Genomic DNA, 69,962 nt, shown 5'->3' with positions numbered 1-69,962 from the left:
TTCGAGTGACCTTGTGCTTGGCAACACCAGATCCACTGAACTCCAGGTCTCCCAACCCACCCTTCAGGGCTCTTTCCACCTGGGAGAGGATGGGTGGGTGCAGAGGCAATGCCTCTTCAGGGCTGCGGCCCAGACACCAAAGCTCTTCCCCCAGGCACTGAACCTCTTGCGCAGTCCCACATCTTTAAAATGGATGCCAAGGTCCCAGTGCAGTAGCCTAATGGCTAAAGTCCTTGCCTTGCATGCGCCGGGATCCTATATGGGCGCCGGTTCTAATTCTGGCGGCCCTGCTTGTGGCCTGGGAAAGCAGTCGAGGACATCCCAAAGCCTTGGGCCCCTACACCCGTGTGGGAGACCCAGAAGAGAATCTGGGCTCCTGGCTTTGGATTGGTGCAGCTCCGGCCACTGAGGCCTCTTGGGGAGTGAATCATCGGACAGAAGATCTTCCTCTCTGTTTCTCCTCCTATCTGTATATTTGCCTTTCCAATAAAAAAAAAAAATCTAAAAAAAAAAAAAAAAAAAGGATGCCGAGTGGGAGCTTGAGTCAAGAAAGTCAAGGGTGAGACCTCAAGAGGCTGATTCCTCACAGCTGAAGACCTTATCCCCTCCTGCCCTGCTTTCCAGCCCACAGAGCGTAACCTCTAGCCCTCCTGGGAAAGGTAGGACGGGCGGGAGGGTCCAAGAAGAGCAATGTGGCGCCGAACTATGGAAATGCCTCCAGGCCAGATCTTGGAGTCCAAGATGTGTCTCTTTGGGCAAGTGGCTTCATCTCCAAGGCTCCGTTTCCACATGAATAAAATGCTAATATTTAGTAGCAGCCCCAGAGGCTGTGGTGAAGGGGACCAGAGAAGTTCCCAGCTGGCCAACAGTAAGCATTCAGCATCCCATACTCCCTTCCCAGCAGCCTAGTGCACACAGCTTAACACACTCCTGTCCTCCAGATTTGGCACCTCCCCTACTCACTTGTTGATGTCTGGCGGCTGAGCACCGGAAGTTCACGCTCTTCCTGCTCAGAAAAGGTCAGCGCCATCTTGTCAGGGCCGGGACTGTCCAGGCTGCAGTCTGGAGATGTCGGGGAGGCTGAGCCTTCCTCCAAAGTGTCTGCCTGCACAGACAGGTGAGGCCGGAAGTCCTTAGCAGCCTTGTTGGGTGTGCCTGAGACAGACCCTAGTACAGAGGACCTGGGATTGGCCTTGCCCAAGAGCTGGTCCCTGCCAACTACAGTGTCTAGTACTCTCAGAGGCCTCGATCCCTCAGTAGCAATTGGGGCTTGAGCTGGAGCCAAGAGAATGTGCCTCGCCAACTTCCAGCGCCGACAGCCAGCAAAGGCCATGTTGGCACAGCTTGGACTAAGGTCATCGCTAGGGCATAGCCAAGCCAACAATGGCCTCCTCTGGGGGGTGGGGGTGTGAGGACACTGCTTTTGCTTAGGTTCTTTTGTGTAGGGCCCGCCTGCCTCTTCATCAGATCCTCACGGTGACACTTGAAGATAAGCACAGAATCCAGCACCAAGTTGGCCTGTGTTCTGCTGTGCTAACTGTTCCACAGCTGACTCTTGGAGGCTAAGAGCTTTGATGCTTTGCTCATGCCCGTTTTCCAGGTGCTCCCTACCTTGGCTGATGCCAAGCCACCCACGTGGTGTTCCTGGGAGGGATAGCCAAGCTCCTTTTCACCACACAGATACAATAGATATATATAACCTCCACTGCATGGATAAAGGGTAAAGGGGGCATGCAAGAGTTGGGAAGTAATATCTTTTGAGGACTTAGTTTTAGTAGAATTTATTGAAATGTATATAATCTGATTTATAATATTGGTTCTGTATAACAGCTGGCTCACAAAGCTCAGGACAGTTAGATCCACTCCTGTCACGCCACTGTCTCGGTGTCTCTTGCTAAGAGATGCAGGTGTACCAGCCCCACAGTGCGCTGTAACTCACCTGGATGTGTCTCCCCACAGCTGTCTGTGTGTTACCTGCCTCTGTGAGCTAAAGCCAGCCTTCTTCGTTCCCCCTGCAGATGGTCCCCAGCTTACTACGGTTCAAATAACGATTTTTTTTCCCAACTTGATGATGCTGCCAAAGCCATATGCACTTAGTAGAAACTGTATTTGGAATTTTACATCTGGCTCTTTTCCCATGCTAGTGCTCTGTATAATAAGCCTCTCCTGTGATGCTCGGCAGTGGTGGGTGAACACAGCTCCCTGTCGACCCTGAGACAGACCATGACCACGATCATGACCAGCAACTGCAGTGATTCTGTGGGGCTTTGTGCTGCTCAGCTAGATTGTTCCCTAGAATAAGCACCTTTAGTGAATTTTCACTTGTGATGGATGATGGGTTTATGTGGTGGTGGGAGGGGGAGGGCAGGGGTGAGGAGCACCTGTATTTTTCTCCACATTCTCTTTGAATTCGGCTCACCTCCCTTGCAGAGCCCCTCCCTTCAGGTACCTCTGCAAAAATTGCTTCTGTTGCCTAGATGGCATCCCTTAAGCCCAAGGCCCCTTCCCATTGGGTTCTCTGTCCCCTCCCCCCGCCCCCGGCTGTGGCTGCTTGTGCTACCCATGGCTGAGAGGGTGCTCCTCTCACAGATAACACTCCCTGTGTGTCAAAGGAGGCTCTTGGGCCCTGTCTGAGCCACAGCCCTGGCCCCTGTCCCAGCCCCCAGGCCCACCCCCTTCTGCTAAGCTTTACCATTTCCTCCGACAGGGCCTTTACCATCATCTTGCCCATCTTTCTATTCATGGTGCGGGAAATCACTGCCCTCCACTTCTTCCCCAGTTTTTTGCCACTCTTCCCGGCATCCTCTGCAGTGGGAACAGCTGAGTCATCTTCTGGGATCTGTGACAACAAAAGAGGAGGTTCAGGGACCCTGGTGACCCCACCTGGGTCCAGAACTTGAAGCACAGAAGGCCTTGGGTCACAGCAGAGGTTGGAAGTAGTGGGATTGAGAAGCCCCAATCCTCCCCTTCTTGTCTCAATCCTGTCTGCATTTGGGATGAATTTTCTTTTTAACTTGTCATTGGAAAGAATGCAGGGAAGTGTTTGGTGCTGAAAACTTGGGTGGGTGAGAGACACGGGTCTTCTGTGTTTCAGGGGACTTTGCCTCAATCATGCTTAGATGTCCTCTTCTCTCCATGTCCCACCTCCCCTTCACAACCCCCTCTCGCTCTGGGCCTGCCTCCAGATCAGACCTCCCCACCCCCCAGGAGACAATGAAACTCACATTATCATCCAGATTAAATTCCTTCTCGCTCACCACAGGGGAGCTAGGTTTGGATTTGGCAAAATCTTTGAAGCTGCTGGAGCGCTGAAGGGAGAGCTGGAAGAAGCAGAGGTATTACAATCAGTGGTGCTAAAAATGTCTGCCTGAGACTGACCCCCACATACCCCCATCCCTGTGCATGGGGAGGGGAGCATGTGCGCGTGCTCGCACACAGACACACACATACGCCACACCACACACGTGTGCAACAGGGATGAACAGATCTGTATGTGCCCTGAGGACCCAGGGCAATTGAAGCCAACTGTCAATATGTCCTTGAAGCTATCTGGCTTCAATCTGTGCTTCATCCTGACCTTGGACACAGACCAAGCTCCTCTCCTCAGGGGCATCAGGCCGGGGCAGTCCTTACACTAAGCCCAAATTTCCACCAGTTCCTGAAGTTTGCTTGCCAGAATCCTAGACGGAAAGACCAAGTGAACAAGAGGAAACACGAATCTACCACTAGAGACATCCCTCCACACATGTGAAAGCAAATCTACAGTCTTGCGAACAGTAATTACTCCCCGCACCCAGTGGCCCCAACCTCCATGCCCTGGTTCTACTCTGCACGTGCTGTCTGATAGCAGTGCTAGTGGCAGACACATTGGAACCTTCAGTTTGAAGAACTGTGTCCCAGCAAGAATGAGACATTCTGCTAGAAGCTAGCAAGTCCTGGCAGTACACTTTCCTTAATACCACCACAGAGGGTCATTCACAGACGGCACCCACAGACTTGGGACACAAACCATTAGGCCTAATTTGGTTAAAGAAAGATTCCATTTTCTCATTTTTATCTCAGCTTTTCACTATAGCCATTAACGTAACCTTAGCCACCCGTGTGTTTGAACTTCTAGGCATTACCTGTTTTTTTTTTTTTTTTAAATAAGGAATAAAGATTATGTATCTTCCTAGATTTACCTTATTTTACTTGAAAGGTAGAGTTGAGTTAGAGAAAGAAAGAGAGACAGAGAAAGATCCTCCATCCACTGGTTTACTCGAGGAAACGCCACAACATCTGCAGCTGAACTGATCCAAAGCCAGGAGCCAGGAACTTCTTCTGGGTCTCCCATGTGAATGCAGGGTCCCAAGGACTTGAGCCCTCCTCTGCTGTTTTCCCAGGTCATAAGCAGGGAGCTGGATGGGAAGTGGAGCAACCAGGACACAAACTGGTGCCCATATGGGATGCCAGCTCCATGACCTACCACACCACAGCATCAGCCACTAAATACTATATTCTTAGCTAAGATAAATAACTGGCTTTAGAAACATAATAAACTATGATGAAAAGATATAAAATATACTGCAAAATTTTCTCAATGTTTTGTGCATTGCATATTGGTGATGGTAAGGTGTTCAAAATTATGTGATGTGATTGTATTCTTTTACGCCTTACGATACAATCATTTTTTCCCATGACAATACAATGAATCAGTAGTTTATTATTTGTGATGATGAGACTATTTTCAGGAACTAGGCTTTTGTAACGGTACATGCATTCATAACGGAGCAAAGCAGGTAAGAGAGGCAGAGCCCCACAGACTGTATCAAACTGAACAGTCAAGACCAGAAGATATACACAGGAACCAAGGTTCACAGATGGCCAGACAGATAGAGGGGGATAGACTGCAGACACCCGAGATAAAGGCTTCAGGAACCCGAGCCCCAAGCCCACACAAAGCTAAAGGTTTCACATCCTCTTTCCTACTAAAAGGGGTGTGTGTATGTGCGTCCAGAGACAACCCCCGCAACACCTTCCCCTCCACACATTCACAGCTGGCTTCTGATCTCCAGGTCAGTGGTCACACACAGCTAGAGGTCCACCAGAAACCAACCAGGCCACCAGCGGTTTGGTTAAGAAAGATGCTATCATCAGGGCCCCTTGAGTGGAGCTGCCTACAGCCTGCAGCCTGCAGCCTGCAGCCTGCATCCAGCAGCCTCTTCCGTGCCACATTGGGGGATTGGGAAAGGGGAACATGGGTGACTGTGTGACCCTGGGGTGGCCACTGTGGTTCCCATGAGTCTGATTCTTCCATCCTCCCCTCTTGCTGTTCCTCCCTTCTCCCTTTCTTTCTTCTCTCCTCTACCTTGCATTTATTTCCTCCTCTTGTATAGTAGGATGCAGCTGCTTGGATACTTCCTCCTCTTATTGCAATGGAAAAGAGGGAACAGAGAGAGAGAGGGTGGGCACCAGACTGGCCTGAGCCCAAGGAGGGCAGGCCGAGCTGCTATTTATAGCCCCACAGAGTCTATTGTGATCTTCCCTTGGCCAACCCTCAGCCTGACCCATGGACTAGGAGGCTGAGAGCTGCGCCTGAAGCCCCAGGGACTGGGGGGGCTGGAAAATGAGCAAGAGAGCTGGCATGGGGCCGAAAGTGGGCTTTGTTGGGGAAGAGTCTAAGCTGACCACCCGACAGGCCGGTAATTGCACCTCTTTCCTAAGGCCCCTTCCTGTCATTAATCAGCAGTCTAGGGGCTGGGAAGAGAGGCCTTAGGCTTCCAGGCTCTCTCTCTTAAAGATTTATTTATTTTTATTGGAGAGGAGGGAGATTTACAGAGAGAAAGAGAGACAAAGATCTTCCATCTGCTGATTCACTCCCAAGAGGCCACAACGGCTGGAGCTGAGCTGGTCTGAAGCCAGGAGCTTCTTCCGGGTCTTCCATGTGGGTGCAAGGTCCCAAGACTTTGGGCTATCCTCTACTGCTTTCCCAGGTCGCAAGGAGACAGAAGGATGGGAAATGGAGCCTCTGAGACACGAACTGGTGTCAATTATAGCATGCCTGTGCTTGCAAGGTGAGGATTTTCCAGTAGAACCATCATGCTGGCCTTGGTTTCCAGGCTCTTGTGTGAGGGTTTCTGTGTCCCAGCTTTAACCCAAAGCAGGAGGAAACAATTGAATAGGGGTATGGAGGTGATGTTGGAACTTGGGCTCAGCCAGCTGACTCTGGGTCCAGGGAGATGGAAAGGACTAGCTGACCAAGTTCTTTGCCTCGGCCAACCTCATGAGCAGCCCCAGATCTCTTGGCTGTTTTTTGGTGACTTTGGAGTTACCTCTATCCAGAGAGGAAGCCCATGTAGGTTTCCTGCCTGGCTTCTCTTCGGGGCAGGGATTGCTGGGAGTCATGTGTCCAGTGAAGTCGTACCATACACAACTGACCCTCCTTTCACGTCTAAGGGCAGGACATGGACCTCAGGGAAAGAACTAATTTCTGGCATCAGACATTGCCAGGTTCAACTCTGGGATGTGCGACCATTAAGTTAAGTAAGTTAAGGTGACTTAATCTCTCCGAACCTCAGCTTGATGTCACATGGCATGTTTTCATAGTTCTCTTCTGCCACTGACTGCCATGTTAGGCTGGAGAAGTTCCTGAACTTCTCTAGGGCTTCTGCCTGTTCCCTAGGGAAATGAAGACACTAACTCCTGCTTCACTGGATTGTTGTGAGGATGAAATGAGTAAACACATGTTCAGTTCATATATATGAACTTCATGCAATAATCCCACACTGAATGCCACTTTACATGGAACTTCGCCTATGACCCATTTCCAGACCCCTCCCCAGGGCACTTCCCCACCAGGGAGGAGACCACTCTTTTCTCTGTTAACAGTGGTTCCTCCCATCCCTCAAATTCCAATTTGAGTGGAAATAACCCAAATGCCCATCAATTGTGGAATGGCTAAGTGAATTACTGTAGTCATACAAGAGAACAGTACCACTCTCCTCAACGCCATGAAAATCAGTGTCATATCCACACTGTAACAAAATGGGCCAGCACCAAACAGCATCTACAGCATGGTTCCACTTATATCAAGTTTAAATACCAACAAAACTTAGCTAAGGTACTAGAATCTAGATGGTAGGACCCCTTGAGGAAAGGAATGTGTCGTGTAGTGATTGACAGAACCATGATGGAAGCTTCTAGATGTGCTGTGCTTCTTGATGTGGGTACTGCCTCTGTGGAAATGCTCATTGCATGAACACCCTTTGAGTGGTGCACTTAGAATCCATGTGTTTTTCTGTATGGATGTTACACTTCGATATGCAGGTTTTCTGACTCCAGTTTTAAGAGGCTGCGTACCAGCGGACATCTTCCCATTTGCTCTCCAGTGCCCTAGGCAGCATCCTTCCTCCTCCCTGCTTCCTAGGAAACCTTGACCTTCCTCACGTGTCCCTCAAATGCCCTGTAGGTTCCTTCAATGTACCTGTCACACACAGAGCACCCTCTGAGCTCCAGACCCCAGCCTCCACATGCCTATGTGTGTGTGAGTCCAGCAAAAGGGGCTTAAACACTTCTCCCTGGGCTGACACTGTGCCCAGCCCTCTGAGTGCCCCAGCTTACTCAGCCTCAGCAGAGCCCCTGTGTCATATCTGTGACTATAGAAGCCATGCATGTTGCTGAGCTCGTGCCACACAGACAGAGCTCACATAGCTGAAGATCGAAGTGTGATAGACTGCTGGTGCAGTGTGAACAGAGCTACCAGGGGAGTAGGTGGCAACAGGGAGAAGGAAGAGCTCAGCAGGGCTTCCTGGAGGAGGCACATTTAAGCTGGGCCAAGTGAAGAAGCCGGACTGTCCAGATGGAGCTGGAAATAAGTGAGTAAGGTGATGGCATGGTGGGTGTGCCAGTGGCTATGATGGAAGGTGGAGCAGGAAGGTGTGTGGAAGCCCTTGCCGGCCAGACCCAGGGAGTTACCTGTTATCTTGTGTGCTATGAACACCTGTGGGTTGAGTATCTTTTATCTGAAATGCTTGGCACCAGAAGTGCTTCAGATTTTGGATTTTTGAAATTTTGGAATACCTACATATACATAGTGAGGTAGCTTGTGGCTGGGACTCTAAACACTCACTTGCATTTCATACACATCTTGTTCACATGGCTGGAAGGTAATGTTACTCAGTATTTGTGCACCTGTGTTTTCGCTGCAACCCATCATAAGGGGTCAGGTGTAAAATTTTCCTTTGCAGCATCATGTCAGCACTCAGAAAGTCTTGTATTTGGGAGTGTTTCCAATCTTGGGCTGTGAGATTAGGGGTGCTGTACCTGAGAACACAAAGTGCATGCTGGAGCTAGGAGTGTACTGTGGAAAGAGAGCCACATGGGGCGTAGTGTTCCGGCATCCCAGGATACAGGGGAAGGAAGAAGCAAGAAGGAGGGAACAATTGAGACCACTCAGAAAGGGAAAGGGAGGGGGGATGGAGGCAGAAAGAGAACCACTTGCTGGTTCATTTTCCAAATACCCACAACAAAATTCCATTCCCTCTAAAGGTAGTTCTAGGGAGGGTAGAAGGGGAGGAAGCGGAGGGGTGGGACCATCTTTAGAGGAGACAAGTGCAGGACAAGCCTGTGTTCCACTTCCTGTCCCCAGCATTGGCCTCTGAGTGCCATCAGGTTAAAGGAACGAGAACTTGAAAGAGGCGAAGGTCCCCAAAGGGAGGCTAAGGGCTATGCCTCTAAGACCTCCCCAGTGCTGCATGCTGCACACCCTGTTCCTGCCGTCCTGCTCCCTCCTGGCTCTGACAGTTGGAAGGCTGCACATGTCTGGGTCTGCCCCACGGAGCTCTCCTGCTGATGTGTTGACTCTCTCATGCCTGTGGACTTTTCTAACTCTGTTGAGATTCAGTAGTGGCTGAGAGCGTGGAGTCTTGAGACAGATCATTTTGGCTGCGATCACCCCCCCTCCCCCCGCTCTACAGCTCACTAGCTGTGTGGCCTTTGGCAAGTCATCTTACCTCTCTGAGTGTCCCATGTAAAAGAGCAATCACGTCAGTATCTGCTCTTCCCTTCTAAGGTTGCAGGGAGGACTCAAGTGGTGTGAGAGATTGAGAGATAGGCAGTGGCTGTCGGTGCTAGTGAGTCTCTGCTCCAGGGCTGGGACCATGGCCCGTCTTTCCCACTGTGTTCCTCAACCCGGGTCACACCTTACAGCACTCCCACCCTCGTGGGCACATGCTGTCCCACCTTCTTAGCCTTGTTTTCAGACACAAGGACACTGAGGCCCAAAGAAAGTCAAGAAGCTCTTCAAGGTCCTGCCCCTAGAACAAACTAGCATTGCAAACATGCTTTCTGGGCCCCCGTCTGGCATACTCTCTAGGCGGCAAGCCTGGGAGGCAAGATAACAGGGCTCTCCCCAGACTTTGTGCCCTCCCCTCCTCTAAAGGATGTGAGCCTCGGCGGACCACTCAGGGCCTAGTTTCTTCCAGGAGACAGCCAGGACAAGTCCCAGAGGTCTGGATAAATGAGGCTTGAAAAATAGCGAGAGCTGTGACTTCTCCATGCTGCTGGCCCCTCTGCCTAAGGTGGCCCAGGGACCCCGGGGTGACATGTTGGCTCTTTCTCAGACTGTCTTGTAGCTCAACTCCCCTGTGGTTTGGGGCCTAGCACTGTCAACGACATAGCAGCCTCTGCTTTCCACCCCAAAGCAGCCCGAGAACAAGGGGGAAGTGGCTTTGGGGAGCAGCAGCCAATGGCAGGCTTTTGAGATGAGCTCCCCTGTGTTAGGCGGGGGAAGGGGATGGGGGGAGTGACAGAGCCCCACGGGAAGATTCATGAATCCCCCATCTTCCCCTGCCCATCACGACTGCAACCTCAGAAAAGTGGCTGGGGGTGGGGAGTACAGAGAATACAGCCGGAAGTGGCAGCCACCCCAGGACCTGAGAGATGGGGCAGGATGCACACCCCAGTGCCCTGAGGCTGTTTCTCAGCTGTCTCAGCCTCTGCCTGGCAACTGCTCCCCTGAAAAGGGGGCTGCCCTGCAGGGTACCTATGGGAAAGCTGGCAGGGTACTTCGGGCAGCTTGCAGGCCCCGGAAGTTGGAAACTTGACCCAGGAATCTAGGATGGCCTTAGGATCTTGTGCATGTGCAGGATGTATTTGCCATACCACTTAGGAGAACCCTACAATCAAATCAGCCTGCCCTTTGGCCTGGAAACTACCAACCCAGCCAGAGAAATCCTGACTTGGTGGAGCCTTGAAGGAATCTTCCGGTCAGCCTCTGACCCCAAGAGGACAAATAGTTCAGCCATCTGCAACAGCTGCTTCTCCTCTTGGCCTTCAAATCCATACTCTATCCCTTACCCCCTCACCTCCCGCCCAGGCACTGGCTGAGCTGTTCCTCCTCAGCCCTTGCTCTCCCTACCTCCCGCATTCCACCACACACTTTGGAGGGCCCTTGCCCTGTGCATGGAAATCATCACAGGCTCCCAGCTCCTATGGACCTGGGGAGCTGTGGCAGAGCTGAGGCAGAGGGAGGAGAGCCTGGGAGCATCCAGCATGGCTCCAGGTAGGGCAGCCCTTCAGGTAAGATGGCTTCCCAGAGGTCCTTCCTGACTTAATGGTTGGATCGGTGTGGGGCCAAGAGCGCTAAGCAGAGTCTTAGGAGTCAGCCAGAGCATCACAGGTCTGCAATTCTTGTTTTCTAGCCTACACTTCTGGCCCTAATACTAGGTCTCGATCCCCTCTCAGCCAGGTTCCATGGCAGAATCTTGGAGGGGAAGGGTTGAGAGAGCAGAGGAGGAGAAGGAAGAAAACAAGTTTTCAAAGATGCTCCCCACCTTTTTTTTCTGGGTGGGCTCCTTCTCGCCGGCGTTGGAGGGCTTGCGACGCAACATGATCCTCCCCACTGGTGAGACTTGGTCCCTGCTCTCCTACGGGTCGAGACGCAGAGGCCTCAGGCTCAGCCTCGCCAGCACGGTCTAGGGGGCACAGCATGGACCGAGCCACCGTGACTGCTGCAGTGGCAGCTAGGGGTGCCGGGCAATGGACACCTGCTGGCTGCGGCGGCAGCAGCATACAAGAAGCCCTACCACGTGACCTGCTCTTACAGCAATCGCAGCCCCTGCCGGCCCCTTGGGAGGAAGGAAGTCCCAGCTTCAGTCTCCAGAGATTCTAAAGCAGCCGGATCTTGGGTTGAACAACCAGAGACATGTCCTGGCTCTTGTTATCTCATGTCAATCACCATCAGTCCTTCAAACTCTACTCCCTAGAGGTGGGCCAATCCATTTGACATTATAGGGCCTACTCAAGCCTTCTATCTCACTCACCAGAAGCCATAAGTTGGGCCATTTCTATGCCTGATTTAATGCCCCTGGTCAACTTGTATCTCCAAGGTCATCACTGCCATCACTACCACAACCATTACCCCTATGGCTATTGTCACTGCTGCCAACATTCCATGTAGCCATCAGCACACATGTGGCCATGATGCCTAGAGACACTATTTCTGCAGCCATTGTACCTCCAGCCAGCATCCGTGTAACCATCCCTGTTGTCACCAGTACCAGAGAAGCCACCTTTGTAGCTGAACGCCCTCAATCATCTGCATCTACGAGTCTCAGCACCACCACCACAGTTGCTTGACTTCCTGGCCCTACAGATGCTGTTACCATATACAACCACCCGCGGATGCTCTCACCCTTACAGTCACTCCGAAAGCCATCATGTTCAGTGTTCACCCTGCAGGGGACATGCATGCTTCCATCAACACATCCACACCTGTTATCACCAGAAGGACCACTCCCACCTTCAGCACTCTTCAGCCACTGTGAGTGCATTTGTCACTAGCACTGCTGAAAATCATTTACAGACAGTTCCGCACCACCAGCACATGCTCTGTTCAACAGACCTTTATTGAATGCCTACTCAGCATGTTCTTTTTGTGGATTCTCTGGAACACATAGCTTAATAGCTTGAAGGATATATTCTTATTGCAAAAGCAATTGATCTACTTAAAAATGTAATTATTTATTTGAAAGGCAGAGACATGATGAGAGACTGAGAGAGGGAGGAAGGAATGGAGGCAGAGAGAGAGAGAAAAGAGGAGAGAGAGAGAGAGAGAGAGATATCCCACCTGCTGGTTCATTCCCCATATACACAACTAACATGGCTGGGTTGGGGCCAGAGCTAAGAGCAAAGAACTCAGTCAAGGTCTGTCACATGGGTGGTAGGAACCCAATCACTTGAACATCATCCCTGCCTACCAGGTCTGCATTAATAGGAAGCTAGAGTTGGCGGTCAGTGCCAGCCATCAAACTAGGCACTGCAACGTGGGAGGGAGGCATCTTAACTGCTGGGCTAGACAGCTGCTTCTCAATGTTTTTTCATCATATGCAATTCAGCAAAAACAGATAAACATTCTCCATAATTGTCTTCCACACTTTTGAGTGAATATCCTTTTCTATCATCAGCATTCCTCTACCTTGCTGTCTACAAACATACTTTTCCTTTTACAAAAATTACACTGCACAGAAACCAAATCATTGATTGTGGGAACGGAGAGGGTGGGGGGGGATGACACCACAAAGGACACAAGGACACTCCTGTGGCTGAAGGGCATGTCTATGATCCTGATAGTGGTGGGAAATTCACAGCTACACATACATGCTTATGTCTACATGTATCAAGTAGCACACTTTAAAATATGCAGCTTGCTGGGATTGGTGTCATGGTGGAGTAGTTTAAGACTCCACCTGTGGTGGTGGTATTCCTATATGGTTGCTGGTTCAAGTCCTGTTTGCTCCATTTCCTATCCAATTCCCGGATAATGGCCTGAGAAAGCAGCAGAAGATGGCCTAAGACTTTGGGCCCATGCACCCCGTGTAGGAGACCTGGACGAAACTCTGTATTTGGATGAGTTTAGCTCCAGCCACTGCAGCCATTTGGGGAATGAATCAGCAGATGGGATATTCCTCGCTCTGTCTCTCCTTCTCCCTTTTGTAAATATGTCTTTCAAATCAAAATATGCAACTGTTGATGGTTGATTATACCTCAGCAAAGCTGTCTTTAAATATAAAGAAAGTCACACTTCAGAAATGATAATATTTTCACCCATGGAATACAATACCATTTTCTCATGCTATGAAATATTCTTCAACCTTGTGATTCAAAATGGCTGTTGCTCAGCCCTCTGTGTGAAATAACCAAGCGCATAGTGAGAAACGTTTGCTGACTTCTTTTATTGACAAATTGATCAATGCTCACTGAACCTCCTTAAAGTAAACACATCCACATTAAAAAAAAAAAAAAGACTTCGTCTATTTGTTTGAAAGGCAGAGTTACAGAGAAAGGGAGAAAGGAAGTGCTCTTCCTTCTACTGGTTCACTCCCCAAATGGCCACAATGGCTGCAGTTGGGCTGCTCTGAAATCAGAAGTCAGGAGCTTCATCCAGCTCTTCCATGTGGGTGCAAGGATCCAAGCACTTAGACCATCTTCTGCTGTTTTCACATGTACATTACCAGGGAACTGGATCAAAAACTACAGCAACTGGAATTCAAATGGGTGCCCATATAAGATGCTGGCATTGCAGGCAGCAACTTTAAAAGCTAAACCATAGCACTGGCCCCATTTATAACCACAGTTTTCCCTTTAGGGTAAGAGTATAGAAGAGAAATTCCTGGGGTCAATTTCCTTAAAAATAAAAAAAAAAAAAAAAGAAAAAAGAAAAATTAGCCAAGGGCTTGGCATGGTGGCAGAGCATGCTAATCCTCCATCTGTGGAGCCTGTATCTCATATGGATGTCAGTTTGTGTCCTAGCTGCTCCATTTCTGATCCAGCTTTCTGTTTGTGTTCTGGGAAAGCAGTGGAGGATGATTCAAGTCCTTGAGCCCCTACGCCTAATGTGGTCGACCCAGAAGAAGCTCCTGGATCCTGGTTTCTCATTGGTTCAGCTCTGACCATTGTTGTTATTTGGGGAGTGAAGCATCAGTCGGTAGGTCTCTTGTTCATCTCTCTGTCTCTCCTTCTCTCTGTAAGTCTGCCTTTCAAATAAACTAAATAAATCTTAAACACACACACACACACACACACACACACACACACACACAGAATCAAAGAAGACTTCCTTCAAATGGAGATCACAATGGGACACCAGCTCACGGAGCTGCACGAATGTTCACTTCCCAGGGGCCGCTTCCCAAGACACGCCTTGCTAGTGGTTTCATGAGCTGACTGCAGGGCATTGGCGCCATCTTTGATTCCTAACCTCCTGGCACATCATAACCAAGTATGAAGATGCATCTTTGAAAGGTGTCGCGTCTGAGGCACTTAAGAAATCCTGGGCTGGCCCGGCGCAAGATGTCCTCTGACTTCCTGCCCCACGCCCTGGCACCATTCGTCCAAGCGAATGCAACAAGGTACTTCTCCCCCTAAGCTGAAATCACGCTTCCTTTGCCTGCAATCTACTGAGCCTCCCGGCCGGACTCCAGAAGGAAACTCTGCACCCCTCAGATCACCTTCCCCCTGGCCAGTGCTTTCCTGCTCGAAGGTTGTCGCAGGCAGCCCAGTGCCGCGAGGGAGCGTGATAAACAGCTAAGGCTCCCTGGCGCTGTGTGCAACGACCCTGGCAGGTGCGCACCGGGGATTCTTAGCGCCTTGGGGCTTGGGCGCTGGGGGTGGGGGTGGGGGGCTCGCAATACCTCCAAGACCTGCGCAGCAGCGACTTGTCCGCGCCAATCCCCCACCCCCCAGGTCGGCGCGCAGGATGTGCCCGCTTCCTGTTTGCTCAGCCCTGGCAGCGAGAGGAGCTCACACACTAACCGCAGAGCCTTCAAAGGCCGCCAACAAACCAGGCCCTCGCTGGGCCAGGGAGGACTAGGACAGGCAGCAGGGTGGGTGGGGGCGGGGCAGGGAGGGCACCTGCGAAAGAAGTGCTGCATAGTGCTTCGCACCGTCCCCGGCCCCCGCCCCCCGCCCGACACACACACACCACTCCAGGATACAGCCAGCCAGGCTTTTCAGCTCCAGCCAGTCCTGTCTCCTTTGATCAACAACCCGCGTTTGGACGTCCCAGGTTCTCGGGTGGGCTGCGCTTGCTGTCTTCCAGGAGGTTGTCTCTCCCAGAAGATTCTCCTGGCTAGATTCCTAGCAGATCAAGCTCCAGTGGGCGGATGAGCCCCAAGCACTGCTTTAGCAGACTTCCCGGCATCATTTGTATTTTATAAGTTCCACTCCAGGTACACAGACCCCCCCGCCCCCAGCTAAAGAAGTGATCCAGGCCACTAGTTCGGTGAACAAGGCCACTCTAAACTTGATAATGGGCTGGCAAGCAGGATCTAGGAGCTTGCTGTGGTTCTGATCCTAAGTGGAACTGGCAAGATTGCATTGGCCCAGCACCTAAAAAATATATGTATTTCAAAGGCAGAGTGGGACCCTGTTAAATGGCTCAATGGCTGAATCCTAGCCTTACAAATGCCGAGATCCTACTTGGGCGCCAGTTCATGTCCCAGTTACTCCACTTCCCATCCAGCTCCCTGCTTGTAGCCTGGGAAAGCAGTCCAAAGATGGCCCAAAGCCTTGGGACCCTATACCCGCATGGGAGACCCGGAAGCTCTTGGCTCCTGGCTTTGGATTGACTCAGTTCCAGCTGTTGTGGCCATTTGGGGAGTGAACCTTTCTCTCTGTCTCCTTCTCTCTGTAAATCTGATCTGCATTTCAAATAAATAAATAAAAATAAGTAAATCTTTTTTTTTTTTTTTTAAGAAAGGCAGATTGACAGAGACAGGGAGGAAGGGACATGAGGAGGGAGGGGGAACTTATGAGCTATCCCATTCACCAGTTCATTCCCCAAAGGCCCCCAGGGCTGGACCAGGCTGAAACTTAGGAGCCCAGAATTCAGGCTGGGGCTCCCCTATTGGTGGCAGGGACACAAGTACTAGAGCCATCATTTGGTGCCTTGCAGGGTGCCCATTAGCAGGAAACAAAGAGCTAGAAATTGAACCCAAGTGCTCTGATACAAGGACCCCAAGTAGTGTGTTCACTACTAGCCCAAAGATTTCTTCTTTTCACTTCCTTCCTTGTCACGTTCCCACATTCAGCTGAAAGTGATAGTACTGTGCAGCAGGTGGTGGGTGGGCTTTACCACAACTGGCTAAGTCCGGCACTGTCATCATCCCCATGTTCCAGAGAGGTGGGCTAAGCACAGAGGGGTTCAGTGGGGTTGTCCAAGATGGTACAGCCAGCAAGCGGTAGGAGCCCAGTTTGGAATGCAAGCCTAGTGTGAGGCTCATGCGTTACTCCCTTGGCTGCAGTGCTGCTGGTGCAGAGTCCTTGGCGGGGAGGTGAGAGAAACTTGAGGCTGTCCACTCTCAGCCCTTTCTTGGTACCCTCCAAAGGCCACAGGACCAGCTTGCATGGGGGACTGCACAGGATAATGAGGGTGTCTGGAAACCCCATCGTATGCACATCAGTTGCTCTCATTAGGATGGCTTAGATAGTGCTTGTCAACAGGCTAAGTCCTAAACACTTGTCATATTCAGCCTGGAGAGTTGGGCTGGGATATCTGAAGCAGTTTGACTTCCATCAGTTGTCATGTAGAGGAGAGAGGGTTTCTTTATGGCTAGGAATGGAGGGAGGGGAGGTAATTGCAAGGTGGGGGTTTCTTGCACAGAAGACATTTTGGATATTCAGGTGGTACTAGTTCAGCCCTGGTAAGCAGCCACCTTCCTGCCTCTAAAAATGCCTAAGCCAGGAGCACATATAGTCCCTTGAAAATACCTGGGCATTCCCAAGGGGAAACCCGCCTTTAGCAGCTTGGCCCAATGGTAGATTTCATGGTGGATATCTTCAGCAGAAGAGTAGGCTTGTAGGGGTAGAATAAGGGCAGAGGAGAGCAACAAGACAGGTCTTGCACCCATCCCTCAGACATGCACGTAGCACACACATTGCTGTCAGCTTTGGGCACACTACAGGGCCCCAGTGAAAGAGTCATTTCTGGAACTCTGAGCTCACAATAAGGTCTTAGTTAAAAAACAAAACAAAGCAAAAAAAAAAAAAACCCACCTGCAGGCAGCTGCAGCAAATATTGGCAGCAGTGGAGGCTGGACTTGGCTGCTGAGATCACCCGCACTTCCCAGAGGGCTTTTCTTTGGTGGATGGGGATGGGCTGAATGCTGTGCGCATGACTCTGCCCTGACCTTGCAAGGACATATTTCTGAATATTGGGCCCCTGACCCCCTTGGGGACAAATTTTAGGGCTCTAGGGAAGAGAGGAGGGGCAGGGAGAACCCATTACATACATGGAGTTGAGTAGAATCAGGTCTCATTTGCCTTATAACAACATGTTGGCTGCATAACCTTGGGCAAGTGATGTCCCCTGGGATAAGCCTAAGTGACAGCATAACCACAAGAATGTGGACCTTGCTTGTGGGTGTGTGAGTTACTACTCAGATAACTGCACAGGGGCAGAGCACTTGAACCAGGGCCTGGTTCAAAGCAAGTGCTAGGTACTCGATACTGAGTCTGTATCAGTTCACCACAAGCATAACCAGCAGTGAGCATTTGGAGTCATTGTCTTCTGTCATTTTCCTGTATCCCCTTGACACCAGCCCCGTCTGCATCTCTGTAACCTGATCCTGGGCCCATACCCTGTGTGTCTTGACCATGTCCATGGTAGGGTCTTTCAGCCCAAACAAACTATTCTAGAACACATGAGATGTGGGAAGCATGAGGACCCAAAGCTTCCTGGGACCCTTTGGGAGAGAAACTAGATTTTCAGCTTCGTGGCCTTGTCATGGTCCACTGGGGCTTCCTCAACCACCTATCCTATTCACTTGAGCTGCTTGTTTAGTTCCTGTTTCACAAAGAAATAAGGAAGTGAAGAGTTGGGCTGATCTCTGAGCAAGTGCTGGTTGGGTGGGGTTTTGGGGAGTACCTCCCACTCTCAACTGTGGTGAGCCATCGTGTGGTGGGGGTGGGAGTGGTAGGGATGAAGAGAAACAGTTGTTTTTGCATCTTTAATAGTTTTTGGCATCAAGGGTGCCCAACCACTATTTGAGGAAGTGCCCAATGAATTGGTAAAATTCACTGTTGATGGGGCTTGGCTGGCTGAACAGTAGCCAGCCCCGTTCCTTCCAGGATCTCAAATCCTGAACAGTTGGAGCCAGCTGGCTAACAAATGAACGAGAACTGCTTATTATTATTTTCTAAATAAACTAGACGTTATGACCTTTCCGATGCCAAAAACCACTGGCAGAATTCAAAAGTGTCATTGGAGGTGAGCATTTGGTGTTATAGTGGAGGCACTGCTTGAGATGGTCACATCCTGTGCCTGGCTCTGAGGCCCTGCTCTACTGATGACTCCAGGTGCCTGCCATTGTGCACCCTGGGAGGCAGCTGGTGGCAGCTCAAGCAGTTGGTGCCTTTCTATCCACATGGAACACCTGGATGGAGTTCCAGGCTCCCAAATTTGCCCTGACCCAGCTTTGCCTGTTGTGGGAGTTGGGGGTAGTGCAGATGGGAGTTCTCTGTCTCTCTGACTCTCAAAAAAAAAAAAAAGTAGTTCAATCCCACCACCCCCACTGTTGTCATGGTTCCATGACCTCAAACAGAACTCCCTGGGCCTCTGTTTGCTCATTAGCAGTAGTACAGAGGTGACAGAAGTACACTTTTCAAAGCAGAGCCAAGTCAGTACTGTGGACATGCTCGCTCTGACCCCAGCAGGCTGTGTGATCTTGAATGAGGCCCTGTATCCTTCTAGATTGTTGTTTAAGTTTTCTCACTTATACTGTGAAGCAATTGCCCCGTTGTTTTGTTTGTTCTAGGAGTTCCTATTTGGCAAAAGCTATCAAATTTGCAAGGCCTGGTGCAAAACCAAAGTGTGGGACAATTTGCTATACAATGATTAAGGGATTAACGTTAGGGTATTATGGGTGAACCGGCCACTTGCAACACTGGCTTGCCATATTAGAAAGCAGATTTGATTCCTATCTGCTCCATTTCCTATCCAGCTGCCTGCTAATGTGCCTAGGAAGGCATCAGATGATTTTTCAAGTATTTGGACACCTGCCACCTGTATGGGAGACCTGGATGGAGTCCCTGGCCCCAGCCTTTGACCTGGTCCAATCCTGGCCACTGCACTGAGGAGTGAGTTAGCAGGTAGACAATTTCTCTCTGTGTGTTGTTCTACCTTTCAGATAAATGGCTAAATATTAAAAAAAGTAAATATAAATTTGAAAAAAAGTATTATGAATTTCAGGATGGTGGTGGAAATACATTGGAGCAAGCCTAGGACCTTACAGGACCAGGTCGTTCTAAATGATGCCAAGCACTCGTGTGCCTAGGCAACTGGCCCTGCAGCCACTTGAGGAGTGATTTGGTGGAGAGCTCCTGTGGGCTGCCTCTGCTGAAGCTCTATTCTCTAGAACAGTCCTTGTGGCATTTCTGAGGAACCCCAGGCTCCAGAGAGCACGGGGAGAGGGACAGTGCTAGCTACTTACTCCAAACTCTCCAGTTGCACTGCTTCTACATAGTGTATAGGTCCCAAACCTTTTCCTTCCCTGCCTCCAAAAGCGAAGCCAGAATTGAAATTATGCTAGGGCAAAGCTAGCATTGTCATCTCCTCTCAGTATATTTTCCTGGTTTATAGAAGGCTGCCACATCCGAGTCTGATGGGCCTCTCACTGTCACCTCACCAGGAAGGCAGTGAGGGTAATTCAGACAAGGGCCAACTGAAAACCAGAGAGGTGAAGTGACTCAGTCAGTGTCACACAACTGCACCAACTAGGAATAGATCCCTAGATCCTAATTCCTAGGAAAAGAGACTTTTCCATGGGCTAACTCCACAGCTACCAACAGCAGACAAGGAGAGGTTTATTAAGCCCCATTCTTCAGCATCAGAGTAAAGGATCAGGGTTGATATTGTGGCACAGTAGGTTAAGCTGCTGCCTGGGATGGCAGCATCCAATACTGGAGCCCTGGTTGGAGTGCTTGCTACTTTGCCTCTCCTGCTAATGTGCCTGGGAAGCAGCAGACAGTGACCCAAGTACTTGAATCCTTGCCACCCATGTGGCAGACTGCGATGGGGTTTCTGATTCCTGGATTTGGGCTGCCTCAGCTGCAGCTGTTGTGTGGCCCTGAGGAGAAAACCAGTGAGTGGAAGAGCACACCTTCTCCCTGCTGCTCCTCCTTTTGAATAAGAATACACAAAGCAAAATACCAGAGCCCAGGGAGGCAGTTATTTATGTTCAATTTGTAATGATGTCCCAGGAACCCCCACACGTGTAAGCCCTGCAGTGTAGGAAGCCCCCAATGTAAAAGCAGGCAGTGTCCCCAGGAGACGGAGAGCCTGGGGACACAGTAGCTCTCTGCAGCCACCGTTCTGGGGCCAGCACTCCTAATCCTGGGATGGTCAGAAGGCGAGCCTGCCGTGTCCTAGCTCTTGCACTGAAGAGAGGCAAGGGGGCACAGGGTTGGGTTGAAAGTGTGTGCTGGCTGTTCAGGACCCCAGGAGCAAGAGTCAGAGTGTAGGAGCAAAGGTCGGGGCAGGCAGGCCCCAGGGAAGCAGTTGGATGTGGGCTCTGCTTCCCACCAGTGCCAGGAGCCTGCTTGAGCACAGGCCATTCTATTTGCCCTTTTCTGACACAGCAGATTCTGGAGTCTTCTGACCTCTTTGACTCCTGCTCATAAGATGGGAACTATAAGGGCACTTTCTCATGGAGTTGACGGTTAAATTCAGGCAAAACCTTTGCTCAGTGTCCATAATCAAGGGTAGCAATGATGACGTGACGATTTCAGCGTTAGTAGCAGCTCTCGAGGCGGTCGCGGCTGGCTTTGTGGGGTGAGGGACTAAGAGCAACTCATTGATCAGGGGTTGAGGAGTGTTGCCATGAGGTTCTTGGTGAGGGTGGGTCAGGGCTGGGGTCTTTGGATGTAAGCATCGGTGATGAGAGCAGTCACAGGTTACCCTCACATCCAGCAAACTAAGCCTGGTGGTGCCAGGCCTGGTGCCTTCCTTTGCCCAGTATTATACTCAAAGCTTTGGTTCAGGGCACTTTCCTGGGCCACTTTTGACAAGTTCCCCAGTATGCGGGGGTGCTCTCCATGAAGTTACGACACACTGGAGTGATTGGCTGGGTGTGGTGCGCATGCTCACACACGCATGTATGCACATGTGCTTCTCACATTTGTTCTTTCTCTCTCTCTCTCTCTCTCTCTCTCACACACACACACACACACACACACACACACACATCCTCCAGCCCACTGCTCCCCTGCACAGCTTCTGGGAGCCTTACGGGCCCCTGCCCCACCTCGCCTTCTCCTCTTCCTCCGCTACCACAAAAGCCACAGGTAACAGCAGTCTCCGGCGACACAACAGACACTGCAAAACCCAGAGGCAGAGCCTTTGCAAGGCTGTTTTAAGCTTTTAGCAGGATGTGAGTGCAGGTGGCCAACGGCTGGCCTGGCCGACTCAGGCCAGAGAAAATCACCCTCCCCACCTCCTCCACCCCTGGCCCCAGAGCGGGCTCAACATATAGGGAGAGGCTGGGAGGTAGGCCAAGGGATTCTGCTACCCCTCTCCAGGCACAGTAGGTGGCCCAAAAGGAGCTGCAGTCCTTCTTTCCTGTACGCTAGAGCCAGGAGGCTATAGTAAGGTTGGAGGCACATGCTGGTGTCCAGAGGCAGTCTCAAGGATGTGGGAAGTTAGGAGCCAGTGGTGGTGGTGGGGGTGGGGGAACATTGCCAGCCCTGTGGCTCTTTTATTTCAGTGGCAAGAAGACCCTAGAGAAGATAGCACCAGGATGCAGCCTGGGGTTGGGAGCCCAGAGTGAGCTTTATAGCCCTGGGATGAGGAGTGTTGCCTAGGGACCAGAGACCCTGGTGGCAGGCAGCTGGGGGCAATGGTTTTCCAGGTGATGGGCCAGCAGGAGTGTTCTCGGGGTGGGGGTGGGGTACATGTGGAGGAGGCTAAGGGGAGGTGAGTCCCCCCACCCAACATCCCCTAGAAGGTGCAGGGTCAGCCAGGGAGCCAGTGTCTCTAGCTGTTCCAGCTCAGGATGGTGACAGTACAGGCTGCCACCATGTAGGCCACGGAGGAGGTATGTGGGGCTCTGGCAGCCAGGGGCTCAGTGTGGCGCTGTAGCCACTCATATTCGTCCTGCAGCTGGCGCCGCAGCAGCTCTGGGCCCACTTTATTGCGGATGGTCTGGTAGTAACGGTTCACGTACTGGAGCTGCAAAAGGGCAGAAGGGACAAGTGCCGCCCCAGGTTGAGTTGCCTGCAAGCGAGCTCTTGGTTTCAGTTCGTGTCGTGGTGGTGGCGGGGGGACATATTGGTGCCAGTACCCCAGGTCAGCAGGCACCATCAGACCTCAGGCATTCTCTGGGACTTTCCAGAGGTGCTTCCCCAGGACAGGTATTATAGGGGTATGGGAAAATGTGGTTTTCAGGGCCAGGAATGATGGGATGCAATATCATTCCCATTTGCAATGAGAGAAGACTGAGATCACAGAGAGGGGAAAGGATTGCCTGTAGTTTCAGACCTTGGGAGTCACACAGCTCAGAGGTTCAGCCTCAGACTCTCTATTAGCTGAGCTTAGGCACACTGATTTGGTTGAAAAGTTCTAGAAGGTCTGGGGTGAACTAGGGAGGGATGCCTCAGTATGTGCCTATAGGTGCCACCAACATTGGTGGAGCTCCCTGGAGGAGGGGTGAGGATCTTGGGGTGGTGGGAACTGGGACAAGAAAGGGGCGCAGGGTGGGGGAGAAGGAAGTGGGTCACAGACTGAAAGGGAGGCTGGGCAGAGGAGCACTCACCTGCTCAGGGGACAGCAGGTTGACATCGATGAGATTCCGGTCGTAGGGCACCAAAGTCACTACTTCGAAGGTCAGGTAGGTCCCTGGGTACTGGTGGCACATTGAAGGGGAGAGAGCAGGCAAGTGAGGGAGGCAGAAGAGCTGGGTTGAAGAGGGGAGGGAACACTCCATCCAGAAGCCACGGGCACAGGGAACTCATCTGCGTCAAGCCTGGACATGCCAGCTACACCCAAGCCTTCCCTTGGCCACCCCTCTCTACCTTTCTGCACCCCAACTCCCTTGGTGCTGCCCCCTGACTTGTGAAATTCACACTTCAACCTCTATTTCTCAAAGTAAGTGCATTGACAGCATGAACGGAGAATGTCAAGTATGTGGGTTCCAGGGCCTGTCTGGTAGACCCATTGGAGATAGAATCAGTGTGGTAGAACCTGGGAAAATTAGAGTTCTCTACCACCCATCTCTATCTCCATGCATCGATTTATTGGTGGTTCTATACAGGATACAAGTATAAGGAAGAAAAAAAAATGGCCCAGAATTCCAATCTCCCAGGGAGTCTGTACATGCAGGTGCTTAAGAAACACAAGCTATACCAAGATAGGATAGATAGGATGCAAAAATGTGATCTTCTTCCTGTCCACTTTCAAAATTCACACACACAGGATGGCTCTGAGCACACACACACTTTTCCACACTTTCCCTCTGATGTGGTGGTGAACTTGGGAGGATGCTTCATATATGAACACAAGATCTACCTCCCTCTTCCTAAGGGCTGCCCAGGAGTCCAGAGTACACACACAGACTGTGGTTTATAGGATCAGTTGGCGGGGGGGGGGTTCTTAGATTTATTTCCCACTTTGTAACTATTACCATCAGCATCACAGCATTAGCTTCTTGGTGAGTATCTAGGACTCTATCCAGATGAGATTGCTGAACTGAAAGGTATCCACATTCTACATTGGTCTCCTGAGAGATCTTATCAGACTGCCCTCTGGACACGGCCAGCCGTCCTTTCCATCAGTGTAGGAAAGCGCCCATTTTCTCACACGCTCACAACCATTGAGTATCACTCAAGTCTCTTATTCTTGCCCTTCTGAGAGGTAAACCACGCTCCTGCAGTGTTGTTTTGACTCGTGCATGTTGGAGGATGAAGTTTCATGTCTTTCCTGATGTGTGGACCATCTTTGTTGGAAATTAGTGAATCATGTATTTGTTTTCATTTTGTGGGGGGAGGGGCACAACTATGTCTGTCTGATTTGAAAAAGCTCATGGTAAAAAAACACTTGTGCTTTCTTTGTCCTGGCTGATACATGTCACCATTTTTGGCTTTTGTTATGGCATTGCTTTTTAAAATTTAAAATTATTTATTTTTACATTTTTTTTTCTTTTACATAGGTGAGGTGATTGCAGACCCAGGCAAGACTCTAGGTGGGATGAGAAGGGATGTGGTGGAGGGAAGGTGGGTGAGGAAATGACCCTGCCTTCATATGGACACTGGTTCAAGTCCTTGCTGCTCCACTTCGGATCCAAGTCTCTACTTATGACCTGGGAAAGTAGAGCAGCTTGGCCCAAGTCCTTGGGCCCCCTGCATGCAAATGGGAGATCCAAAAGAAGCTTCTGGCACCTGACTTCAGATTGGCTCAGCTCCAGCTATTTTTTTTGTTTGTTTTATTTTCATTTTTCTTTATTAGCTCCAGCTATTGTGGCCATTTGGGGAGTGAACCAGTGGATGGAAGACATTTCTCCCCCTCTCCGTCTCTCTGTAAGTCTGACTTTCAAATGAAAAAGAACTGCGAAAAATAAATCTTTAAAGAAAATCTAGTAGTTCCAGTTTCTGTTATTACTCTTCTTCTCTTCCCTTGCTACCCTGCTATCTTTATGCGCTTATTTTTACAAAAAAAAAAAAAAAAGACTTTACTATCATTTTGTGGTGTTACAAAAATAGCCACTTAGCATCAAAACTGAAGATGTCTTGAATTTATAGATTTGTTTAGGGAGAAATGACATCTTAACAGTATTGAGGCCTCTTTCCAGGGAACAGCATTTACTTCCATCTTTTTTATGTCCCTTTGTAGAGACTTTCTCCATGTAAGGCTTTCTCAGTTTATGTCTAGGTATTTTATCTTGTTAGTTGTTATTATACTGAATCTCCATTTCTAACAAGCTCCCCTGGTGATTATTATGTGCACCGAGAAACAATGATTTAGGGCAAAGAATTCTGGCTTCAGTTGCTGTGGAGTGGGGTCTGGGCATTGGCATTTTAAAAACCTCAAAAGCTCTCTAAAAAATTCCAGTGTGCAAGCAGGTTTGAGGGACACTGGTTTTTGGAATTCCTATGGAGCTAAGGAAGACTCCACATGTTACATGTGCCTGGCCCCATGTGGCCCAAATTTACCTCTGTGCTGGCCACAATTCTGGCCCATGTCAGGGGCACCTTACCTTGGTCTGTGCTTCTACTACGAGAGCCACATCTTCAATACGGATCCCAAACTCTCCATCCTGATAGTAACCAGGTTCTGGGAGACACAGAGATGTTAGTGGCAGTAAGCAGGGGCAGAACCCATACCCAGGCGTCTCTTGCCAATGCATGTGATGAGTGGCAGGGAGGCACAGCACCCTAGCCGACTGCTGCCTGCTATCGGCCCTAATGATCCCATTGTTTGCTGGCTATCCCATCGGCTGGGCAAAGGCAGCATGCCAGGCCTCAGGTTCTGCATGAGCACACCCTTGACTCACCCTTGCACCCCTAGAGCCCAGCTGAAAGCTCTTTTCCCTGGGTGCCACTGGCCTATTACCCTAGCCCTTGATGGATGATTCTGGATGGATGGCTGCAAGCCAACTTCCAAAGGCAAAAAGAGAGCAGGAGCTGAGTATGTTTGGGGGTAATGGGACAAGGCATTTAAGGCCTGGGTGCAGGGATGGGAGTGAGGAAATGAAGTGTGTGGGTGCAGCCTGGGGCTGTGTGTGTGGCTGGTGTGCTTTCCAAATGCATGCACAGCCTAGACTGCAATCCTGGGCTTGCTTTGCTCTGGGATGGAAATGGGAGTGGTTGGGTAAAGGGGCCTGAGAACCAACCATACCAATGGAAGTGAACATGCCCTTGGCCATGGCAATGTTGTTGGACTGGAATCCCACTGGCCCTGGAAGGTAAGATACAGACATGTTGTTAGCTTTCTTGCATTCGCCAGCTTGGAAAAGACCAGGTAAGAAGACCAGGTGACTGGATGGGGGGGGGGGTGTTTCTGAGCGGCACCTGTTCACCACATCATTGTCTACCTGGACCTAGGACACACCCAAATGGATCTGTCTATGCCAGGAGGCTGCTAGACCTCATTCCTCTCTCTGGAGCTTTCCTGGATGCCTGTGGAGCAGCCCTGTCCACCAGCTGGGATCATCTTGTGTGGGTCATGGCTCCTCTGCAGGTCCCGGCATTCCCATACCTGTGAAATGCTTTATCTCTTTCCTATAGGGGGTGGGACACATGGAAGACCCCAGGAGTGGGGGGAAATACTGAGAAGATACCTACACTCATGCACACACAGGAAGTTGCCAATACCATGGCCTGTCCCGTGTCCATAATTGAGCCCAACATCCCACAAGGCTTTGCGTGCAAAAGCTTCCACCACTCGTCCTGGAAGAAAAAGACATTACCTTCAATCAGTTTGGCTGGATTGCAGAGTCGGCCTTGCCCTTTCCTGTTCAACTACTAGGATGGTACCTGAGGAGAGCTGGCCTCTGTGAGGCAGGGAAGTCTGCAATGGCACGGTGACATTGGGCTGGGACAGTGGGGCCAGCCCAGCCTTTCACTATTTCTGTCATGCTGGGCATGGTACCCATTATCTGAATGGATGGCTGTACTATAATTTTCCTATATTCACAACACTTAGCACTTTGCCACATCCTTTATTCTGGAATCCTCTCCTGACTGCTATAGCCCACATGAATCTCTGAGCAAGTTCAAGGCCCAGCTCTCCCATTGACCAACTATGTGCCTTTAGGTGAGTCCCCTTCTCTCTGTAGGCTGGGTCTCTTCACTGATGTGAGCTGATGGGATAATGACATACTCCTCACCTTCCTGGGAAATCACAGATCGAGGCTGTGGGCACCACCCCTGGTGTCTGCAACCCACCTGATGTAGAAGCGGGAAAGACGAGTCTGGACAGATCGATATTTCCCATCAACACTCGGGTGTATGTCTCCTAGTGGGGAGAGAGCGGGGAACAGAGAGCACAGGAGGGGACCTGGGTGTGCCTTGGCAGTGCAGGGATAGGCACTGTCCTGGGGAGCTACCCTGCTTCTGGGAGATGGCTAAAGGAGGCTGAGGAAGGCCTTCCCATGCAGTTCCATGCTGCAGGCTCCATATGGCTCCCTTTGGGGGTACTTATGGATGGTAGCGAATTGAGGCTGAGGTAGTAGGGAGCCTGGAAGACAGAATTCCCCAGCCAGAATCCTGAGCTGGCCCTCCACAAACTGGCACCTTGGGCAAGGAGCTCTGCATGTGCCTCACTTCCCTCAGCAGCCACGAAATGCCATGGAGGTTGCTGGGAAGGGAGCAGAGGAGAAGGTTATGGACACAGGGCACTGTTCTGTTGAGTCTACACCCAAACAAAGGCTGGCACACTCAGCCTGGGATTGGGAACATCCGCTAGTGTTGGTAAGACCTTGAGTTCGGGTTGGGGCCTGACCACTGGGCAAGGTCAACCTTCCTCTGTCAGGGCAGGGAGGAAGGCTGAGGGCGGCCTCTATGGCGCTGCTCCATGGCAACATGGTCAATCCACTGCACCATACCAGTGCAAGCATCTAGTGGCATCTCCTGCAGCACGGCCTCAGCCAGGGAACTCGCCCACTCCACTGGGAGTTCCTGTGGGCCTGCCTGGGGCTCCTCCCTTCCCTTTTGCCCCCACCCCCTGCCCTGAGCCTGTTTCCAGCACAGTGCTTGGCACCCAGTGTACTCAGGGACTGCATGACTGCAGCTTAGGGTTCCAGCCCCAGACAGAGAGACAAGGTCCCAGCCTTTAGTGTCTCCTGCACACACCTTCTCCAGGTACCCTTGCCAGTCCTCCTGAGATCGGGGCCAGGCCCTCTTCGTCCAAATGGCCAAACCTAGAACTGGCACTAGAGAAATGTTTGTGCATTGCTTGAGTCCTGTGGGATGAGACTAAGCTTGGGCTGAGGAGGCAGCCCCAGATGTCTCAGAGGGGAGTGGCAGGAGCCCTGGGCTTTCTTGCACTGACTTGTGTGACCTTGGGCACACTGTGTGAACATTCAAGGCCTGAGAGCTGAAGAGTTCTTAGTGGAGTGACTGCTGGGGGATTTGGGGTGAAAAGAGAGGAGGGGCCAGCTGGGTCCCGAGCTTACCTTCTGGAACGCTGAAGGCGTGCCCCAGTGGACTGTCCTAGTGATGTCTGTGGTCCCGTCCCTATGCACAAAAGAAATGAGCTTGTGGGACTCTGCTGAATTCTGGGGGCTAGGGACCCAAGAAGGGATGTGGGGGTGGACTATGCCTTTCCTGTGTGCTTGCTTTCCATTGGGGTCCGAGTGGCAGAGCTGGGATTGGGGCAAACGAGGCAGAAGGAAGGAGAGAGAACCGCCATGGTCAAAGCGCCACCTTGTGCACTTGTGCACCGAGGCTGTGCCGAGCGCTCCAGGCAGAGCTCTAGTGCTGTGTGACAGCAGCTACTCTTTCCATCACTGCCCGCTATCCCCGCCCTTCCCCCAGCTTGGACTGTTTTGTAGATGCAGGTGTCTCTGCAGCTGTAAAAAGCAAGGCCTCTTCTGTTTACAGACAGAGGAACTGAGCTCCAGGGAGTGGTGGTATATTCATTGCACTCCCCCTTCCAGAAAATTCTTTACCATGCTCAGGGCCTGTTTTCTGCTCCCTGGAAAGGATGCTGCAGCAGGGTCTCATTATCCCCATTTTACAGAGGAGGCAATTGAGGCTACAAGGCCCTCTCCCTCTTTACCGGGAACCTGGACCCACAAGCTGGCTCTGAGCTCCAGTAAAGTGAAGTTGAAAGCTAAAGACTCTGACCCTCACCCCTCACCCCCAATCACCAGCAGCAGCCATCACCTGGGACAGCTGCCCAGGGGTGGGGGAGGGGAGACCTGACCCCAGGGGCTGGGGGGGTCCTTGCTGAGAGCAGATCACCAGGCAGACATGGTGGCCTTCTTCAGGAGAAGAGAAGAGGAAGTGAGGTGACCATTTCCACAGCATCACCCTGCTCTGAGCATGCCCCGTCAGCCACGCCCCCACAAACCCACTTCCTCTTTGTATCTCTGCCTGCTCAAGCATACTCAGCATCCTACCAGCGACTAGCAAAGGCTGCCATGCTGAGTGCCTGCCCTGTCGGCTCCTGAGAGTGCACTAGCGACGAAGGTAGTGCCTCTGTCAGCAGCACACTTGCCCTGTCCATCAGACAGACATGGCTCACTGCCCTGCAGTGACTGCCTGCTTCTCTGTCAACCCAGTGCACTCCTTCCGTGGCCCACCCCAAGCTTCCCACAATCCATTGGCTTCCCAGAGCAGAAGGATTCACATCAGCTCCAACGTAACAAATGCTTAGATACCAGGAAAGAATAGAGTCAGCCTGTTCTACACAGTGGTCATGTCTTAAGTATTCAAGTTAGGTGCCACACAAGAGCAACATGTGCAGCAAAGTTTGTTTTTCTTACCTGCTCCTACCCCCAACTTGACATGCCAGCTGACTTGTGCTGCAGGGGGAGATCGGGCTGAGGAGCATCGTGCAGCTGGTGGTGGGTGGGCTGTACCCAGGGAATGCACAAGTAGCTGAGAGTATAGGCGGGTGTGTTGGTGCAACCTGGCAGGGCTGCTGAGCCTGATTGTAGCGGGCCATACTCCATAAAAATAGGTGACTGTGGGGCCAACATTGTGGTGGATAGGGCTAAGCCACTGCCTGCATTGTTGGCATCCTATATCCACATAGGTTCAAGTCCTGGCTGCTCCACTTTCAATCTTGGGCCCTGCTAATGAGCCTAGGAAAACAGTGGAGGATGGCTCGCGCGCTTGGACCTCTGTACCCACACGGGAGACCTGGAGGATTCTCTTGACTCCTGACTTTGGTCTGGCATATGCTTGGTTGTTGTGGCCATTTGGGGAGTGAACCAGCGGATGGAAGGTCTTTCTCTTTCTCTAACTCTTTCAAATAAATGAATAAATAAATCTTAAAACAACACTATGTGATCATGAGGAGCATATTACTTGAGCCAGGGGAATTCTCTCTCCACAGAAATACCGCAGGCACTGGCATTGTTCTGGTCGCAGTGTGTTTCCCTCTGCACCAGGGACCCTATTTCCCCTGCAACCCCAAAGTATGATGGTGAGAACGACACTCAGAGCTCTTTCCATCCAGGTGACTCCTTTGTCAGAAAAGGAGCCTGCGACCTAGGAAGATAAAGCTTGGGCAGGCTCTAGCCTGGCCCAGGATGCCTGAGCAGAGGTGAGATAGTATGTGTTGGGGGTTGGTGGAGGGGGACTCACCAGTATTGCCCCCCAGAATCCACCAGGTACATCTCATCTGTGGACAGCTTGCGATGCACCTCCGCGGACGGGCTGAGATGGAGAGAGAACAGTGAGCGAGGAGCAGGCTTACCATGCACTTGGGGGGTTAGCACACGGAGCAAGAACCGAGCCCTGAATGTGGGATGCAGAAGACTTGTAGCAATCATGCAGTCCAGCCACCTACTTTTTCAGAAGCTCCAGGCCTTGCAGGAAACCAGCCACAAGCTGGGTGTAGACCGGCCTGTGCCAGCCAGCACTCTTTAACTCCCTGCTGCTTCAGAAAGCAGATAGTTCCAAGAAACCAAGCAGGGCTCCTTAGTGGTGGTGCCACTGAGGAATACCTCCCCTGTCACTCTCTAGCTCCAGCAGGGAGAAGGGGCTGGGGCCAGGCAGCTAAAGGCATTGGAGAAACCAAGGGGACAAAAGAGGAGAGAATTCTGGGACATGCCAGGCCCTCCCTTGGAGGGGCATCCATCCAACTTGTCCCTACTGTGCCCATGCCAGTACTAACGGCCTCACCCCAAACTTCAAACTGGGACCCGGTACCAGAGTCTGCACCCTGCCTGAGTCTGCACACACAACAGGATCTGCCAGGAGTGGTACCAGACCACCTCCCCCACCCCGCCCCCTCCCAGCCCCTTGTACCTGTAGTGCGCCAGGGCAGCGTTCAGGCCGCTGGCGGAGATAGTTTCAAAACTGGATCCTGAAAAGTAGTCTTCTTCTCTGCAAAGGACCAGAGCCAGGAATGGTCAGTGAAGGGGCACAGTGACCAGGCTGATAGCCAGTCAGACCAAATCAATGAAGGTCACAGCTGCCTTCACCTCAGCCAAGCTATGTGGGGTTGGCCTAGTTCTGCCTCCTGACTCCTCGTTCTCAAGCCCTGTCCTGCCTCAGCACTCAAAGATTGAAGAAGGCCCACTCGCATACACCTATCATTACGGGCATGAAGACACCTAGCCCTCAGGAACTGTCTTTCCTACTTGATACTTTCAAGGGGCTGCAGGGGCTGGAGCCAGGATCCTGGAGGGCACGTGAGCCCATGCCTGAATCAGACACTAGGGGGCATTATGGGGTTGTCCCACTTGCAGAGGGATTGGGGAATGTGGTCTGATGGCCAGTGCCCAGCTCCCCTGGGAAAGTGTCACTCCTTGTCCCAGAAAGGCTCCCACATACAAGGAAGATCTTACTCTCTCCCCCAGCCTCCATCCCTGCCAAGCAAGGCTACTAACCCTCCTCCCTGCCCCAACACCCTTACTAAAAGCCTGCCAAAAAAGCAGTAGCCACGGTCCTTCACCCTCGTAACTTCTCCAGGAACTCTGCACCCGAGAACTCGTCCACCGTGCCTTGGGGCACATTCTTCTCCAACCATACTAAGTACCGGATCACAGCCACAGCGTCCCGCACCTGCAGCAGGAGGGGTGGGGGTGGGGAGGGAGCGAAGGGGAGCAAAGAAGCAAGTAACTTCCGGTTGGTGCCTGCTTCACAATCAAGGAGCTCACCGGGCAGCTAGGGATCTGGGGCTTTCAAAACAGAGGGGCTGGGTTCAGAGTCCAGAGTGCTATCATACAAACTAAAAAAACCTAAAATAAATAGACAACAAAAAGTAGAGCCTGGAATCTGACAGGAAAGAGCTGGTGTGGATTGGCTCATGCCTCGCTGGGTGGGACACAAAGATCAGTCACTCCTCACCATGGTGTTGGGGATTTCCCTGCACACCCCCCCAAAAACAAACAAACAAACAAAAAAATGTTCAGCACCTTAATTGTCGACAAATGTCTTGTTAGAGTTACAAGCCAGTCTAGATTACCCTAAAATCTGCCAAGATCAGCAAAATTATACTTCAACACAACAAATGGCTAAATACTAAAATGAAATAGACACGAGACAGCCGAATGGTACCTTATAGCCATTTTAAGGTATATAGCAGTCGGTTCTGTATATAAAACTAAAACTGAAATGTCAATGGGCTAATCATAGGTTGTGGTTAAGAACTTGCTTTCTTTTTTTCTTTTTTTTGTAACACACTGGTTACTCACAACCATGTCAATTCCATAATGTTGCAAATTGCTGTTGATGTTATGTCGGGACTCTTAATTGACTGGGATGATATTCTACCAGCTCTAACTTCAGACCAGAAATGGTCTCCCCAAGAGACTGTTCAACCCATCTGGACAATAAATAGCTGGACTTTATACTTGGTATATGTTTACAAGGAAAGAATCTTGATTGAATTTGAACTGTAATACTGCATCAAGGTGGAGGAAGCCACCAGGGGGGAGGGGCGTGGGGGGGATTCCCAGAGCCTATGAAACTGTAACATAATGCAAAATAATTAATAATAATAATAAAAAAAACCAGAGGGGCTGGGGAGCTATTTGATCTCAAAGGATTCTCCTTGGGGTTTATCATGGATCTCAGCGTGCTCTCAGTTTTCAAAGAGTGCTTATCTTTTATGAACACTCACTGCAGTGTTGACAAAAGAAATGCTATCTGGGAGGCTGAGGGAAGGAGGTGAGGTTATAGAGGAAAGGACATTGGTCATTGTTGATCCTTGTTGAAGCTGGGTGATGGAAACACTGGGACCCACTATGCCATTTTCTCCACTCTTGCAGAGGTTTGAAACTTCTAAGACCAGGCTGGCCAGTGTGGCACAGTAGGGTGCTAGCATCCCAAGTCCGAGTGTGGTTTGCATTCTGGCTGCTCTGCTTCAGATTCAGTTCCCTACTAGTGTGCCTTGGAAAGCAGTGGAGGATGAGCAAAGTGCTCAGGCTCCTGCTGTTCCCGTGGGACACTCAGCTGGCTCCTGGCTCCTGGCTCCTGCCTTCCCCCTGGCCCAGTCTCAGACTTTGTAGCCATTTAGAGAGCGAGCCAACGGATGGAAGATCTCTTTTTTTCTCTCTTTTTCTTCATTGCCAAATCAATAAGTAAGTCTTTAAAAATAAAAAAATAAAACATTCTATAAGAAAAAGTTGTGTTTTTTGGGGGAGGGAGGCGACAGTGCTATGTCTCAATAGGCTAATCCTCTACCCTGAGGTGCTGGCATCCCATATGGGTGCTGGTTCCTATCCTGGCTGTTCCATTTGCATTCCAGCTCTCTGCTTGCAGCCTAGGAAAGCAGTGGAAGATGGCCCAAGTCTTTGGGACTCTGCACCTGCATGGGAGACCCAGAAGCCCCTGGATTCTGGTTTCAGATGGGCCCAACTCTGCCTGTTGTGGCCATTTGGGGAGTGAATCAGTGAATCTTTCTATTTATCGTTCTCTCTGTAAATCTACCTTTCCCATATAAATAAACAAATACATCTTTAAAAAGAGAAAATTTTTTTCCTGTGAAGTGGTTTATCTGACTCTGAACAAGAACATCCAACAAGAACAAGCCTTCCTCTTGCTAGAGAAAGAAATCAGTCTCACATTTGCTTATACCTTACTATGCCAGGCAGTGCCCAAAGCCTGGTGTCCTCACTGAGCCCACACCGGTGCTGTGCTGGAAGGCTCCAGGCATGACTCTCATCCTACAGCTCAGCCAGCTGAGGCCCAGAGATGGGCACTGATTTGCACAAGGTATTCCAGCCTGGAAGTAGATGGCAGCTAGGGTTTTAACTTGGATATACCTGAGCTCAGGGCCTGGGTTAGAGCCCGCCATGCTGGACTGCTAGTGGAGGGTGGTGTGTAGGCAAGCATGTGGCGAGAGATTGGTATCAGCCTTTGGTTTCTCTGTGTGAATCCACAGGCTCCTCGAGGGGGCTTCCCTCCCTTAATCTTAGAACAGGAGCTCCAAAAATGTCACATGCCCTTGCCCATGAACATACGTGGGTGTCCTTGAGGAGGGCCTGTTCCTTGCTGTTCTTCACGGCCTTGGTCACCATCACTGGGGAGTAGGTGTCTTCCACGAGTTTATCCTGTTGGGGATGCGAAGGAAGAGGCGGTTTCCTGTCACCCTTGCAGAGTCCAGTGGTAGTTTCAAAGGACCAGCAGGAAGACCCAATCGAGGTAACACCTGCCACTCTCCCTGCTGCGTTATTATACTCTATATGGGTTTTGTGGCTGTGCAGGTCTTTCCTCATCTGCCATGTCCACTTCCCCCTCCCACCCTCCTGGAAGCCTTTGTTGATGAACTGATGCACTGGCTGGGTCACAGAATGACCTGTTTGGCCTTAGCCCCAGTTTATGTTGAGACTTATCTGATCTACAGCAGGGAGTCAGTGCCTGGCATAGGCCAAGGCCTGGCCAACCCACCTCGGGTATCACTTCGTAGAGCCCATACGTGGTATAGCTAGTCCCAATCCAGATCCGCACATCCCCTTGGGCATAGGCTTGGATGCTGTCACGGACTTGGTCGTAATCCTCAAATTGCACACACATGGCGCCTGTGCAGCTGGAGTTCAGGTACTGCAGGGTCTCAGGGCTAAAGCGGCTCTTGTTTGCAAATAGTCTGGATGGGGGGTGCAGGGAAGACCATGAAGAGGGCTGTTGCCAAGTGCAACACCAAGGACCAGAGGCAAAGGGAGTCCCTTTGTGGGCAGAGTTCAGGGGGAAGCCAGCACAGGGAGCCAAGTGGGCCAGATTAGGGATTCTTCTTCTTTTTTTTTTTTTTAAAGGAAGATTTATGGAAAGAAGAGACAGAAAGAAAGATCTTTCATCTGCTGGTTCATTGCCCAAATGGCCACGATGACCAGAACTTAGGTGGAACTGTGCTGATCTGAAGCCAGGAGCTTCTTCTGGGCCTCCCTCATGATTGCAGGGTCCCAAGGCTTTGAACCTTCCTCTACTGCTTTCCCAGGCCACAAGCAGGAAGCTGGATGGAAAGTGGAGCAGGTGAGACAAGAACCGTCATCTATATGAGATGCTGGTGCTTGAAGGTGGAAGATTAACCGGTAGAGCCATTGCATTGGCCTCAGATTAGGGATTTTACAGGAGCAGAGGTCAAGGGTGGGGAAAGGCCAGCAGGAGGCTGTATGTTGTGGCAAGGGGAGTTGGGGGAGGCGACAGTAAAAGGGTGGAGGCTGGAGGAGAATGCTGGGAGCTGGCTCAGGGAAAGCCATACCTGATGGAGTTGTTTGTGAGCAGCGTGTAGGAATAGAAGAAGGGGTTATAGGGGATGTCGCTGCTGCGAAGGTTGAAGAGCCCTAGGGGAGAGAATTGACAGTGACTCCGGGAGGCACATAAGTGCAGAAGCTTGCCAGCAGCACATCTGTGTCTTCTGCTGGGCCTTTGAGATGCTGATGAGGCTGACCTTGGAGTCTTGTGCTGTCCACAGTTCAGCCATAGGGATCAGGACAGAAGCTCTGAGCTAGCCTGGGCTTCCACCCAGCCACCCAGGGATGGGGGAAAACTCACATTGGGTGCTAAGGCTGGGAGTGTTCAGGTGTCTATGACAGTGGCCAGGTTGTTGGGAGGCTTGTGCCAATTCTTGTCTGCTTCATGAGACAGGAGCACAGGGCCACTGTGGCCAGTGTAAGCTGCCATGTGGCAATCTGTGGGCTGGCCCCAGCTTCCTTGGGGATCCCTGGCTTTGATGTGTACTCCTGGCCCCTTACCCCTCTCAGTCCTCTCACGGCCATGAGCACAGAGCTCCCAAGAGCTAGGTGCTTCGGGACCCAGGAGGCTTGGGGAATTGGGGGTAGGACCCACCCGGGTATTCAGAGCCCCACTCACAGGCTGTCTCATCGAGCGAGGACAGAAGGACAGCAGTGGGAGCTTTGCTGTGCTGCTGCATCTGGTTTCGAATGTCAGCTACTTTATCCTGCCAAGTGCTTCCTGGAAGCAAAGAAAAAAAAAAGCCTGACACATGCATATGTGTACAAGTGGCCTCTAGCCCCTTGAGGCTCATAGTTTCTCACTGGTTTAAAAGCAGAAGAATTTTTTTTTCCCTCAAACAAGGCCTGACTTGTGCAGTCATGGAAGGACATGGGCTTTGGGCTCTGGGCTTGGCTCAAATGCTGTTTGGACCACTACCAGTTAGGTGACCTTGAATAGAGGGCTTAACCCCTGTGACTTGTTCTGTATATCTGTAAAATGGAGACAGGTTGTAATAATAGGATCCAGTTCTATAGAATCACTGTGAGGCTCACCTAATTAATATTTGTGAAGCTTGTAGAGTAATGTCTTCAAGCATGGTAGATTTGATAGAGTTTTCTGACAGATAAGCAAGCATGCAGAACAGAATTAAGGAGAGCAGCCCTATCCGAAGGGTTAGCACCAGGGTTAGGACCCTGTTCAACTCTGCCTTGCAGTGTGACCTCAGTACTTACTAAGCCATGGGTACTGGGCTAAACACTTCTTGCAGATTCTTTTAATTCTTAGTGGCCCCATTTCACTTATCAGGAGACTGAGACATAAAATGACTCATGTAGGCATTTAATTTTCAAATTCTACAACATTCTCCTCATTCCAGAAGGAAGCCTTGCACCCATTAAAGAGTCTATTCCCCATTCTTCCCTCCTCTCCTCTCCCCAGGAAACCACTAATCTCTTTATTGCGTTTAGGGATTGGCCTACTCAGAGTATTTCAGGCAAAATGGAGTTGTACGATATATGGCCTTCCCTGGCTGGCTTCTTTCATTTAGAATTATGCTTTCATAATTGTTTAGCCGGGAAATATTCCCAAGAAGACAAGTGAAATCAAATGCAAATGGTGTGATTCATGCACGTGTCTTCAAGTTGTTCACTTTCCTTGCTGTGCCCTTAGCCTTAACCCCTGCCGCCTTTAAAACCTGCCAGGGCTTTCTCATCTCTGCAAGCCTACTGCAGTTGATTGCATGCCCATCTTTGGCACCAGAAGGCTTTCATGGAACACTAGCAGCCTATGATGGCTCATTAGAAGTGAGAAAACCTAAGCGAGTCCTCTTCTAGGGTCTGGAAGGTTTTGTTTCTTCTAACTCCTTTTCCTTCCTGGCGTAACTGTGATCTTCTTTATCTGAATGAAATGAGATTTATTTATGACTTAAAAGTCTGAGATACCAAATTTCTTTAGAGTCAGTGTCAAGCTGTAGAAAGAAGGATTCTGCAAATTATACCAGAAAAGAGAAAAACTTGGATATAGTTTTCATTTTTTTCATCATCACTGCTATTTTGAAATCTCTCTCCTGTTCTTCTGACTCCTTTCCATGGACACACAAAAATGTGCATGGACTTGCCTGTGGAAAGGAGCCTCTTAGATTCCCTGGTAAGGCTTGGAGTCCAAGTTCATTGGCTCATTCAGAATCCTTGAGGAGGTAGGGGTGGTTGCTGGTCAACGCGGATTCACAACTAGCAGCTTGGCGCTCATCAGGAGATCCATTACTACAGCCAAGATGCAGAGAGCAAGCAGTTCTTTCATGGTGTATGTAGACGGTATCCAGGAGGTCAATGTTGGGGTTAGATTTTTTTTCTGGGTCACTTCACTTTCCTTTGTGGTCCAGTCCAAACCTAAACACTAATGCATGCCACAGACTGACCCTCCAATTTAGCTGTTTCCTTCCTCTCTCCACCTCCAGCTCATGGGACCCCAGCCATCTCACGAATGCAAATCACTCAGCATTTAGAGGGTCGGAAGTCCAGGTTAAGAGGATTCAGGTCTGACCAGACTTTACCACACACACACACACACACACACACACTCATTCTCTCTCTCTCTCTTTCTCTCATTCTCCCTCTCTCTCTCTCTAAAGGGACAGTTTTTTTTTTTAAAAAATCATCTGGTTCTTGTTTCCTTTCTTCCTTCAAATCATAACATTCCTGACTCCAGCATTTCGTGAATACGTTCTGTGGCACTTCAGCCTCTGAGCCTCTGGGTGTCTGTTGGGAGGGGACTCATACATATTCATGGTAAAGCAGGCGAGCCAGGAGCAGGCTGAGACTTGAGAGTCAAGGCTTTGCTATCTCTGATGATAGATTTTTCAGCCAAAGGAGCAGGAGCAGGGACCCGTGTTGTTCTGAGTTGGGAAAGAGAATGGACCTACTGAATTACCTGTGAAATCCTTCTGCAGGGCATAGACGGGTTGACTGGGCAGCAGGGGCCTCTCTGAGCCCCACACCAGATCCACCAGGTTGGCTGTAATGGACACCAGTTCTATGTTGGAGTCTTGCAGGGCCACATCATAACTCTGCCAGGAGTCTGTGGAGACAGAAAGGAGTTCCTTGTCCCTTGTCTGTGTGATTCAAACAAAGCTAACCCAGCTCCCCTTCACTTTCTGTTCCACCATGCACCCTAGCTGCCCGATGCTCCATCTTGGACACACCACTCCTCCTCCCTCTCTACCTTGTTTTCGAACCTAACTTCCCTGAACTCACCCCCACCCTGTCGACCACTGATTGGCTAAACTCCTCTGCTTAATCCCATTGACTGTGTAGTCTCCCTTCTGGGTAATCATTTCAACTGGGCTTCAACGGCCTAGTCGAAAGGGATGGTGATGTTCAGGCCACTGGAAGGCTGGCAAAGAGGCCAGTTGGAAAGTGGGCTCTTCAATGTGTGTTCAGGAGTACGTTGCCTTTGAGTGCATGGGTTGACCAGCTGGCTGGGCAGCAGAGCTCAGAGACATCTGTGCTTTTTTAACTTAAAAGCTCTCCCATCTCCTTTGATCCTTCTGAGCCACCTTCCACAAGAGGGCCACCAAATGCTTTGAATACCACAACTGGCAGTGCTCCAGGGCACAGAGGGAGTGTTCTGGTTTCAAGGATATCCTATTAATCCACTCCATTTAGTGATTCCCTGAGTCTTCTAAGGTGGGCTTCTTTACTCATGACTAAAAAACTATGTTCATTAAGGGCTGATGCTGTGGTATATGGTAGGCATTGGCATCACATATGGGCATCAGCTCCAGGTCTGGCTCCTCTCCTTCTGATCCAACTCCCTGCTAATGCACCTGGGAAAGCAGCAGAGGATGGCTCCAGTTCTTGAGACCCTGTACCCATATGGGAGATAGCGAAGAAGCACCTGACTTAGGACCAGTCCAGCTCTGGCCATAGTGGCCATTTGGGGAATGAACCAGCAAATGGAAGATCCCTCCTTCTGTCCCTCCTTCTCTCTGTAAAAATTTGACTTATTAATAAAAATAAATCTAAAAATATATATTCATTAAAAACCTCTTATTTTAATTATATATTCCATGAATACATTCTTCCTACAAAATGTTCCCCTTCCACAAGTTCAAAATGTTCTGCCTTGATGGTCACACAGGCTGTCCTTCTACCAAGGTTAGGGTTCATGACATCCCAGGGAAGCTTGAGTGACTCTCATGGGCATGGACAAGGCCAGGGACTGATGAAAGAACATACTGATGGAGAAGAGGAAGGGGTCGAAGCCCACACGTCCTCCTGCAGGAATCTCCGCAAGAATCCAGCTGGCAATGGCACCTATTGAGAGACAGGAAGGAGTGCAGAAGTCACTTACAGGGCAAGTCTCAGGCCCTTCAGCCAGGCTTCTGCCTGTGACAGTCCTGCCATGCACCCCCCTCGCCTACATCTTCCCCACCTGTCCTGTGGAGTTCCCAGTTGCAGTCCATCTGCCGTTCCGCCTGAGTCCAGTAGCGACTGTCTGTCCAGAGAGCTGCTTTGTCCATGGTCACCACAGCAGTTCCTAGCCAAGAACAGACAGACTTGGAAGGGCAGGGGAAGGTGAGGAAGGTGGCTCTGCTGGGAGGAAGGGCCACCTGGTGCTGGCTCTGAGAGTGTCACCAGGGGCTTCAGGGAAGGAGGTGTGGCAAGAAATGTGACAGAACCTGGAGGTGGTGGTAGGTGCAACATAAAGAGTGTGCTGCGTTAAGCACTTGTGATTTGGGTGGGTGGGTATGTGGGGATGAGGACTTTTAGCAGGGAAGGTAGTGGGGTCTGGTTTTGGTGGTGCCACAAAGTGTGTGTGGGTGCTCTCAGGGTCAAGATTTGGTGGCTTGGGCCTGGTGTGATGGTTCAATTGGTTAATGCTCCCCTTGTAAGCGAGGGCATCCTGTATGAGCTCCAGTTCTTGTCCTGGCTGCTCTACTTCCCATCCAGCTCCCTGCTTATGGCCTGAGAAAGCAATACAGGACGGCCCAAAGCCTTGGGGTCCCTGCAACCATGTGGAAGATATGGAAGAAGTTTCTGCCTCCTGGCTTTGGATCAGCTCTGTTTTGGCTGTTGCAGCCACTTGGGGAGTGAGCCAGTGGAATGGAAGATCTTTCTGTCTCTCCTCTCTGTAAATCTACTTTTCCAATAAAAATGAATGGATCTTAGAAACAACAACAACAAAGATTTGGTGGCCCATAGGGAAGACAAACCAGTGGCTTCAGTGGAGAGAAGAGGCCCCACTAGGCATTTCAGGGCAGCCTGGAGCCCTCCAAGTTCCTTTGCAGAACTGGAGACCTTACAAAGGGCCTCAACGCTTGTGGCTCCTTGGGCCAGCTAGTGTTATGTTGGCCATAAAGACAGGCAAAGCAAAACGTTGTCTGCTGTTGAACCATCATGTGAAGGGCATTAGTGAGCCCCTGAGAGGCAGAATGCGAAAGTATAGCCCCAGGAGTGCTTGGCACCATATGGTCATGGCCAAGACAGTGGGTGGGCATGGGAAGGTGGGCATAAAGTTGCCTGCCTTCTTTCTGCACAGAAATGTGGCTGCTGGGCCATGAGATGTGTGCCCTGGGAAACCTGATGCTCTGGGGTGACAGAGGGACTTTTGGACACTATAGACACTGGGAGGCGTCCTGGCTGCCAAGGACCTAGCCAGGCCAGGTCCTTTGGGACCCTCTGTCTCAATCTTGCAGCAGAAGCAATGAGGGCGGGTCCTGGTCATTACCTGCAGTCCCTGTGAAGCCTGTGATCCATGCACGCCTGTCGTCTTGGCTGCCAATGTACTCGCTCTAGGAAAGCAATAACACCCCCAGTAACTCTCTTCCATGGAGACAGACCCTAGGGCAAGTCCCCCAAGCACAGCCCAGTTCTTTCTATCTGCTTAGATCCTACTATTCCTACAAGGCTCTTGACACCTCTTCCAGAAAGCCCTCCGTCACTCTCCTAGCCTTCTATTTCTCCTTTGAACAACTGTGTGTGTTTTAGAGTCCCAATCTCACCATCTAGAACTGGACTCAATGTTACCTGGGACTGGCCTGCATAAGAGTTGGCGCCCTGGCCAGAGTGCACATTCTGTGCCATGTAAGATCAGATCTTTTGGTTCTTCTGGGTTCTCCTCTTGAACTATCTCCTCTCCCTCGCTCTCCAGTCTAGCACAGCATAACTCACTTTTGCAGCAGGCCCCATACATTAGCAATGTCAGCCCTCTGTAGCTGCAGGTTCCATACTGCAGATTCAACCAACTACTGATCGCAAAGATATATATATATGTATATATAAAATTAATATTAACTTAATGTTAATATATTAATATTAATACATTAAATTGTATCTGCATTGAACACAGACTTCTTTTCTTGTAATTGTTCCCTAAACAACATAGTGTTCATTGTATTAGGTACCATAAGCAGCCTAGGGATGATTTCAAGTATATGGGAAGATTGTGTAGATTCTAATGCGAACACTAGGCCATTTAATACAAGAGACTTGAACATCCATGAATTTTGGTATCCAAGCTGGGGGCATCTGGATAGGGAATCCTCTAAGAATATGGAAGGATGATTCTACACCTCCTAACTCCTGGAGACAGATCACATCATACTCACCTCGCAGAAGAGAAACCTGAGACTCAGAGAAGTTCAGATAGTTAACTTCCAGTCCTAACTCAGGAAAGTTCATTAACTCTGACACTGCCTTCCCTTTTAGCAGGGATGGCGTTGGGAAAGGTAGGTGGGATAGTGATGGAGCAGTAGTGAGAAGCAGTGGAGTGAGTAAGCAGAGGTATTGCTTTGTGAAAAGTAGTTTTTTCTCAGGCCATCTTATTGGCTGTCCATGTTGCCCCCTGTCCCTCCCCCATCTCCCAATCTCTCCTCTCACTGGGTGTAGTCTAGAACTCTGCCTTGTCTCACTCAACATCCTACCCCTGCAACAGGTCATGGGCAGGCCTGAGCTGAATGGAAGCTTGGAGCATTCCAGTCCTCCAATCCCTAGCCCTCATTCTAGCCCTATTAGGGCAGGGGGGCCCGAAACATTTCCTCTAGATCTGCTATCTTGGAATCCGCCAACCAAAGTCAGCTGTGAGGTTGGTTATGGTTTCATTTTAGGAGGTCAAGGACATTTGGGGATGTCCTCCCTCCTATAAAAATGTTTCCAGTGCCTAAGAGGTACCAGGTGTGTGGTCCGTACTTCCTTCCCATGACCTATCAAATCCATTGTCCATTTTCATCTTCAGAATTGGAACAACCTCTCTTTGGGGCTGACCTATTCAAAGCAATGGAGCGCACAGGGGGAGGAGCTGTCTCTTACCATGTGAGCATCCGTATCTGGAATGATGTAGGCAGAGAGGTTCTGGGCCTTTATCTGCTGGCGCAGGGCTGCTATCCGTGCCGTAGTATTGACTGCAGTAACTGGAAGGAACTAACCATAGGAAGACAATGAGACACACAAAGACACACACATTGCTTAGAGAAAATGAGACTTCTCTTAAGGCACAGCTTGGAGTAGTTGGGCTGCCTTGGATTGATGAAGACCAAGGACAGCAGCTCATGACACCGATTAGTTTCGATAAAGTGATCTTGCCTGGGTGAACCTAGAGATGTTAAGAGCTTGGGGAGGGATCCTTTGGAACAATAATGGGACCTGAGTGTGAGATGGGAGGCAAACACAGAGGTCCAAGCCTTGGCAGGCCATTGCAAGCCTTGGGGTTGAGTTGGCAGATTTAGAAAAAAGAAACCCAGTAAGGACTAATGCAATGGCTCAACTGACTAATCCTTTACTTGCAAGCACGGACATTCCCTATTGGACATTGATTCTAGTCTTGGCTGCTCAGCTTCTGATCCAGCTCCCTGCTAATACACCTGGGAAAGCAGTAGAGGATGGCCCAAGTGCTTGGACCCTTACTGCTCATGTGAGAGACCTGGAAGAAACTCTTGGCTTCTGTGTTCAGATCTGCCCAGCTGTGGCCACTGCAGCCATTTTGGGAGTGAATGAGCAGATGGAAGAATACTCTCCATCTCTCTCTGGCTCTGCTTTTCAAATAAAGAAAAGAGTTTTTAAAAAAAGAGTACAGGGGCCTGGTGTGATAGCATAGTGGTTAAGGTCCTCACCTTGCATGCCTGGGATCCCATATGGGTGCTGGTTCTAATCCTGGCAGCCCTGCTTCCCATCCAGCTCCCTGCTTGTGGCCTGGGAAAGCAGTGGAGGACAGCCCAAAGCCTTGGGACCCAAAGCCTTGGGACCCTACACCTGCACGGGAGACCCGGAAGAGGCTCCTGGCTTCGGATTGGCTCAGCTCTGACCGCTGTGGCTGCTTGGGGAGTGAATCATCGACGGAGGTTCTTGCTCTGTCTCTCCTCCTCTCTGTAAGTCTGACTTTCCAATAAAAATAAATAAATCTTTAAAAAAAAAAAAGAGTACAAGCTTTACAAGGTTTCAAGTCCTGACTTCACTGCTGTGGATTCCAACTTCCTGCTGCAGCACACCCTGGGAGCTCCCACGTGGGAGACCCGGCTCCTGGACTATCCTGTTGATAGTATACCCACGCCTCACACGACCTGGTCTACCCTCAACTGATGATCTCCATCCCTCCTCTGGCTGCGGAAGGAATCTCTCTGGTCTCCAGCTAGGACTCCAGTCTGCTGGGCCTTATCATCTTCACGTGGCTTGTCTGTTTGCCAGGCTCTTTTCAGTCCCCTGGCTTCCTACCTTCTCCTGTTTGTCCTCTGTACCCCCTTCCTCCCCATCCCTTTCTACTTCTCCGCCCTTCTGCCTGCTTCCTTCTCCTAGCCGGGCTTCCCCTGGCCCTGGCTAGAGCAGAAAGCAAAGACTGGACAGTGAGAGAGTGGGAGGGGAGAAGCCACCGATGGGGCTCGCGGCACGGGTGTAGCGGGAGTGATGGTGGTGTGAGACACCTGAGAAGGTGCTGTCAGTCCAGACTTAAGTTAATAAGAAGCAAAACTCAGAGCCCGGAATTCAGGGGAAAGTCCGGTAAAATGGAGAGGTTAGCAACTGAGCCAGTGGGGGAATAGGGCGGGACCTTGTGGGCGGGGCCTTGCGGGTCTCACCGGAGGGCTGCTGGAACAGTTTCTCACGTCGGTCCTTTCAAGGTTCGCTGCATCTGAGTGGCTCCAGGCAGTGGCTGGGAACCGGGAGGAAATTCCAGTGTTATTTGTGAACCAGATAGCTCATGGAGAGTACTGGGGCACCCTCGCGCCGCCTCACTCTTCCTGCAGGCTCACTCCGGCCTTTGTAACACATCGCACTGGCCCACTTCACTTGTGGAGACAAATAATCACATTTCATGGGAAATCAGGCTGAACTGGATGGCACCCTGGGTCACAGAGAAAAAGAACCGCATTTCGTGGACAAGTGATTACCACTTCTGCTTGCGTTTTAGTGCTCATTACATCCGTTTTCTTTTTCCTTCTAATCTAATTGGGTCTAGTGAAGTGGAAAAGTTGTGCGTAAATTAAATTTTGGTAATCAAATTTTCTCTGAAATGCTCTAGAGGACTTTGCTAAATAATCACCCCACCTTTGTTGCAGCCTTCTATAAATCTAATTTTGCCTATATTGGGCTTACTCCCAGACCCCCTCGGAGCACTGCTAACAATCTGAATCTCTGCCTGTTGTTCAGGCCTCATATTAAGTATCTAAGACAGCAATCCAAGTTGCACTCAATAGCCTGATGAAGAAGAGTGGCTTTTAAAGAGCCCCTGTTAGGGCCCGGAGAGCTAGCCTAGCAGCTAAAGTCCTTGCCTTGCACATGCTAGGATTCCATATGGGTGCTGGTTCTAATCCTGGCGGCCAGCCATCCTGGGAAAGCAGCCGGGGACAGCCCAAAGCTTTGGGACCTGTACCCACTTGGGAGACCCGGAGGAGCCTCCTGGCTCCTGTTTTGGATCGGCGTAGCTTCAGCCGTTGCAGCTGCTTGGGGAGTGAATCATCGGACGGAAGATCTTCCTGTCTGTCTCTCCTCTTCTCTATATCTGATTTTGAAATTTAAAAAAAATGCATTCTGGATACTGGACTTTATAATTTATCTATACTATGGGCATGTGCCAGATAAACTATGTTTCTGTCAATGATGGATCACATTCTACAACTTTAGTCCTGTAAGCTCATATTGCCCAGTGACATCGGGGCTGTCTCGGTTTCTGAGAGTGTATTCTATAATGTTTGCACAAGGAAGAAATTGCCTAATGATACAGTTCTTACAATGTAGCCACATCATTAAGTGATAACTGCATCTTACTTGCAAGAAACCTATGAGATCGGTGGGAGTTTCTGTTCACTTTCTACAGAGGAGGAAGTCAAGTTTTTGGTAACCTGCCCAAGTTTTGCCATAGTGAGTTGGTGGTAGAACAGAGATTTGAATGCCGGGCCATCTGAATGCAATACTACAGTGTCCCTTCCATGTTCCTACTCTGCTGACCGTGGAGCAGAGGTGGGGGAGGGTGCACCTGGGAAGGGTGGGCCTGGGAAGCGTGGTGCCGCAGAATGCATGGATACCTCATTGTCAAACTGGATTGCGCTGTGCATTTGGTGTGACCTGAGGAGAGTGACTCCATATTCATTGTTAAATATTTCCTAAGTGTTTACTGTGTGCCAGGTACCAGGCTAAGTCCTCCAGGCCCTGTGCCTCTATAAAAGAGACTTGGATTAGATACAATCTCTTTCTCCCTAAAAGTCTGACAGTCTGATAGTCTGTGCCTCTACTCTCTTTCTTTTGCAGGTGGTGGTGGGGGGTGAAGGTGATGGTGGTGGTGGTGGTGGGCAGAGTGGATTCCTATAGAGCCTAACCTGCACTTGGCCTTTCTGAGTAGCCATGTGTACATGGAAGGAGGGTAGCTGAGACCTACTGCCACAAACACCTTGCCTGCTTGTCTTGGTCTCACAAACTCAAAGGGCAGAGGGGACTTAGGCTGCTGATTTCAGAAAATGCCCTTCCCAACCCCCCATTTCTGCAGGAACAGATCTCTGATGAAACGGTGCCACCTAAGATGCCAGCATCAGAGCCAGGTTCTGCCACTGAGCACCTGCAGCCCCAGGCACAGGGTCTGGCACCAAGGGGGTGCTCAAGATCTGAATGCTGAGTGAATGAGCAGGCACTTGGCAGAAAGGTGGGAAGCTGGGGGTGGGGGAGGGGAGGGGTGGCAGTTACTGAGCTGTGCACTAAACCGAAGACATACAGGACACCATAGGGGTGACACAGAGTCTCTCCTTGACCAAGCTTTAGAAAGGCTCCTCTGTGGGGCTGGCGCCTTGGCATAGTGGGCTCTGACTGTGGCTCTGGCATCTCATGTGTATGCTGGTTTGAATCTTGGTTGCTACACTTATGATCCAGTTCTCAGGTAATGGCCTGGGAACGCAGCAGACAATGTCCTTGGGTCCCTGCACCCACGTGGGAGCCCCAGAAGTAGCTCCCGGCTCCTGCCTTTGATCCACTCAGCTCCTGCTGTTGTGGCCATTTGGGGAGTGAACCAGCTGATGGAAGATCTCTCTCTCTACCTCCAACTCTTTCAAGTAAAAAATGAAATAAAATCTCAACAGAAAGTGAGACAGAGACAGACAGAAAAAGAGGCTCCTTTAAGTCCTCTTCTTGACTTAGACCTTGACATTTGCCCTGTCCTGCCTTTGCTTGGCCTGCATTGCCTGGTCTTAGCAAGATAATTCAGTTTAGGGGAAAGCCCCACTCTCAATGTCCAGTCACTTGCAATAGCTGATCAGATTTCTCATCCCTCACCCTAGATACATGGTCACCACGGCCCGTATCCAGCAAGAATCCACTTACTCTTAAAGTCCCTTCTTAGGAATTTGTCATTCCCTGAGCCCCTCCCTCGGCTCATAAGTACCCCGTACTCCTGCGGTCTTGGCTTTATCAGATGAGCCCCATCTGTCTTCCCTCTTTGCAAATCCTTCTTCCATTTTAATGAGTGCCAGAATAATTTAGTTTTCACCAGGGGTGGGGGAAATGGGAAGATGCCAAGGCAGATGTGATCCAAGTCACAAGGGCCCTGAAGATATGCCCTGAGGTGACTCTTCCTCAAGACCAAGAAAGGAACCCAAAAAGAGACAGCCTGGGCCTAGCCCTCAGTCCACCCTTGCTGAGCACAGAATATAAAGGCCAGAGCTGGTCCTCTCCAAGAGGCCCAGATGCACATACCGCACAGGAGTACCAGCCAGAGGCAGCAGCCCCAGGGAGCCCAGGCCATGGGGGCTCCAGATGCACGGAGGGGCTGGGGAGAGAGGGCAGGGCGGGTCTCTGGCCTCTTCCTTCAGGCCTTTCCTGGGCAGGAGCAGACAGGAGGTAGATGGGTGGATGGAAGGCTGGCGATGGGAAGGAGGCGACCGGCTGTTGAGTGGAGAGTGACCCTCTGTGGTCTGTCTTGCCGACTGGCTCAGGGAACTGGGAAAGGGCTGCGGAGCCTAGGGCTATCCCAGGCAACCTGTGCCGGAGCCCAGAATAGGATGTGAGCCCTCCCTGGGGCCAGAGTCCAAAGATCCCCAAGACAGAGGAGCAACAGCTGGTTTCAATCAGCCTGCCTGGCCCAACCCCTCTGTAGCAGCCCTGCCCCAGCCCTTCCCGAATCTGCCAGGCTGTTTCCCATTAGCTCCTCCACGCTGGGCCCTGGCTGCAGCCCTGCTTGCAACTCCTCCTTCAGTGCCTGGCTCAGCAAAAGCTTGTGTTCTCTCTCTCTCTCTCTCCATCTTGCTGGGGAGCCCTCTGCACCCTGCTGGGAACACGGCCTGTGGCTACAGCATCCATTCTTTTGGCATGCTGGGAGCTGAGGCCCCACCCTCATCAGCTGCCTGTTGTACATTCTAGAAAATCCAAGCTGTTAAGACAGTCACACAGGGGAGGGGACAAAGACCTAAAGGTACCTCTGCTTGGAAGAATCAGGAAAGAAGAGCCAGAAAGGGGGGAGTTGGGGGCTGAGAAATCAAGTTGGGCCTACAGGACAGGCCCTTCCTGCCACAGCTTCTAGAACAGGAACGTGGGCTCCCTGTAGTGCAGGTTATTCCTGAATGGCACAACTTTGCTGAGGCAAGCAGAGAAGTAATGCCAGCATTGCTCCCCTGCCTGGCCGTGTTAGAGGGCAGTGGCACCAGCACCAAAGTAGCTCCTAAAAACTCTAAAATCTTCACACCTTGGGTTCCTAGGAAGGCAATATCGTAGATAGCTTTGGAGCCACAAACAGACCTCATGGAGGAGTACTTACTTAGCTTGCGGGCCCAAGGCCAACCAGCCTTTTTTTGTTTTGTTTTGTTTCTTTTAAAAAATTATGTATTTAATTATTGAAAAGGCAGAGAGAGAGAGAGAGAGAGAGAATCTTCCATGATTGTTCACTTCCCAGATGGCCGCAATGGCTGGAGCTGGGCTGGTCTGAAGGCAGGAGCCAAAAGCTTCTTCTGATTCTCCCATGAGGGTGGCAGGACCCAAGCACTTGGCCCATCCTCTGCTGCCTTTCCAGGTGCATTTAGCAGGGACCCAAATGGGAAGTAGAGTGACCAGGACTTGAACCAGAGCCCATATGGGATGCTGGTCCTATAGGTCATAGCTGTACCTGCTATAGCCCAATGCCCCTCCCCCACAGTGCTTTTATTGGAAAGTATTTACACTCTGCTTCTCTCCACAACAAGTACGAGGCAGCTCTCAATAACCTGCGCAAGAACTGCAAAATGCACTGTTTTAGGGGGTAACAAGGGGCGGGGGTGGGGGTTCTTGGCGCTCCCTGAAGGGGCAGAGTGTAAATGAGTGAGAATATTCAGTGAATTCCTCCTTCAGGAAGCAAAAAGCAGAGGCCAGGAGCCTCCAGCCTTGAGGGACAGATCAGGAACAAGGACTGCAAGACTCTTGTGACATTTGGTCACTCTGGAAGCTCCGGCTGTCCCTTTCTTGTTCTTTCTTTGCTACTCCTTCCATCACTGCCAGTCCAAGTATTACCCAGGGATCAAAAGGCTAGTGCAACGCCCCGTCGAGGATGCTTCCTCCTCTGTGTGCTGTGGTAGCCATCCTGACGGGTGAGGTGGTAGCGTTGATGGGATTCTGCAAGGAGGGAAGCCCGCCCCTGAACACAAGCACCATCTTGCTCTGTCACCAGAGAGCTCGATTTTAAGGCCAGCGACTTTACCTTTCTGAGCCCTGAGGGTTTTTTTTTTTCCTCAAAGATGGAGTTCCAATACCATCAACTTCCGAAAGATGTGATGAGTTTTCAAGAACATGCCTGGCAGAGAGTAAACACATGCTGTGTAAGTGTTTGTTAGCTCTGATGCAGAACCCAGAAGCAAAGCCAGTCTCAACTGTACCTTGTTCTTTCTGGCCCCAGCACCCAACACTGCTGAAGTGGCAGTTCATGGCATAGCAAAGATCAGCTGGGCCGAAGGGCCATGCTGGGAAGCACAGACTGGGCCGGCATCCCTCCCCCATCTTCTGGACTCTGCCCTGGGATGACTCCACACTGTATTCAGCACTCTCCATCGGGCCCCTGGGGCCCTGCCTTGGCCTTGGAAATGAGGATGACCTCACCTGTTTTCCCTCTCAGCCCCTCCCTTATCTTCTTATCAGAAAAATGACTGTCTTTACCCTCATCAGTTTTAGGACTTGAACCCTTGTTGGCAACGGGTTCAAAGACGGAAAGGGAAAGAAACAAGGGTGGGGAGAGCAAATGGCCCAAAGTCCTCATTGACAGTTGCTTGGCAGCTCTATGAGTCACTGGGGTCTTGCTCTAACTTGTTCCTACCAGCGGACCTCTACTTGTTTCACTTTTTTTGCTTCAAGGCTAGTCTTAAGGCCAAATACCGAACTTGGAGAAGTTGTTTTTCAGGGTTCCTCCTGTCAGTGCCTCTTCTTTCTTTTTTTAGGAAAAAATGTTGAAAGTCTTATTTCTTTATTGAAAGACACAGTTACAGAGAGCGGGAGAGAGAGAGAGAGAGAGAACCTTCCATCCACTGGTTCACTCCCCAAATGGCTGCAATGACTGGGACTTGGGCAGGCCAAAGTCAGGAGCCAAAAGCTTCTTTCTAGTCTCTTATGTGGGTACAGGGGCTCAAGGAGTTGGGCTGTCTTCTGTTGCTTCCTCAGGCACAGTGACAGGGAGCTGCATCAGAAGCAGAACAGCCAGAATTTGAACTGACACTCACAGGGGATGCCGACATGGTAGACCTTGGCCTCTTAGGCGGTTATGCCACAACCTGCTGATCATTTTGCTCTCTGATCCTGCGCTGATTCCTGGTCCTGGAAGGGGTGGAGGGTATCAAAGCCCACCTAATTTACATCAGAATGCCCCTTATGCAACTGCACGTTCTGCCAGTCTGTGACAACAATGAAGTATCTTGAGGCACAGCTCAGCTCACAGTAACAGGTAACTCTACAGCTCTGCTGTGGGAGCTAGTTAAAGAGGGGCCGTGGTAGGGGTTGGGATCAGCATGCCAGGAGGCAAGAGTGTCCTGGGAACCTGGAAGTGCCGCAGGGGGAAATGTGAGGTTTTATGGTTGTGCCAGTGGGAGGAGGACTTAGGAGCTAGCACACTTCAGGGCTGATAGAGTGCATACCCTTGGCCTTGTGGGCACCCAAAGAGGCTGCCACTTGCCAAGCCCTTCACTCCCTGCCCACAGCTTGCTGAGCCATGCTGGAAGACACTGGGGTCTTACTGGCAGAAGGCAAGATAAACATGACACAGGAGAGTGGCTGGTACTCAAACCTGCGCTGGGGGTCGAGGGAGAGGTGGCGGGAGCAAGTGTCAAAGGCTTGGCTCCTCACTTTGAGACTCGCTTTTGCCTTCATCTGAAGTTCTTTCTTGGCTTAGGAAAGAATTCAGCCTGCTTGGCCCAGTGTCCAAGGCCTTCATCCTTGGTATGTGTTGTTATTCATCACTCCTTGTCCATGTTCTCTCCATCCACCAAAGTCTAGTTTGAACATCACCTTCTTCACCAAATCCCTGGCTATCTGCAATTCAGGCCTCCATGCTGGGGGCCCTTGTCGCACCCTCGGTTTCAGGTTCTCGAAAACCTTTCATTTCTGGACTCTCTCCTCTTCTGTCACATATATCTGAGGGCAGGAGCTTGCTTTTATACATTTTTGGCTCCTCCAAAGTGTCCGGAACAGAGCCTGACAAAGAGTCAGCTCAACATGAGTTTGTTGAGTTGATGCTAAACTCCTGTGTGTTTAGACTCCCATGATCTGAATGGGGGTAGGGGCAGGTGGCAGGAGGTGGGTGATGGAAAGCCATTTGCCAGCCACTTGGAGGGCTGCTGTGTGCTGTTAGAACCTCCTTCTGTCACATGTGCCCTCATCAACCATAAGCTACCACTTCCTGGGTACATGCTCATCATTTTTTGAATGAATTTTTATTTTTGACTGGCATATAGTCATTGCACTTGTTTGTAGGATCCAGAGTGACATTTCATCACATATATGCAGTGTGTGATGACCACACTGGAGCACTTGGTGTCTATAATCCCCGTCATTGGTCATTGCCGAATATTGGCAACTTGCAAAATCCTGTCTGTTTGGCAATATTCCATTAATGGTAGTCATGCTTCCTCCACCCTTCTTTCCCCTAGACCCTGCCCTTCTTTGGCATAGTTTGGTTCAGGATCACCCCATCCAGGTAGCCCAGAGCTAGGGAAAGGGCTTCTTTTCCCAGCATAAGGGCTGGCCAAGGGCTGGCTGTCCCGTAGCCTGAGGCTAGTGAGTCTAGTAGGCAGCTCCTTTTTAGCAGCTCGCAGCTGCCCATGGCTCCTCCTCCTCCTGAGGGAGTCACCTGCTGATTATGGGACAGGAATGTTGACAGTGAGTCCTAGCAAGTCTGACTGGAGATGTGTGGATGCCACTTGGCGTGATTCGCTTCAGTGGTCATAGCCTGAGTTGAGTCCTGCTCCCTAGCCAAGTTCTAGGCCCCGCCAGGAATATGTCAGACTTGTATACTGTTTCCTCAGTGTCCCTGCGCTGCACTGAGACCTGGGTCTAGAAAGCCACAGGGGTTAGCCAAGTTTCTTCTGAAGCCCCCCTTGGTGCTGTTGGGTCACCCACAACCACCTGTAGTCATTAGTAGCCTGTTGTTTAGCCAACCCTTGTGCCTCTTTCTGATCTATCTGCATTCTGGCCCCACTACCTTTGTTCTAGTACCTCTTAGAACTGTCTGCTCTTAAATTATAGAATCTTCATCTATTCTCCCCACTCTGGAATGTGTACCTCTTCTTCCTCTTTGGGCCCCTTTGAACTCCTCCTTCCAGTCTCCCCTCTGGTCACTTGGTCTGGAACTTTCCCTGAGCCATTGGTGACAATGCCTTCCCCTATCACTTCCTTTACTGCCTCTGTGGCAGTCCACATCATCAGTCTCCCGGAGTCTCCCCAGTTGTGGAGAGGGACCCCCATTCCTGCCCTGCCAAATGTCTGGCAATGAGCTGTTTAAAGACTTAGTTCTTTAAGGCGAAAGCTTTCTCTTCCACAGCTACCCACAGCAATTGCTGTCTTCTGATGTACAGAAGTCCAACTTCCAGTTAGCTGACCTTTCTCGGACCACTCCCTTGTATCCTTTTAGCCAAAGACATCTCTCCCTCAGCTTATGATCCTGACTTTCAACTTCACCAGAACTTCCTATTTCTTTCCCCTGTGTTCTTTTCTCCATTTATCAACATCCTTCCTGGTCTCACTTCCCTCGCTATTTGGGCCAAACCTCCCTTTTGCCAGCACGTTTAACTCTCCTTTTCTTTTGTGTCCTCCCCCCACCCATTACATCTATCCTGCCATCATCCATCCCTAAGTAAAGCAACTTCCTTCCACTGATAGGTCTTTTGCACATATTGTTCCTACTAGCAGGAGTGCTGTCCCTTTGATATCAACATGACTCATTTCTTTACTTCATCCAGATATCTGTTCAAATGTCACCACTGCAGGGATGCCGTCTCTGGTCTCCTTAGTTAAATGACACCCGTGTTACTCTTTCCCCTGTTCTGCTTTATTGGCTCCTTAGAGCACTTACCTGACACTTATTTCTTTTTGGCGCTTGCTGCATCCCAGAATCTGGAACACTATCTGTTGTTTTAAAGGTGTTCATAAATACTTGTTGAATGAATAAATGTACTCCGGAGCATTTGAATCCTCTCTCTTTACAGACGTCCAAGTTCACAGCTTTATTCATCCTCAGAGCTTTAGCTGCTGCTGGGCTGTCCCTTGACTTGTCCTGAGCCAGATTTCATTTCCCAAGACTCTGGAAATCATTTCAGAAGTTGGCCCTCATCCTCAAACCTCTACTTTGCTTGCTTTCCATGGCAATGGACATTCAGAGTGTGGCTAACTTGCATCATAAACAAATGCAATGGAAGGCTGTGGAGGCATGGAAGAATTTCTCTGGGATCCACATCTAGAAACAGAAAGGTATATCTTTTTCATTTCAAGAGAATTCTGCCAAATTATCCTCCAAAGGAAACTACCAGCTCACACTCCTACTAGCCGAGTATGAAAATAGCTGTTTCCAGACCTCATCAACACTGAACATTGTCACCGTTTTAACATTTTATCAATTCAATGGCTGGAAATTGGTGTCCCGCTGTGTTGTGTTTGCCCAGTTGCTAGATGAGGTCGGGTATGTTCTTGTATGTTTAATTTGGCTTTGATTTTTATTCACGTTTGAACACCCATTTCTTTCCTTAGCCCATCTTCTATTAGATTGTCATTTTCTTACTGATTCAAAAAGGGGAACTTCATATTCAAATATATATTCATATATTTGTGTATCCCTCTTTTATCCGACATAAATATTTGCATAACACAAGTATTGTCTCCTTTTGAGCTTTGCTTTTACTTTACAAGTGTAAAAGTTTTTATGTAGCAAAAAATTAAGATAGTTTATATAATCTCTAGGATTTGGGGCTTAACTTCATAAGAAAATATCATATATGTCCCAGAGTTTATATTATTTTCTGAGTACATGTGTTTAACTCATGAATCCATCTAGACTTTACATTGGAATATGAGGTACAGATCCAACCAGATTGTGGAATTTTTCCTCTCAATTTCGCAACTAATTATCCAACATCGTTTACTGACTAGTATATTGGCTCCTCATTGATAGGCCATTCCTTATTTGGTGCACAGTGTATTCCCACATATTCAGAAGGCTGACCTTTTCTCTGTTTTGTCCCACTGACCTGTGTTACTGTGCCTCCATCGTGCTGTTTCAAGGTCTACAGCCTGTGTTACATTTTGACACCTGGCAGTGCCTGTGTACCTCTTCATTTCAGAACACTTCTTTGTTTATGCTGTCTATGTTCTTCCCAAGATGGCCTGCAAATGAGCACATTAAGTCCTATCAAAACCCTGTTGTGACTGCGATCTAGACTGCAGTTGATAGTTGAATTGAGCTGGGGAGGCTATTCATAGGTTCCTCCCCCCTGCCCTGGAACATGCCAGGGCTTTTCACAATGTCAGGTATTTTGTGCCCCTCTGTGAACTTGTCCATCCTCACTTTCATGCCTTGTGGTCTAATTTTAGTTCCAAACACTTCACTGGGAGTGTTCCTACTGGAATCATTGATAACCCTGTCGTGTGCTCCCATGGAGGTGTGGAAGTCTCTGTCCACAGCTCTTGAAGTTGGTGGGGAAAGCTTTTGTAAGTATTCTGAGCAATAGTGAGTGATGAAAGTATCTTCCCATTTAGGTCTTTAATTTATATATGCAATGTTCTGTAGTGCTCGTTTTTCTTTATTACATTTATTGGCAGATAGTCTATTCTTTCATATTCTGCCATAAATAAAATTGTTTCATTTCTTTTTGGATTGTTCACTGATGGCGTATAGAAATAAGAGGTCTTGGTGAGGGTTGGCTGCTATAACAAATGACCCTCAGCTGGGTAGCTTTGACAAACAACACTTCGTTCTGAGTTCTAGAGACTAGAATGTCTAAGATCAGGATCCAAAGTTTGTTGGAGACTAGATTCCTGGTTTGAGGGTGGCCACTTCTTGCCATGTTCTGCCATGGCCTGTGGAGAGAGGGAGGAACAGGGCCAAGGAGAGGGAGTGCTACCCTTCTAGCTACTTCTTCTAAGTCATTGTTCTATATGTCTTGTATCTGGTCACTTCTTTAAATATGGATGCTCTAGTCACAGCTCCAACCAGTGACCTTGGAAAATCTCACTTATCTCCAATTTCACTCCAGTCCAGACCTGCTTTCTGAGCTCTAGATTCATGAAACGACAGGTTTATTTTTTAAGATTTATGTTATTTTTATTGCAAAATCAGATATATAGAGAGGAGAAGAGACAGAGAGGAAGATCTTCTGTTCACTGATTCACTCCCCAAGGGGCCACAGCGGCCAGAGCCGAGCTGACCTGAAGCCAGGGGCCTGGAGCTTTTTCCAGGTCTCCCACGCGGGTGCAGGGTCCCATAGCTTTGGGCTGTTCTCTACTGCTTTCCCATGTCACAAACAGGGAGCTGGATGGGAAGCGGGGATCCCGGGTGCCCATACGGGATCCTGGCACATTCAAGGTGAGACTTTAGTCACTAGGCTACCGTGCCGGGCCCAAAACTAGAGCTTTTGCAGATCATCTCCAACTTGATGTCTCCCTCTCAGCATGTCCCAAATGGATCTCTCTCTTCCCCCCGACACCCCAACATGTCCCTGGAGACCTAGTTGTCCAAGCCAGGTTTCTGAGTATCCTTTCATACCTCCCCTGCTGTCACATTTAGTCAGTCACCAGATCTTTCAAGACCCTAGCACTTTCTCTGCCTTTTGCCCTGGAGTATATAATAGATGCTAACTGGCTTATCCTCTGCACTGTCTACCCATTCAGACTGCCCTCCACACCATGACTAGTAGTTGGGAACCCCAGATGTAGACGTAAATCCATCTATTTTTCTGACCCTATCTCTATTATTCACTGATTCTGTGACCTTGAACAAGATATGTATGTCTCTGAACGCTCTTTCTTCATCTGTAAAAGGAAGATAACAATTTCACCTGCTTGCCAGGTTGATGCCATGATTCAATAAGACAGTGTATATGCAGCATTCAGCACAGTGCCAAACATATAGCAAGCACTCAGCAAATGATTGTGGAATGCTTGAGGATATGTAGATAAGACTGTGCAAGACTATAAGCAATTCACTTGTTTTGCTGAAGACAGCAGCTGTAAACTCATGAACCACCCCAGCTGTGGCTTGGCTGTGTCGGATATGAACCGGAGAGACTGTGTTTGCATAGATTGGGTGCTAGTATGGATGTTTCAGAAGATACTCATGTTGTATTCCTGAGGTCAGAGGAGCAACTGACGCCTGGAATCACTGATGGGCCACTGGAGGTGGACTTAGCCAGCCCGTCTGGGCCCAGCACATGTGAAGCCAGACAGCAGAGGGCAGCAGAGGTTGATGTGATTGCAAAGATCCCAGTTGGAGTTTGGGGAGTGGAGAAAAAAAACCTAAAGGATGAACTTGGCTTTGTGGTTCTAAATGGAGGGTTAACTGAGGAAGTTGTCCAAAGGATAGCAATGCTTTGGGGGTTGCTCTCCTCTTAGAGCATAGGGTGAAGATGGCTAAAGAAATAAGGTGTCTAAGTCTGGTGCCATAGCTTGGTGGTTAAATCCTCACCTTTCACGTGCCAGGGTCCCGTATGGGCACCGGTTCTTGAGCTGGCTGCTCTGTTTCCCATCCAGCTCCCTGCCTTGGGACACTGCACCCACATGGGAAACCAGATTCAGAAGCTCCTGGCTCCTGGCTTCAGATCAGCTCAGCTCTGGCTGTTGCAGCCATTTGGGGAGTGAACCAGTAGTTGGAAGATCTTTCTCTCTGTCTCTCCTTCTCTCTGTAAATCTGCCTTTCCAATAAAAATAAATTCGAAGAAGAAGAAGAAGAAGAAGAAGAAGAAGAAGAAGAAGAAGAAGAAGAAGAAGAAGTAAGGTGTTTGGGAGAGGGGAGGGAACACTAAAGTTTAGGAGTAGCAGCTGAGGAAGTGATTTGGGGCATTTACAAAGTGTATTACTGACAAAGCATCTGTGCTAGGTTGGTGTCTACATGCACTGTCTCTCTTTCCTAAGAGTCCCTCTAGTTCCTCTGAGAACAGAGTTATTGACTATGGACCCCAGGGAGTGGAGATGCTTTATGTTTGATACAGTATGAGTTTGTAATATGGGTAGGAACCACATTCCTGACGTATGGATGAAAGAAGCCTCAGGCCCACGAGGAAACCAAGGCTCTGAGAAGGGGACTGACCTGCCCACGGTCAGAGAAGATTAGACATGAAAGGCAGCACTTACTGAGACCTTGTGCACATTGGTGAGCACATGGCAGGCATGACATCACTTAATCCTTACAATAGCCTCCCTGGGTAGAGTCAGGTGCTGCATTATCACATTTTGCAGATGAGGAAGCTGATGTTCAGAAAGGGTAAGTCATTTGCCCAGGCTGCACAGCTAGTCAATACTGCATCCAGGATGTTTACTCAGGAAGCACAATTTTAGCATCTAAACCACCACATTCTGTTACTTGCCTTGGTCAAGGGCTAGGTCTGGGACTCTTCCTTCAGGGCTTTTATCATAACTCTACATTGTGCTGGCTAGGGATCCAATCTCATTAAATCAAATCATAGTCTCAAATGAATATAATAGAAAGGCAGTTTGCTACCTTATTTTATTGATTGATTAATTTATTTAAAAGAGAGAGGGAGAGAGAGAACACGCACTTCATCTGCTGATGTGTTCCCCAGATGCCTGCAGTATTCAGGGATTGGTTCAGGCTGAAGCCAAAAACCTGGAGCTCAGTCAGGGTCTGCTACATGGGTGGCAGGGACCCTACTACTTGTGGCCATTTGGGCAGATGAAAGATTTGAGCCAGCAGATGAAAGATTCTCTCTCTCTCTCTCTCTCTCTCTCTCTCTCTCTCTCTCTTCTTCTCTCCGTGTAACTCTCCGTTTAAATAAAAATAAATCTTTAAAAATCAAGTGTAGTTGGGACTTAATCCCAGGCACTCCTATATGGTACGTAGGCATTCCAAATGGTGTTTTAGCCCACCCTGAGTTGGCTGCTTTAAATAGATCCTCAGCTAATCTTTTCATGAGGGAGATATCAGCATTTCCCTTTACTTTCCGTCTATAATTTACTTTGTGATGTTCCTGTGCTGTGTGCCACACCCAGCTTGTATACTTCCTAGGGAACATTGCTACTAACAGCCTTTTCTTCTAGGTGATTTCTTTCCTAGCCAGCTCTGCTCTCTCCTGAGCTACCTTCCTCCACTAGGGTAGGACCAATGACAGTGAAAGAAAGCCTGTTAAAGCGTGGGACTTCTTTTTTATGTATTTATTTTTTTGATGGTGTTCTATTTTATTTTCTGTGTATTCTTGCTTGTTGTTAATCACACAACCATTTTTATCAGTATTCTTACATGTATTTATTCCTATTTACTTTTGTATTTGGTATCTGCCTTCATGAAGGCACTCGTTCATCCATTCATAAAACACTTGTTGAGCACTACACTGCACCCTGGGATGGGGGACAGTTGTCAAATGATGAACCAGGCATGCACAGTCCTGGGCATCATGGAGTTGTGGGTCTGGAAGAGAATGTATCAAATTGCTCCTTTTAAGGTGCTTGTGACTAGAATTGGGACTCGCTCATCTTCTCTGTCCCCATCGCTGTATTTCAGGCTCCTGTCATTCATTCCTTCTGTGGAACCCTGTGGCTGCTTTGTCAGTCTCTGCCTTCCCCCACACCCTTCCATCTCAGCCTGCACACAGCAGACAGCAGCAGAGGGACCAGCCTTTGAAAACATCCCTTGCAACATGTCACATCCTTCCCCCTGCTCAACTTGCTCAGAATCCTTCACTGATTCCCCATTTCCTGTCTAATAGGGTCCAAATTCCTTCACCATCTGGCCAGCTTCAAGCAAGTCCTGAGCTGAGCTTAACCTTAGTTCCTAACTGTCCCTTGGCTGCAGCAAGGAGGATCTAAGTCTTAACTGTCCCCCCAACACTGCCAAGCCTTCAAATGCTACCTGGTCTCCTTCGGCAGCTCCATCTGGGAAGCCTCCCCACCCATGCCCCATGCCTCTGCTCTCCATTTCTTGGTGTACCTGGGTCCTAAGGGCCTGCTGACCCTTGCCAGATTCAAGTGAGAAGCCATCGTGGGCAAGTGGCTTGGTTTGCAAAATGAGAGTACTTTTCATCACACACCCAGTTACTAGGGTGTGTCCTCAGCGGTGTGTAGATATGCTCTCACCAAGTAGTGGAACACTATGCCGTTCCTGAGCCAGGGATTACGGTGAGCAAACAGGTGCAGAAAGCTGACATTTCTGACTGAGGCATACTCCATCCTTCCAGAGAGACTCAGCTCCCTCAGGAAGCCCTCTAGGAGCCCAAGTTAGTTGGGATCCCAACTCTCCCTCCTTTTAACAACTTGCCATTGATCTACAATGACCTACATGACCTTAAAGTTGTTTAACACTTGGCTTAAAATGTGCTTCCACACCAATACCATCACTCATGAACAATGGCTCAATTGGCTAATCCTTGTCTTACAAATGCCAGGATCCCTTACGGGGGCACCAGTTTGTGTCCTGGCTTCTCCACTTCACATCTACCTCCCTGCTTGTGGCCTAGGAAAGAGGTTGAGGATGGTCCAAAGCCTTGGGACTCTCCACCACTTGGGAGACCCTGATGAAGCTCCTGGTTCCTGTCTTCGCTTCAGCTCAGCTCTGGCCATTGAGAGAGTAAACCAGCTGGTGGAAGATCTTTGTCTTTCCTTCTCTCTGTAAATCTGTCTTTCTGATAAAAATAAAGAAGTGCTTTTAAGAAAGTTTTTTTTTTTCTGTTGATAGTTCATTTAATTCTGTTTCTCTGCTTGTAATTTTGTCTTTTTTTTTTAAATTGCTATAAACCACTGTGGAGTCTTTGGAAAACAAGGCAAGTGCAGTTAAACACATGCAATAAAGCGTGCTCCTGTCTTTCTTCACGCACGTTCCCCAGGCAAGGAGTTGGTGCCGAGGCGGGCTGGGCCCCATCAGACTAAGGCCTTGAGAAAAAGGCAGTCCAAAACTGAAGGCAGGGTCTGCTTCCTTCTGTGAAAGAAAAGGGCACGGAGGCTGTGCCCAGTCCTCTATGAAAATGCCAAACTGTGGCATGGACACTACTTCCTTCCATGGTTTTATTTTTGTTTTTAAGAAGCCATCAGGTGGTAACGGATGATTCATGTTTTACTTTCCTTGTTTATTTCCTTTTCTCGACCTTCGGATTTTTTCCCTTTAATGTTTATTCCGGGTTTTGACAAAGCACCAAGGGACTTGACTTGTGTTAGCTTTTTTTCTCCCTAATGTCTTCTTTGAAAAAAAAAAATGAAAGGAAGTGACAGTATTCCAAAACCATCTTTTATTCCATCAGTAGATGGATTGCACCTGCTACTTCTAAGACTGCTCTCCAATTGTTCCCTTTTACAGTAAAAGCTCATTAGAAGACATTCCATAAGTGTAAAATGGGGAAGGCTTGGGCCCTACCTGACCTTATTTCTTCTACTCTTAATAAAGAAAATGAATAGATTGGACAAATGAACTCCATGCTTGCTTTCTACACTTGAAGGCAGCAAACTTCATCATTTCTTTAGAAGGACTATTTGCAGACCAATGACTGACACTGGGGATGTATTTTTTTTTTCTTTTCATTAAGGCAAGGCTCCTAAGACCTCTATGAGGCTGTAATTTGTTGGTTTGCTTGGCGTTACTGTGAATTACTCAGAGCAACAAAGCTTCATTTCTTTACAAGTAACCTACAATACAGATGGTTGGCTAATTTGAAGGCTAACTTCAATTAGTTTGAACAAGTGGGGTTGGACAGCATTCAATAGCAATTTATCGATTTCACCACACAAATCACTCTCCTTAGGCAAGAATGTGTTTTTAATAGTGCCAACACTCCAAAGACTGGAGCGGTGGGCACTCTTGCCTCTCTTTGACTTTCCACTCTGGTGAAGAAGTGAAGGAGCCTTCCTTTGCCAGGGCTGACTGCTCATTAGGGAGCCCCGTGCTCCACCCCTGAGCTTAGGGCTCAAGACATCAGTAGCACTTCAGCAGCACTGGAATTCTAGCACACAGACACTTAGAAACCATGGGGAAAATCTCCTGGATAAATTCTATTTCTTGCTCTGGACTTAAACACTCATTGTAAAGCAGGCAAGAGGGAGAGGCTCACTCTACCATTCCTTCCTAGTTCGGCAAGAAATCCTCAGATTCCCCGTAAGCATTTCCAATGGTTGCCTCTCTTTGCTGTGAATTGTTCCCTGGGGACTCTGGCCATGAGGCATTGCTAAGGTATGTTCCAGTCTGGTTGACTTCTCTGCCTCTGCTAAGGGTGGGGAAGAGAGGGGCTGGGCTGGGTCACCTTGGCTGTGCTTGAGTTACCAAGTGACAATAGAATTCTTGCTTCAGATGCTGGGAAAATGGCTTTCTCGGTTCTCCTGGGAGGAATTGTAATCACCGAGTTTGGAAAAGCCTGGAGAATCTGCCACTGAAGACTGCCTTTCAGCTGGGACAGGAAGAGACTGACATGGAGGGCAAGACTGATAAGTGACAGGGCGTGAAGCACCGTTTCCCCTGCAGGATGCTAGCGTTGGCCTGGAAGAAGATGCAACAGCAGGTGGTGGTAGCAGTGATAGATAAATCTACCCTGCTCTATCCAAATGTTCACGACCACCCTCTGAGTTCATCACTCATTGTCTCCACGTTGCAGATCAGGAAACTGTGGCAAAGAGAGGAACAGAGGTCATACTGCTGGGGGTTATAATGAGAATTTCCACAGCCACTAAGAGTTATTAGACCTAAGTCTCTCTGAGATCACAGGGAAATAAGGAGAAAGAGACGTGGAGAGGGTTAGGGTAATCTGGAACCTCAATTGCCCTGGGGTACACCAAGGACCTAGCATAAGGTGGTACTTAAAGCCATATACTGAGAAGCCAACAGTCTAAGCCAACAGTTGAATTCACAACCCAGACTTGCTACTTCCAGGCTTTGAGACGTTGGCAAGTTACTTGACTTTTCTGTGCCTCAGCCTCTTCATCTGTGAAATGGGAGACAGGGAGAATAATATGCCAGTTTCATCACCATTGCACATATCAAATGAGTGTTTAGACAGATGCTAAATGCCCACTGAGGGCCTCCTGTCTGGTTAACACCCAATGTAGCAGTAGAATGTGCAAGCGCTGGGGCTCTGATGAACTGTGAGCTTAGCACCTCCTCAGTCCCTCCCTACAGTCTACCAGGGGAAGAGCAGAACACACAGGGAGTGCTAGATAGCTGCCTGGCAGCTGCTTGGCATTGTCATCTCACCCCATTTGCAATCAACCCAAAGACAGACTCCTCGGTGTGTTGGCCTAAGATCTGTGGGTTTAAATATCATATACAGAAGGTGGGTCAGAGGCAAGCAATAGAGAAATCTGGCAAAGAATTCTGTTTTGTTTTGTTTGTTTTGTCTCCATCTATCTAAGCCATTGATTGGTATGTTGATATCCCATATGGGAGTGCATTAAAAATAAGTTTTATTCTATTTTTACTTAGAAAGCAGAATTACAGAGAGAGAAGGAAAGACAGAGAGAGAGGTCTTCAATCTGCTGGTTTACTCCTCAAATAGAGGCAATGGCTGGAGCTGAGCCACTCAGAAGCCAGAAGTAAAGACCTTCTTCTGGGTCTCCTATATGGGAACAGGAGCCCAAGCATTTGGGCCATCTTCTGCTGTTTTTTCCCAAGCACATTAGCAGGCAGCTGGATCAGCAGCCAGCAGCAGAGCAGCCAGTGCCACAGGCAGAGGCTTAGCCATGGTGTTGGCCTCAGGAATTGTGTTTTGAATGGAAGTGGCTCTTGGTTCTGCTGTGACAGAGTGGAAAGAGAAAAGGGGCTGTGGCCTCAGATACCATTGGGACCAGATCTAACACCTCAAGACTGAAGGTTCAGGGAGATGGCTGAGCTAATGGGTCAGAATTCAGTCTCCAAACCCAGACATGTCTGGGTTCAAGCCCCAAATTCTACCATGTATTGTGTGACTTTGGGCAAGCACTTCAACTCTCTCAGCTTCAGTCTCTCCATTTGGAAAATGGGCTCATATCTGGCCCTTTCTCATGGGAGTGTTACCAGTACCAGCTGCATGGACTCCAGTGGAGAGCTACAAAGAGTGCCTGACATGCAGTGTGATGTTTGTTGATTTTTTTTCTGGCGAAACCAGGGCGATGAATGGGAAATGAAGGAAGCCTGGGAGGCTTCTCTCCCCCCCTCCCCGCTCCCCTTCTCTGCCTGCTGGAAGATGCTCCTGTCCAAATGGGAAATGGAAGCCAAAATAGCACAATAAAGGAAAGGAAGTGCTCTGGGAGCAGATGGGCTCCTGCGCGCAGTCCTGAGGAATGTGCTGACTGTCCAGGAACAGGCCCTTGGCAGTCACTTAGCACAATCATGAAGGGAAGGGAAATGATCAAGTCTGTCACCAAGGTCAGTGCCAAGTTATTTAAGAAAGTGGTGAGGCTGAAAAGGAGGATGTGGGGAGTGGGAGGCCCCTAGCATTCCCTGGGCCCAATTTCCAAACCCTCCCCCGTCCCCCAACACACCAGCAGCCATCCCAGGTGGATGTCACTGGAGGCCTGCCCGCCCCACATTCCCTAATAAGCAACCTTGATCGTGATGGGGATGGTGATTTCTGGGGTCCTACAAGGGCTGGGTCAAGTTAGGGCTCACATCTATCTTATTCCACAAAGTAGTGTTCTAGAGTGCGCACTATGTGCCAGGTGCTGGGCTGGGAGCTGTGGAGGGTGCTTGGGAAGCATGAGAGAAGTAAGTGCTTTGCCCTGAAAGAACTGATGGAGGCACAAGGCTATGCTTCCTACATATGGGGAAACCATCTGGGGAGCGCCAAGATATTGTGAACTCAACAGTTACCCGCTTCCCAGGGGGTGTAGCCTGGACCAAAGAGGTGGGGGGAAACAACAACCAAGAATGTCTGGAAAGGCTACTACTCAGCATGAAATAACCTCTAATGGGGAAATCAGTGGGGGGTGGTATTTCCTGCTGTGGAGGTGGACGGGTCCTGCCAGACTGGAAGCTCCTTAGCATGAATCTTTACCTCTGTGAGTTGCTTGGCCAGTAGTTTTACTACTGGTAAGGCTGATAAGGAGGGCATTTCGAATGAATAGTCTCGAAGTTCTGTTTGAGTGACTGCCTCTTGTAGACCAGGCATAAGGCCAAAGTGCTATCTCATGCTCTAACCCCAGAGAAGAGCTGTTGGAGGTAGATTGAGTGTCAATATGGAATGACTGGGCATGGATTGTATAAGAGGCCATTAGGTAGGATGCAACCCAATGGGTCTCTGCACCAGCAGCACCAGCTTCACCTGGGGGCAGATTCTCAGGGCCATCGCATTTGGCTGTGCTGGAAACTGGAAGAGTAGGCCCAACAACCAATGGGGCAATGCTGATGCATGCTCAGTGGGTACCACTGCCTCGAGCCCAGAGGTCTCTAGGCTGCCATGGAGGCTCTGGAGTAGAGAGAGAGGAGGGCAGGGCAAGGGAGGAGAGAATTGAAAACAATTCCTTCCCTCCCCTCCCCCCAATTTTATTGTAGTTTTGATATTGTTCACAGAGTTGAGAGCAATGCATGCCCCCAACTGTGGTGGGGAGGGTTGAGGCATGGAGGAAGGTGGGCAAGACAAATGTTTCAGGTTTTTTCCTTTTTCTTCTGTGTCCATATGGGTGGAAGTGGCCACTCAAAGCCAGCAAATCACACCAGTGCCCAGAGACTGGGGACAGTTGCCCTCTGATGTTCTGGAGACCCTTGATGTGGGGAAGAATGCTCTGAGGGTGCCACCTGAGTAGCCTTGATAGTTCTGAGATGTCTTCTGTTCTGTTGCACTAAGGTTGAGAAGGCCTGCCCCAAGACCCAGCCTACACACTGGCTGACAGTTGCTCCAGCCCTGTCTGGATCTGCCCACCCCCAGTCCTGAATTTCCTGTTCATCAGTGGAAGCCGTGACCAGCAGGTCCTCAGAGTTCCCCTCCCAGGTCTCCCATAGCCCCAGATCTTGCACATGCCAATGGGTGCTGCGGCCTAGTCTGAGATGGTGCTTTCCCAACTCCTGCTCAGTCTCTGCATTGCCAGCACATGCTGCAGCCTCGTCCAGCCTGGCCTATCTCCAGAGCCAGCTCTCATGTGACCCAGCAGGTGCCATGGCCTAGCCAGGTCTGTCCCACACCCATTTTGCCTCTCGCAAGTGCCAGCAGGTTAATAGTTCCCCTTTCATATGCCCTAAATGTTGAGATGCTATAATAGACCTTGTTTAAAGAGAACATGCCAATCAGAATTTTAAAGACTGACTTGGGTTTAACCAATCACCTCTCCACTCTCCATTCTGCCTCACCTCCTGCATAGATGGAAGACATGTGGCCGAGTGTGGAGCAGGAATTAGAGGCTGCAGGAGGTAGGGGTAGGACCAGCACCCAGGTCTTACAGTTTCCTTCCCAGGGTTTTGTGGCACCTCAGGTTGCTCCCTGTCATGTGAGAGAAAAAAGGAAAGCAAGCCATTGAGCCCTCTTTCCTTAAGATCCTGGGGGCTTTTAGGCCTTTGGGAAAAGCCAGCGGCTCCTAGGGGTCTTGGGGAAAGTCCTTCAGGTTCCTTTCTCTTCTTATGGCCCAGGCCTTGTAGCAGCAGAAACAGCTCCCACCCAGCCCTACTGTTTTGCTTCCCCTGATACCCACCTCAAGTTAGAGCGTCATTCAGCATCTGTCTTAGCTCCCAGCCTCTCCTTCCACTTCTCAGCTGCACTTCTCAGGCTCAGCTGACGTCTAAGGCTCACACCACCTGTTTCTTCCTTGCTTCCACTCCCTGCTCAGCCCCAGTCCAACCAATGCTCTGTTACTACCTTCACGCTACGAACTGTGGGTCACTGAGGGGCTCCCCTGTGTGAGTCCCTGCAACCTACCTCCAACACTGTTAGATCTACTGTCCCCGGCAAGTGGCTCCCAGGGCCTGGTCAGCAGACCAAGTGGACTATTTGTGTGGCTGGGGTCGGCCTCAGCTGCTGTTGGCTATATCTAAGGCTCAAAGACCCTTTTCAGATGGGTCAACTTTGACTTCAGATGTGTGCCTCTGCCAACCTCTGGTGGTTGTCATATTCCCGGGGCAAGAGCACACAATCCAGCCATCTCCAAGAGAGTGCATGGAGCAAGCACAGAGAAGGCAGCCGCTCCTGTGGGTGCCAAGTGAGGACACACTGAGGACAGAGCAGGACTTGCAAGCCACTGAGGCTACGTGAGCAAGGACAAGGCAACTGTGGTGTGGGGTGTGAGTCAGCAGCATGACTCTTCTTCTCTCTCTTTCTCTGTGTGTATGTGTATGTGGTTGGTTAGGGAGATGGGGCAAGACCACAAAAAGACTAACATTTGCAGACCAAGCCAGTTCATCCAACTCCCCATCAACGGCTGCCAAAACAGCATTTGAAACCCTAACCAGGCCTGCCCCTGTCTGACCTCTTAGCCTCTGTGGAGTGGTTTATAGCAGGAATTTCACAGTTGATGGAAGCCGACATTGGGGGAGGGGCACTAGCTAAAGGGTCTCGGGAGACACTTACGTGCACATTCAAATCTAGGCATGAGACTCAGCTTTTTGAAATTCAGTTTCCTCAGCTTTAAAAAGGGATGCAGGGCCTGGTGCTACAGATCAGTGGCTAGGTCCTCACCTTGCATGCATTGGGATCTCATATGTGCACCAGTTCGTGTCCCGGTTGCTCCACTACCTATCCAGCACCCTGCTTGTGGCCTGGGAAAGCAGTCAAGGGTGGCCCAAAACCTTGGGACCCTGCACCCGTGTGGGAGACCTGGAAGAAGCTCCAGGCTCCTGGTTTCTGATAGGCTCAGCTCTGGCCTTTGTGGCCATTTGGGGAGTGAGCCATTGAATGGAAGACATTCTCCCTCTGTATTGTCCTTCTTTATAAAAATCTACTTTTAATACAAAAACAAATGAATCTTAAAAGATTGGCAAACAATCCCTCTGCATGTCAGAAAAGAGTGAACATTGCCAGTTTTCTATGGTTCAATATCCAAACACTTTCCTCGCAGGGTCACTGTGCAGAAGAAATCATTGCTATGTACGGAGGTGTTCCTTCCAAAGCCTGATACATACAATGTGCCTGGTAAAGGTCAGCGGTGATGTCACGATGATGTAACACCTGATGCTGACTGCAGAAGGAGCTCAGATGCTGATTTTACAAGTGCTGGTCCTGTGTTGTCTGAAATACGTTAGTTGACCAATCTTCAGTGTTATATGGATTCTACAACCTATATTTGTTCTCTTTGGCTATCCCAGTTCTTAAAAAGTTTTTTGTTTATTTGTCTGTAGATCACTCTTTGTGGTGAAACCACTCTCCAATGAAACCTCTCATTGGAGACCCAAGGAGAACTCACTGACTCATTCATTCATTCATTCAACGGTTTGTATAAAGAGCTTAAAATGTTGCCAGGCTCTGTGTTAGGTGCTGAAATGAATAGGGTATGGTTCCTGCCCTGGAGAAATTTATAATTTGCTATGGAAGAAAAATCCCCAGATATCAGTCATCCATTTCTTTTTTTCTTTTTGTCTTTCAATGGAATATTTCATTTCAGCTAGATGAAAATTATGTGACACTAGAAATCAACAGTTGTATAAATAATTTGTTAAGGATCATATTGGGAAAGGTTATATGCTTTGGTTTCTGTGCAAAAGGAATTCTGAGTATTCCCTGAGACCGTCAGAAAGTTGATACGAGTGTGGTCAATGATCTGATTTAGGCCATTAATGTTGGTGGCTAGAATGTAGTTTAAGAGCATGTCACTTTCTGCAGTGAATAGTGCAGAACAACTTTGTTTTTAAAAAAGATTTATTTGTTTTTACTGGAAAGTCAAATATACAAAGAGGAGAAGACACAGAGAGGAAAATCTTTTATCCCTTGATTCACTCCCTAAGCAGCCGCAATGGCTAGAGCTGAGCTGATCCAAAGCCAGGAACCCAGAGTCTCTTCCGGGTCTCCCACGTAGGTACAAGTTCCCCAGGCTTTGAGCCATCCTTGATTGCTCTCCCAGGCCACAAGCAGGGAACTGGATGGGAAGCAGGGCCGCCAGGATTAGAACTGGTGCCCATACGGGATCCCGGCATTTGCAAGGAGAGGAATTTAGCCATTAGGCTACCATGCTAGGCCTGCATAACACACTTTAAATCAGTTTTACTGCCAGGCTATGATGCATCTATTGATGGACTTTATGTACATGGTTAAAACCTTTAGTAATTATGGACGCTAATTATTCGTTATGTACAGGTTGCTACATCAGTTCCAATGTCTGTACTCAAAAGTCTCAACTTTTGACTAGTACCCACTTTTGACCAGTATTATGGCAATAAGAAGTGTGTTCTTGGGGTTGGTGCAATGGTGTAGCAGTGAACTAATCCTCTGCCTGTGGTGCCAGTATTCTTTATGGGCCCTGGTTCATATCCTGGCTGCTTCACTTATGATCCAGCTCTCTGCTGACAACTTAGGAAAGTGGCAGAGATTTGCTTAAGTTCTTGGATACTTCCACCCACATGGAAGACCTGGAAGAAGCTCCTAGCTCTCAACTCAGACAAGCTCAGCTCTGTCTGTAGTGGCCATTTGAGGAAGTTAATTAATGGGTAAAAGATCTCTCTCTCTCTCATTCTTTCAAGTAAAATAAATAAATCTTTAATTACAACAATGTGTGTTCTTATAAGGTCACCAAGGGATCATTGTCCTTCCAGTAATCCTGGCAATATTGTGATTGGGATAGACTGCACAGAAAAAGTGACATTGTAGATGGACTTTGAACAACCATGGAAAAGGTGCAGGTTCAAGTGGGGGAAAACTTCATAGCGTGTAGAAGTGTAAGATTACAAAGGAGTGTAGACACTTTATGGATCGGGTCTGAGTTAACAATGTCTAGAGCATGCAGAGAGAACGGGAGTATCAGGAGCTGAGGCATAAGAAGTGAGTCAGGGCTGAGCTGGAAGAACATCCTGGATATGAGTCTGTAGGCATCCAAGAACCAATGGATGAAGATTTCCCAGAGTGTCTAGGCCGAAGACAGCCTGACTTTTTCTTCTGGATTGCCCTTGAGAATCCAACATAGAGGCTTTGAAAATTGTTGGTGTAATTTATGTTTTGGAAAATGCACCCATTATGAGTGTGCAATTCAATGAGTTGTGATCAACATGTAGACCCATATAACCATGAGCACTTAGATTTGGGCAGATTGGGCTCTTTCCAATCTGTCAGAGCATCGTTTTGCACTTTCCTGTGCTTTCCTTAGAATCTAGGAAGGTCTCTCCTTGATGTCTAGGTCTTGTCAGGGCCAGTGAAATTCTCAGGGTAAGCTGTTCTTAGGCCAGAACGGATCCCATGTGAACACAGAACTCAGTCCACGTGTTTCCCAATCAAGGGGGAGTCTTTATGCCCCTTGCCACCACCTTCACTCCCATACGCCTGGGGCTGAACAGATGTCAAGAGAAATTCTGGGGTTCACAGGTATTGGATCATTCATGGAACTCATGATCGGAAACTGGTTCCCTGAGAGCAGTGTGCAGCAAATGGGTTGCCAGAACAATGTTTCTCTGATAGAATTATATTTACATGACTTTGAACTACCAGAATGTTATTG

At 49.5% G+C, this 69,962-nt stretch overlaps 2 protein-coding genes across 3 annotated transcripts in view; both read right to left on the bottom strand.

Moving 5' to 3' along the window:
- Positions 1–11,039, bottom strand: part of SASH3 (SAM and SH3 domain containing 3) — a 13,116-nt gene extending 2,077 nt beyond the window's left edge. Inside the window, exons 1-4 of one of the 2 annotated variants that reach the window (XM_004587686.3) lie at positions 10,812–11,039; positions 3,225–3,320; positions 2,693–2,839; positions 964–1,105 (exon numbers count right to left, since the gene is read on the bottom strand). In XM_004587686.3, the coding sequence (XP_004587743.2) occupies positions 964–1,105; positions 2,693–2,839; positions 3,225–3,320; positions 10,812–10,868 (442 nt within the window). In that variant the 5' untranslated portion in view covers positions 10,869–11,039. The remainder of the gene's footprint in view (positions 1–963; positions 1,106–2,692; positions 2,840–3,224; positions 3,321–10,811) is intronic. The other variant, XM_058658382.1, reaches the window with a different exon arrangement.
- Positions 11,040–21,579: 10,540 nt separating this feature from the next.
- XPNPEP2 (X-prolyl aminopeptidase 2) lies at positions 21,580–47,752 on the bottom strand. The gene is made up of 21 exons (XM_058658556.1): positions 47,481–47,752; positions 44,381–44,454; positions 42,624–42,734; positions 41,044–41,107; positions 39,748–39,852; positions 39,552–39,629; positions 38,245–38,391; positions 35,953–36,054; positions 35,342–35,423; positions 34,534–34,729; positions 34,107–34,196; positions 31,595–31,704; positions 30,946–31,023; positions 30,280–30,351; positions 28,140–28,200; positions 26,911–26,980; positions 26,308–26,412; positions 25,862–25,921; positions 25,221–25,297; positions 22,785–22,874; positions 21,580–22,201 (listed from the first exon to the last, which is right to left on the bottom strand). Exons 1-21 carry the CDS (start codon positions 47,527–47,529, stop codon positions 22,007–22,009), a joined length of 2,016 nt encoding a protein of 671 aa, XP_058514539.1. The 5' UTR covers positions 47,530–47,752; the 3' UTR covers positions 21,580–22,006.
- Positions 47,753–69,962: the final 22,210 nt, after the last annotated feature.

Source organism: Ochotona princeps, chromosome X (assembly GCF_030435755.1).
Source record: "Ochotona princeps isolate mOchPri1 chromosome X, mOchPri1.hap1, whole genome shotgun sequence".
Taxonomy (NCBI): Eukaryota; Metazoa; Chordata; class Mammalia; order Lagomorpha; family Ochotonidae; genus Ochotona; species Ochotona princeps.
Note: the sequence above shows the minus strand (reverse complement) of the source record. Positions and strands in the feature narration are given on the sequence as shown.

Bases quoted from the DNA above. Each gene is read 5' to 3' on its own strand.
- XPNPEP2 (XM_058658556.1), bottom strand. From the start codon at position 47,529: ATGGCCTGGGCTCCCTGGGGCTGCTGCCTCTGGCTGGTACTCCTGTGC. The intron at 36,055-38,244 runs GTAATTCAGTAG...CTTTGCTTCCAG, and splicing joins CCTGCAGAAGGATTTCACAG to GAAGCACTTGGCAGGATAAA. The intron at 25,922-26,307 runs GTAGGTATCTTC...CTTACCTTCCAG, and splicing joins CTTCCTGTGTGTGCATGAGT to GGCCAGTGGGATTCCAGTCC.